General features: G+C 45.4%; 1 protein-coding gene, 4 long non-coding RNA genes and 1 pseudogene across 20 annotated transcripts; 4 read left to right on the top strand and 2 right to left on the bottom strand.

Annotated features, from left to right (window-relative positions):
• The first annotated feature begins 5,467 nt into the window (after positions 1-5,467).
• LOC102149252 (class I histocompatibility antigen, Gogo-OKO alpha chain-like) lies at positions 5,468-7,932 on the top strand (annotated as a pseudogene).
• A 6,893-nt stretch (positions 7,933-14,825) lies between these two features.
• On the bottom strand, positions 14,826-39,747 carry LOC111769197 (uncharacterized). Of its 4 annotated transcripts, none has more exons than XR_011429969.1 (4): positions 39,423-39,620; positions 17,082-17,261; positions 16,735-16,869; positions 14,826-15,261 (listed from the first exon to the last, which is right to left on the bottom strand). It is a non-coding gene; the product is annotated as an uncharacterized lncRNA (long non-coding RNA). The 4 variants fall into 4 exon arrangements; XR_011429968.1 differs by lacking the exon at positions 14,826-15,261 and adding an exon at positions 23,629-23,855 and having other exon boundaries at positions 15,838-16,869; positions 39,423-39,747; XR_011429967.1 differs by lacking the exon at positions 14,826-15,261 and having other exon boundaries at positions 15,838-16,869.
• LOC100049798 (class I histocompatibility antigen, Gogo-OKO alpha chain) lies at positions 17,800-49,860 on the top strand. 13 transcript variants are annotated; one of them, XM_070245229.1, is made up of 10 exons: positions 17,800-18,137; positions 18,238-18,381; positions 24,101-24,173; positions 26,083-26,184; positions 38,783-38,938; positions 39,202-39,471; positions 39,711-39,986; positions 40,606-40,881; positions 40,986-41,090; positions 48,687-49,860. In XM_070245229.1, exons 5-10 carry the CDS (start codon positions 38,791-38,793, stop codon positions 48,746-48,748), a joined length of 1,137 nt encoding a protein of 378 aa, XP_070101330.1. In that variant the 5' UTR covers positions 17,800-18,137; positions 18,238-18,381; positions 24,101-24,173; positions 26,083-26,184; positions 38,783-38,790; the 3' UTR covers positions 48,749-49,860. The 13 variants fall into 13 exon arrangements, with proteins under 13 accessions (XP_070101330.1, XP_070101333.1, XP_023479968.1 ...); XM_070245232.1 differs by lacking the exon at positions 48,687-49,860 and adding an exon at positions 41,883-42,305; XM_023624200.2 differs by lacking the exons at positions 17,800-18,137; positions 18,238-18,381; positions 24,101-24,173; positions 26,083-26,184; positions 48,687-49,860 and adding exons at positions 41,503-41,535; positions 41,677-41,714; positions 41,883-42,305 and having other exon boundaries at positions 37,303-38,938.
• On the bottom strand, positions 24,229-29,912 carry LOC138919631 (uncharacterized). The gene is made up of 2 exons (XR_011429973.1): positions 29,801-29,912; positions 24,229-25,180 (listed from the first exon to the last, which is right to left on the bottom strand). It is a non-coding gene; the product is annotated as an uncharacterized lncRNA (long non-coding RNA).
• Positions 49,861-49,984: 124 nt separating the features above from the next.
• On the top strand, positions 49,985-52,188 carry LOC138919627 (uncharacterized). Its single transcript, XR_011429966.1, has 3 exons — positions 49,985-50,147; positions 50,948-51,057; positions 52,059-52,188. It is a non-coding gene; the product is annotated as an uncharacterized lncRNA (long non-coding RNA).
• A 512-nt stretch (positions 52,189-52,700) lies between these two features.
• Positions 52,701-57,292, top strand: LOC138919626 (uncharacterized). Its single transcript, XR_011429965.1, has 2 exons — positions 52,701-53,199; positions 55,165-57,292. It is a non-coding gene; the product is annotated as an uncharacterized lncRNA (long non-coding RNA).
• The last annotated feature ends 13,395 nt before the right edge of the window (positions 57,293-70,687 follow it).

Below are 70,687 nucleotides of genomic sequence, written 5' to 3'. Positions count from 1 at the left end.
GGGCCACAGAAGACCCCGAATTGCTAAAGCAATCATGAGAAAAAAGAACAAAGCTGGAGGCATCACAATCCCTGACTTCAAAACATACTACAAAGCTACAGTAATCCAAACAGCATGGTACTGGTACAAAAACAGGTGCACAGATCAATGGAACAGAATTGAAAGCACACAAATAAAACCACACATCTATGCACAGCTAATCTTCGACAAAGGAGCTGAGGGCATACAATGGAGAAAAGAAAGTCTCTTCAACAAATGGTGCTGGGAAAACTGGAAAGCCACATGTAAAGGAATGAAAATTGACCATTCTTTTTCACCATTCACCAAAAAAACTCAAAATGCATCAAAGACCTAAAGCTGAGACCTGAAACCATAAGGCTTCTAGAAGAAAATGTAGGCAGTACACTCATTGACATCAGTATTAAAAGGATCTTTTCGGACACCGTGTCTTCTTAGACAAGGGAAACAGCAGAAAGAATAAACAAATGGGACTTCATCAGACTAAAGGGCTTCTTCAAGGCAAAGGAAAACAGGATTGAAACAAAAAAACCCCACGAACTGTCAACAATCTTCCTCTGTTTTGTATGTGAGCTGCCACCACAGCATGGTCACTGACAGACTGGTGGTGTAGGTCAATACCAGGAACCCAACCCAGGCTGCCGAAACAGAACACGCCAAACTCAGTCATCAGGCCGCTGGAGGCTGGCCCCACTTTCAACTTTGAGTTCCTCCCCTTCAGCTGAGCTTTGTATTTTCAGAACAATCATATTAGCAGCGTGAACTCTTACATTCCTGGTAAAAGTTAAATTGGCACAAGCACTTTGGAAATCAAATTAACATTATCTAGTGTGGTTAAAGTACACACCCCATATAATCCAGCAATTCTACTAGTCATCATACACTCTGGGGAATTGCTTGTCTATGTGCCCCAGGAGACACGTTCACTAATGTTTACAGCAAAAACTGGAATAACCCAATATGCATCAAAGGAAAATAATAAAATTGTGGTATAATCATAAAATGTAAAACTTCAGCAGTAAAAATAGATGAATGACAGCCTCACAAATGAGGGATAACTCTCCTACGTAAATCTGAGTCATGAAGAGTCTATGCAGTATGAGTTCACTATACAGGCAGTTCAAAACCAGGCAAAACTAATACTATTTGGTTTGGGGATATATACACTAATTGTAAAATCTTTAGAGAAACTCAAGGGAATAGTAAAGACGAGACTCAGGGTGGAGGTTACATCTGGAGGATGGAATTGGGGAGGTGGCCACAGTGCCTTCACAGGTTCTGTTTCTTACAGCACTGATGGTGCCAAGGTATTTGTCTGGTCATAACTCTGTAAACTGACATTTTTCAAACTGTAGGTGGTGAACCATTTCTGATTAATTTTTTTAAAATGAAAGAGAAAAGAAAATACCGAAATTCATTGAAAGGATCCTTAGCAATTACACCCACATTGGAAAAAAGCCACAGCCAATGTTATGAGTCATGTAGAGAGAGAGGGCCAGGATGCCATAAAAAATTAGCACTGGCTAGAAATAGGCCATTTGATCTTTTGCTCACTGGCATCTCTGTAGATTTTCTGGTCTACTATGTTCAATCTGACATCAATGTAATTCTATCTTGAGAAGGATTTGATGTGTTACTTACATTTAATCTCACATAGAACTAAATTACCTACTTTTACAGAAGTGGAAAAGCACATTGCTGATCAATATAAACTAAACTGGAAACCCTTGTAAAGGGATAACCAACCAGTGATAGAACAGAAAGTGTGAGTGGAAAACACATTGAGCTGCTTTTAAAAAACCTTAGAGGCACATATGAACGGTGGTTTCTAGAATCACATTGGTGTCCAAGTCACTCGTACCAAATCTCATTCCAAAACACAGGGAAAGACGTTAAATTTCTTATAGGATGCCAAGTGAACAGCCAGTGTTTAGAAAACCTTGTTCATAGATTGGAGTCAACCATTCCTGCCTACTGCATCCCACCAATACTGTCATCACGATGCTAAGCTAGGTGTACAGCCTGAGGTATGAGATTCACATTTTTCTAACTGAAAAGCAATTTCATTAGGCAACTATATTTGAATATCTTCTTGAGTAAGAAAATCGGTATTTTAACCAATATTTTTGACGTTAAACTAAATTTGAAACTTCTAAAGGAAAACAGAGTTATTATTTCAAAGGTATTACTATTACAGCACTCACTTCTTAGAAGTACGGTATTTGATCTACCTACTACATGTTCTCAACGTTGTTGCAGCTTATTGAAGGGAACACTATTATTAAAGGCATTAGCAAGAAAAACTTACAAATATTGTTGTATCTCCTTTCTCTCTGTCAAACTTTTAATCATTATTTTCCAAAAGAGAAATATAAAGCACTAAAAAAAAAAGCAGATAAAACAAGCATTGATTTACAAAATTCTGAAACAATATCTAATTTAAATTTTGGTGTTACCATGTATGTAAATTCTTTGATACTCCTCCTTTCTAGAGGTGGAGCTTAATTCCCTCCTTTTGAGTGTGGGCTGCACTTAATGACTCATTGCTAATTGATAGAATAAGGCTGATAGAATGAGGTGTGACTCTGGGTCTAGGACATAAAATACATGGTAGCTTCCATCTTGGTTGCTCTCTCTCTTGGATCACTTGCTTTGAGAGAAGCAAGCTACCTAGTCATTAGCCAGCTTGTGGAAAAGTCCACATGGCTAGGAATTGAGGCCTCCGGGAACCATCCAACAAGGAACTAAGGCCTCTTCCAACAGCCATATGAATGAGCCATGTTTCATGGGAATGTCCCAGCCCCAGTCAAGCCATCCTCTGATGCAGCCCTGGCTGACAACTGGACTGCAACCTTGAGACAGGCCCTGAGCCAGAAGCACCCAGGTAAACCTCTCCTGGATTGCTGACCCTGGGAAATTGTGGGAGATAATACCTGTTTGTTGTTTTGAGCTGCTAAATTTTGGGTAATTTCTTATCCTGCAGTACATAACTCATACTCAGTCCAAAGAGAGAGTGAATTATTGCACTTTAACTTTTGCTTGCTGTAAATTAATCACACTAGTTCCCCCTTATCTGCACTTTTGCTTTCCACGGTTTCAGTTACCTGCTGTCAACTGTGGTCTGACAATATTAAATGGAAAATTCCAGAAATAAACAGTTCATAAATTTTAAATTGCATGCCATTTTGAGTAGCTTGATGAAATCTTGCAGCATCCTGCTCGGTCCTGCCTGGGATGTGAATCATCCCTTTGTCCAGTGTATCCACAATGTGTATGCTATCCGCCCATTAGTCACTTAGTAGCCGTCTCAGTTATCAGATCAACTGTCCTGGTATCACAGTGCCTGTGTTCAAGTAAACCTTATTTTACTTCATAACGGGCCCAAAGTACAAAAGTATGCGTAGGAGAAAACACAGTATATAGGGTTTGATCCTATCCCCGGTTTCAGGCATCCACTGGGGGTCTTGGAAGGTATCCTTGTGGATAAGCGGGACGACTGTATTAAATATTAAACCCATCATTTGGTTTTAAGATTTAAGACAAATTTCTCTGGTTAATAAACAGGATGCATTTTATTACCATTCACAACAATCTATTTATTTGAACTTCATTTCCAACCATGACCCAATGAAACACAAAGGAATAACCAGGCTGTGCTCGGCTGATTCTATGATGGTCCACAACAACCTCCTTCTGGTTACTCTCCTTCCCCGCAGTTATTCAACCAAACACTAACATAGATGCTGCTGAGAAGGGATTTTGCACATGTAACTAAGATCTCAAATCAGTTGATGGTAAGACAAGGGGATTGTCCTGGGTGGGACTGTCCTCATCAGGTGAGCCCTTAAAACCACTGGGTTCTTCCTGAGCAAAGAGATTCAAAGGTGGGAAAGATTCAACGTGAGGGATTTTCTCCATTGTGGGCTTTGAAAATGGAGGCCACCTGGCAAAGAATGCTGGTGACCAGTAGGTGCTGGGAGCAGCCCTGCTCTGGCTCCTCGCTGACAGTTGTCAAGGAAAGAGGGTCCTCAGGCCTACAACTGGAAAAAAGTGAATTCCGCTAACAACCTCCATATAAGCTTAGAGGAAGATCCTGAGCTCAAGATGAGAACACAGCTTTGTGAAACCCTGAACAGAGAGCCCACATATACCACGAACGGATTTCTGACTAAGGAAATGTAAGCAAATAAGTGGGTGTTGTTTTGAACCACTGAGTCATCGTTTTGTTACACAGTAACAGAAACTAATAGGCAAGCTCAATGTGCAACAGATAAGCATATAGCATTTTTTCCAGTGGAATGAATTTATGAACTGATAAGCATGATAGTCACATAAAATAAAATCTTTCCAAATTTTTTTCCGTTTTTCATTTTATGATTTTCAATAACATAACTAAATTTTACTACAATCACATTTCATTCATTTATTCAACGACAGCTAATTTAATCCCTACTATGTACAAGCATGGCTTTATCTCCTGGCGATACAGCTTTGACCTAAACAGCCCAAAGCCCCTGTGCTCGTGTGTGTTACATTCTAGAGGCTTCCCAAGAGTGAGACGGAGCCAGTGGAGTGTTTTAGTGGAGAAATGACACATCCTGACTCACATTAGCAGGATCCCTGACCCCTGTGGGGAAGATAGTCCATGGGTGGCAGGTGAGTGGGTGGCACTCGAGTCCATTTCAGGGAGAGCGATTCCAGTAAGAGGAGGAAGAGGGCCTGAGCCCAGCCTGGGGGTCTCTCCCTGGTTTCCTCAGACAGCCCCCGGGCCAGGACTCAGGGAGACGGTGTGACAAAGAGCTCTCGGTGCAGGGGGAGAGGGGTCAGGGCAAGTGGTTCTCAGGGTCCCAGGCCCCGAGGGCAGAGTCTGGGGCGGTTTCTGCAGCTCAGTGTTGGGGAGTCCCCGTCTTCCTGAGACTCACTTGTCCCTCTCACAACCTTTGTCAGCTCCTCCTGCCTGAAGACTCATGACGGGGCCCCAGTTCTCACTCCCATTGAGTGTCCGGTTTCTAAGGAAGCCCATCAGCGTGTCTGCCGTTCCTGGTTATAAAGTCTCCACCACCCTCCGGGGCTCAAATTCTCCTCAGACCCTAAGAATAAGGGTCATGGCGCCTGGAATCTTCCTGCTGCTGCTCTCGGGGACCCTGACCCCGACAGAGACCTGGACTGGTGTGTGAGGGGTCGGGAGGAAACGGCCTCTGCGGGGGGCGGAGCAAGGCTACGGCGCGGGTGGGGGCGCAGGACCCCCGGGGAAGGCGCCTCTCCGAGGACCCAGCCCAGACACGCCCACCCCGCCCCTCCTCGGCCCCGCCGCGTCCTGACCCAGGTCCTTCCATCCCCAGTCTCCCGCCCTCTCCTCTTACCCACTGGGGTCTCCCACGCTTCTCTGGCCACCACCTCTATTCCGTCTCCCGAGCCCCTACCCTCGCCCCCTCCCGGCCCCATCACCCTGGGACCCGGGGACCCGCGCCTGGAGCAAGGTCGGGCGGGGTCTCAGCCCCTCCCCGCCCTCAGGCTCCCACTCCATGAGGTATTTCAGCACCGCCGTGTCCCGGCCCGGCCGCGGGGAGTCCTGGTACCTCGAAGTCGGCTACGTGGACGACACGCAGTTCCTGCGATTCGACAGCGACGCCGCGACTCCGAGGATGGAGCCGCGGGCGCCGTGGATGAAGCACGTGGGGCCGGAGTATTGGGAGCGGGAGACGCGGTGCGCCAAGGGCAACGCACAAACTTCTCCAGTGAACCTGAACACCCTGCGCGGCCGGTGAGCGACTCGGACCCAGGTCGCGAGCCCCCATCCCCACGGACGGGTCGGGGTCTCCCCGAGTCTCCGGGTCCGAGATTTACCCCGAGGCTGCGGGACCCACCCGGACCCCCGACCCGGGAAGAGCCGGCAGGGACTTTTCCGCGGTTTAATTTTCAGTTTAGGGTTAATCGCTGCAGGGGGGTGGGGCGGCAGCGAGGCCGAGTGGTCCGGGCTGACCTCGGGGCGGGGTCAGGGTCTCACACCTTCCAGCACCAGTATGGCTGCGACGTGGGGCCTGACGGGCGCCTCCTCCGCGGGTACAGACAGTTCGCTTACGATGGCGCCGATTACATCGCCCTGAACTAGGACCTGCGCTCCTGGACCACGGCGGCTCAGGTCACCCGGCGCAAGTGGGAGGCGGCCGGTGAGGTGGAGCGCTGGAGGAACTACCTGGAGGGCACCTGCATGCAGGGCTCCTCAGACACCTGGAGAACGGGAAGGAGACGCTGCAGCGCGCCGGTGCAAGGGGCTGCGGGGCCTCCTGATCTCCCCTTGGGCTGAGCCTGCCATCCGACAGAGAGAGGCGGGAAATGGGATCAACACCTGAATGTGCCCAGCCCATGGGTCAGGAGACTGACTCCACCAGGGTTTTCAGATCTAGTGCCAAAGAGTGACTCCCCAGAGGAGTCTTGCCTTTCTCTCTGGGACTTTAAGGGGTCCAGGCTGTCTGGGGATGGAGGAGGAAGCTATCTCTGAAATAACTGACAAGCGGTTCCCTTTGACTCTGGGAGCAGCTCTGGGACTTTCTCTCTCAGGCCTTGTTCTACGAGCCACAGCCTAACTGTGATTGAGGTCTGACCAGGTTTTCTGAGTCATTTTGCCTCCACCCAGCTCAGGACCAGAAATCCCTTTACTGCTCTTCAGAGACCTGCCTCCTACCCGGGGCTGACTCACTCTAACTCCAGAAATTTCCAAGGACTGGAGCTTATTTCAGGTTCCTGTGTCAAGGCTGGTGTCTGGGTTTTGTGCTCCCTTCCCTCACTCCAGCTGTCCTGTCCATTTTCAGGATGGTCATATGAGTGCTGCTTCAGTGCCCCAAACGGATGCAAAGTTCCTGAATTTTCTGATCCTTCCCTTCAGACCCCCCAAAGACACATGTGACCCACCACCCCATCTCTGACCATGAGGTCACCCTGAGGTGCTGGGCCCTGGGCTTCTACCCTGCGGAGATCACCCTGACCTGGCAGCGTGATGGGGAGGACCTGACCCAGGACACAGAGCTTGTGGAGACCAGGCCTGCAGGGGACGGGACCTTCCAGAAGTGGGCGGCTGTGGTGGTGCCTTCTGGAGAGGAGCAGAGATACACGTGCCATGTGCAGCACGAGGGGCTGCCTGAGCCCATCACCCTGAGATGGGGTAAGGAGGGAGCTGTGGGCTCAGAGCCTCTTCTCAGGGAAATCAGGAGCCCTTCTGGAGACCTTCAGGAGGGTCAGGGCCCTCACCTTCCCTTCCCTTCCCAGAGCCGCCTCCTGAGTCCACCATCCTCACTGTGGGCATCATTGTTGGCCTGCTTCTCCTTGGAGCTGTGGTGGCTGGTGTTGTGATGTGGAGGAAGAAGCACTCAGGTGGGGAAGGAGTATGGTCTGAGATATCTTGTCCCACTGGGGTGTTTCAAGCCCAGGTAGAAGTTTGTCCTGCCTGGTCAATGGGAAGTCCCATCCACAGGCACATGTGTTTTCCTAGTCTGGGACCCTGTTTGCTAACACTTACTCTTTAGTAAAGCACTTGTGAGAATGAAGGATAAATTTATCACCTTGATGAGTCTGGTGATAGGGACCTGATTCCCAACAGTCACAGGACAGAGGAGATGATGAGGGGAAGTCACAATTCAGAGGTCACGAGGGTGGTTGGTCCAGTCTCCACACATGTGCTGTCGTCATGTTTCCTGATCCTGCCCTGGGTCTGTAATCACAGTTCTGGAAACTTCTCTGGGCTCCAGGACTAGGGGCTTCCTTTAGGATCTCATGGCCCTCCATCCTCCCTGGTTTCTCACAGGATGTTTTCTTCCCTTAGGTGAGAAAGGAAGGAGCTATGCTCAGGCTGCAAGTAAGGATGGAGTGAGTGTGTTGCCTGAGACCCTTGTGATAGTATAGATGGGAGCCCATGGGGAGTGCACCCACCCCATAGTACCACATAGTTCCTCTATTAGTCTCAAATCCTGTGGGCTCTGACCACGTCCTGTTTTGGTCTACTCCAGGCAGTGACAGTGCCCAGGGCTCTGATGTGTCTCTCAAGGCAGGTGACACTCTGGAGGCCTGAAGTGGGGAGATGTTGGGGTGGAGGGGCCTGGACTAGGTTATGGATACTCTTTGATTGGGACATTCTGAGCATGTGGTGGGCTGTTCAGAATGTCACTAATTATAGCGAGTGCCTTAAATTATTCATAATTGTTTTCTGCTATAGCGTGAAACAGCTGTCTCATGGGGGACAGTGTCATGCAAGATTTGTTCCTGTCCCGCCCCCATTATGACTTCAGGAATCTCTGACTTCTCTTTCTGCAAAGGGCATCTGAGTGTGTCTGTGTTCCTCTTGGCATAATGTGAGGGGGTGGGGAGACTAGTCTCCCCCGTGATCCCCTCCCACACTGCCCTGTGTTCTGTCCCCTGATTGATTTTCCTGTTCCAGCAGAGGTGGGGCTGGTTCCATCCCTGTCTTAACTTCATGTTGCCCTGACTTGCAGCTTCTTCCTTCCTTATTGAGAATAAACATCTGCATATGAACTTGTTTTTTCAGATTCTTGCCTTGAGGGATTGATGGGTTAATTAAAGGAGAAGATTCCTAAAATTTGAGAGGGGAAATAAATGGAGGCTCTGAGAACCTTCCAGAATCTGCCTGTTCGCTGTGCTGAGTCTGTTGCAGGTGGGGACAGGAGAAGACTATGAGGAGCTGAGCGTAAGACTGAGGCCTGTGCCCAGTCGATGTTCAGTGCATTGAGGCCTTTGATGTGGTGACTCCTTGGTTGGGACATCTTCTCTGCTTCTTTGTCCTTGTCCTTTCAGGAGAACCTTGTCCCACCAGGACCTATGATCACAGGGATTTGGACATCACCTGGGCCTTGTGTCTCCAGGACGGCGTGCAGGGGGCGCTTCATGTAGCCGGGTCAGCCTGGGCTCAGGCCTGGGTCTGGCCCTCAGCCCCCATTTGGGTGTGTATTTGTTGTTCCTTTGTTTCTGTAGCGGATTGTGCCTGTTCTTGGTCTTCTGTATAAGTACCGGTCATTCTCCTCTGGGTGTCCCCCACCTCTGACAGTAGCAGGAGTCATTTGGTCTGTCACTGTTCCCACAAGGCCCGCCGGCCCTGCACACAGGCATCTGTGCTGTCCAGAGATGAATTTTCAAACTCGTCCAGCTCTGTCCTTCTTCTAGGGCTTGAGTGCCATTTCCACCTTCCCCAGCCTTCTCAAGGGAGCCAGATTCTGGAATTAGAGAGGCGCGACCCTGTCATTTCTCATCCTAGGCAAGTTCTTGTTGGAATTCTACTCTGCGGCCTGCTCTCCCTCCCCGCCCTTAGTGCTGGTTCCCCCAGTGCTGGCTCCAGTCTGAACTCATGATGTATAAAGCAGAGTCTAGGTTCATACTTGGTTGTAAAATAGGACTCAAGTGAAGGATCATTGTTTTCTGAAGAGAGAACTGTAATTGTGTGCTGGGGTGTGGAGGAGGGTTGTTATGAGATGGAGAGATGGAGGGAGGGGGAGGGGAGAGCAGCACTGGTGAGAAAAGTACAGGTGGCAGTGATGTCAGGATGAGTGGACATTTTGCTGTAGCTGCCACAAAACAACATTTGGCCTCAGGTTACATTGTTAAAGATGCTGTATCTAGAAAAGGGAGATGCTGTTTTCTGAACAGTCATTCAACTGATACTGGTTGTGTGCTGGTTGTGTAATATACTATTTTTGTATCTGGGTAACATCACTGAAGTAAAAACAGAAACGTTGCTGGCCTTGTGGAGCATATGTTGTAGTGGGAAGAGACATGCTATGTACTATGAGCATAGTGAATAAGGACAGTGTTTATGTTAGAAGGTGGTAAGTGCTACGGAAAAATGCGATGGGGAAGGCGATCCAGGGGGTGCAGTTGGGGCCAGGGAAGATGGCTGTTTTAATTTGGGTGGTCGATGGAGGCCTCCCTGGGAAGGTGCCTCTGAGGAAAGATGTGGAGGACATGAGGAATTATCCACGAGGATGTCTGGGGAAGTTCTTTGCAGGCAGAGGAACCTCCAGTGCAAATGAACTAGGGCAGGAGTGTGTCTCTTTTTTCTGGGAAGGGCAAGGTGACTGGTGTGGCTGGAGCAGAGAGTAATCAAGATGAGATAGAGGTGTGGCCAGACCAGGTAGGCCTGGAGGATGTTAGAAGGGTTTTGGCCTTTGCTCTGAGTGAGTTGGGGAGTTAGAAGACAGTTTAGAGCAGGAGAAGGACATGGTATGACTTCTCCTTTAAAGGATCACTGTGGCTGCTGTGCTGAGAGCAGAACTGGGAGGCAAAAGGTGGGCGAGGCCCTAGGGAAGCAGCAGGAAGCAGGACAGGGTTCCAGGCTGGAGGAGGCCACGGCTTCCACTGCTGTGAGTGGTGGAAATAGTGGGAAGAGATTGGAATTCTGGAGACATTCTGAAGATGGACTTTGCAGCATTTCCTAATGGATTAATCTGGGAATGAAAGACAAGAATCAAGGAGGACACCCCACATTTTGGACTGTGGGAATAGAAAGATGGAGTTGCTGTGAGCCAAGATGGGGAAGATTATGGATGGAGCATATTTACAGGCATTGACTTTAAGAAATGTTGGAGCTGAAGTGTCTATTAGAAATGCAAGTGAGATAGCAGATTGGCAGTTGGACAGATAAGTCTGGAGATTAGGAGAAATGTCTGGCTGGAGAACTAGATGTGGGAGGTGATATCATATAAATGACATTTAAAGCCTTGAAAGAGATGAGATCACCAAGGGAGTGATGACTACTGAAGAGAAAGGAACAAGGACTGAATCCTGGACACCCCAGTGCTGAAGGATCTGATCAGACTACATACCCAGGGCAGACACACTTCTGGTTCCATGTCTAGAAGGCATGGAGACTAGAGAGTCCCAGACTTCCTATGCACAGGAATCCCCTGGACATCTCATTAAGATTCAGAAAATCTTGAAGAGAGCATGAAAGTCTGTTTTTATAACAAGTTTGGTACTGATGCGGTCTTCAGATCACTCATTTAGTAGCAAGAATGTGGACCAGAGGGGCTGGCCCAGTGTCATAGTGGTTAAGTTTGCATGGTCTGCTTCAGTAGCCCAGCATTCGTGGCTTTGGATCCTGGACCTGGACATACATAGCACTCATCAACCCATGCTGTGGTAGTTTCCCACATGTAAAATAGAGGAAGATTGGCAGATTGGCAGAGACATTAGCTCAGGGACACTCTTCCTCACCGGAAGAAAGGAATGTAGATCAGGATTCCCTCATAGCTGGGCATCAGCCTCACCCGTAGGTCTTGTTAATTAAGCGATTCCTTGGTCTTGTGCCTAATATTCTGAGATGGTGGGTCTGGGGAGAGGCCTGAGTATTTTGTAAGAAGCCCCACAGCACTGCTGGTGCTCAGCCCTCATCACTGGGGTCTTTCTAGTGACCAGCCCCCATCCTGAAGCTATCTGGGACTCCTCAGACATCTCATTAGCATATGAAAATCACTCATCACTCAGGAGATTCCAAGGGTTTTAAGAGCTCTATGCCAGGAACCAGGGACAAACACTAAATATTTTTTGATTATACTACAGGCTACTCTCTGGTCTTTGACCACAGATCCCTTATAGCAAAAGGAGCATAACAGTTAGAAGGTGCTGGCAAATCACTGGTTCCCATTCAGTCATGAACAATTAGTCCAGTCCGTCATCCTCTTGTGTGAGAATGTCTCCCAGGGTGAGGTCACTCAGGTTTGCAGGCTTCCATTTGATCTTGCCAGGTTCCAGAAGCAGAAATAGTCTCAGCAATATATGGCTATACCTTTTCAGACATCTGGATAATTGAGCTAAGAGACATTATCATCTGTTGCTCACGCCTCTTTTAGGTGTTAATGTAATATTGTGTTTCTCTCATTACAGACCCCCTTTATTCATTGCTTTACCTTCAGCTGCTATTTTTCCTTCTCTCCATTTATACCTAACTTTTCCACCTTTGGAAGGGACATTAGGTTTGGCTGCGGTGCTGGTCTAGACGCAGGCAGCGATATTAGTGTAGCAGTCCCTCCTCAGTGCGCTCCCATTCATAGAGGAGAGGGTCACATGGGTACAGAGCTAGTGGGCTAACTGACCACTAGGCAATATAGCTGCATTCACTGTCAGCCCCGATTTTGCCAGATGGAGTGAAGGCACCCTCTGCCCCTTCGGGTCCTTAGGAATTCTGACATAGGGGTTAAAAATACAGTTACAGTTTCTTGCTTAGGAATCATTCCTGTTTCTGTTCCTGTTCCTGTTTCTTGTGGGCATCCCTGACCTGAGACCACTGCATCAGGCAGGAAGAAAGAGAGTTGAGGTGGATATAGTCATACCAACTTCCTCCCCATTTCGGAAGAATTGTACAGTCATGCCAGCATTCTCCTCCAACCCTCCTCCCCAGATCTTCCAGGAAAAAGAGAGGAAACTTTCTAGTAGGGACATTCGTTTAGCCCCACTCATGTTGAGTGTGAGCACACACTTGTGAAGATGTGTAAGCCAGCCTTTTGTGCCTCTTTATCCCCCACCACCCCATTTTAGACAACCAATGTCCCAATTGTGCGTTCAAATTCTCTATCACACTATTCCTCTGAGGAGGATGTCTCTCTGCCCATTTTTGGACTTTATGGGCTGTAAAGTTTTTCTTTGGCCTGAAGAAATGTGACTCAGCAGTGCAAATTGGTGCACTGTCTTCTGTTCTGCTTCTTTTATAGCACTCTGAGCATTCGTATCTACCACTGGGTAAGCAAAGCCCATTCAGAGTCAACATCTATTCCTGCCGAGACCCATTTGTAGCCCCCGTGGGCCACCAGCATCAGTCTGATTTGCCAGCTACGTTCAAGGCATTCCCACCAGGCAATCTGCCACATAGCCCTCCTTAGTCTCTGGTTGGCAGACAGAACAGTTCTTTTTGGTATTTTTCTTCAGAGGATGCAAGTGGAATATGTCTAGACTCAGCCCGTCTCTGCGTTGCTGCAGCCCCTCAATGTCCACTTATGTCATGGATCCAGGTAGCCACATCAAGGGGAATAACAGGTTATCCGCTCATTGATTCCAGTCTCTTCCCAGCCCAGAAGGGGGTCTTGTGATGGGCATCAAGATGTCCTACTTTGCACACCCCTCAAATTCCCATAGTGATTTCCGTAGGACTGTGCTCCATATGGGCATTCCTTTAATAGACCAGGTTTCCCTTGCCCGTTGCCTAACCATATGGCCTGGCTGTTGCCTACTGTCTATGAGTTTGTAAAAATCAAACTATAAGGGCTTTATCATTGTTCAATTCTCCCATCACTGCTAGGAAGCCTGCCTGCAATTCAGCTCATTCAGCTGATCTGTTTTTGCTTTTCTTGATCAGAGAGGTGATGTTCCAAACAGGATGTTGTCCACTCACCTTGGAACTGGCATCCATAAACCAAGAAGCTCTTCGTAGGTCAGCTGAGAATTGTTTATAGGATATTGTCCAAGTGACGAAAAAATCCAGCCACTCCTCATGCAGTTCCAAAGTTAGTCTGAGGGGAAGAGTCAATGCCCAGTGGACTTTGGAAACTTTGAGATTCTCCTTCATGAAGAACAAAAGGGAAATACTGAATATTCATAAATATGATGATGATGATGATGATGCTGTGTGTTTATTTTCTTAGTTGGCAAAAGGAACTCAGGTGGCTTATATTATAATGCATATTTAAGTGGGGCATTTAAAAATAAATACAATGTGTCAACATATTATAGCAAAAATCTAGATACCCTATTTATGTGGGATATAGTCAAGCCTTATGTCCAGTAGTGATTGGGTCCTCAGCTTTCAGCACCTCAGGCCATATGAGAAACAAGTGGGGAATGTGCTAAACCACCTGGAGAGAAAAACAAATTCTTATGATGTATTTAAGGAAGAACTTATCACGTAGAATTGTGTATAAATGTCCTTGCTTACAAAAATGAAAATTATTGATAGCTGTAATCTTGAAAAAATACAAAATTGGCTTTTAAATGTCTACTTGAAATACCTCCTAGAGGAAGATTGAGATCAAATGATGAACAATTTAAAGAAACCCTTTTCATGCCGATCTAAGTAAATGTGGCCTAGGAAAATCCCTTTCCAATAGTCTAAACAAATACCCAGGAAAGGGAGTGTCCAGAGGGGAGAGAGCCTGGAGGAATGGACAGTTTCACTTAGAGCATCTCTCCCACTGACCAGGAATCCTAACCAAGAAAACTGCGGAGCTGCCAATCACTTGTGAAAACCCTATATGTTCATCTATATTCTTACTCTGAATAAATTCACTATATCTGGGGGAAGAGAGCAAAACAAGGGAGCCTGAATGTAGGGCTGAGTTTTCATCAAATATCCTTGACTGGGTTAAGGCTCAACCACAGATTTAGAGCCCAGACTCCAAGTGTCAGAGGCGCATGGCCCTGTACAGTATATTTCCCAATTAATTGCTTTACCTGGAAATTAATCTGAGCACCCCCACCTCAGGACCTTTGCACTTGCGACTCCTCTTACCTGGGATGCTTCTCCCTCACTTCTTGCATGGCTTTGTCCTCAGTGATGCCTGCTCTGTTTAGACTTCCAACCCCCAGCACCTACTACCCTCCACACACGTTCCCTACCTCTAGTTTCTCCATAGCACAAATCATAACCTGACGTACCACATAATTTATTTATTTAACTTAGTATCAGTCTCCTAAAAGTATAATGAAAATTTCACGACAGCATGCATTTTTGTCATTTCTTGTTTTTCACTGCTTCTACTCAGCACTCTCACTATTTCTTGGCAAATTGTAGTTTTAATAAATATATGTTGAATGGATGAATCTGAATATATTTTTATTTTTATTAAAGTCACATTCTACAGGGTCATCAAGACAAATAGCTGTGGAGTATATCTTCAAATTTCCTAAACTAGTTAGTCTCTTTCCGTGTAAGAGATCTCTTTGGTTTGTTTTTTGTTGAGTTCACTTATTGGTCATTGTTGCTGTTGATGATGCTGCTACAAAACTGTTGACTGACTCCCTTGAACCTGCTTCAGTTCATCCTTCATTAGACTTAGACACACTCCTGAGAGTCCTCTGTGTCTATGGTCTCCCAATACCATCCATTTTCTATGTCTTCGCCCCTCAGAGTTCAGACTTGATCTTCATGGTTAAGGCCAGAGACACTGAAGTGCTGAGCTCTTGTGTGATGGTGCATGGCTGCCCTCGGTGTCTCCTTATTCCCATCCTCTGTGGGAGGGCAGAGTGGAGCACCTGGAACACAGAGAGGTCCTCTCTCTTGCTAATATTGATCATCTCACAGCAGAAACTGCCTGCACTCCACAATGGGGGTGGGGCATAACGGATGTGGTAAGAGGCTGACAAGGTGCTTGTCATCATTTGGGAGCTAACTCAGCCCTGCCTTGTCAGAGGGCATTTGGATTGGAGCAAGATGTGCACAGAGCTATTGAATCACCTTAGAATGAAAAAGTCTAAATGGGAGCAAGAGGGAGAAACTCCATGTAGAACCAATCAGTAGTCAATACTGAGAAGAGGGCGAATAATAGCTCTAGAAAATATCTTTCAAGTTGTTGATAAGTGGATTCTTGATTGGGGAAGTAGAATAATGTAATTCTATTCATTTAAAGATTGGGAATTAGAATGCAAATCAGTTTCCCCACAGGTGATGTGTGGACAGGCCCCAAGTGCCATCTGCAGCCCAGGGCAGAGCAGCAATTGTCACAGGAGAGTAAGTAGCAACCCCGACATGCTTCCGTTGAAGATTGTTATGCCAGAGCTGGGCAGTCTTGTCTTACAGTGTAGTTTTCCTCTGTTGTTTTTATATTGCTGTTTTATTTCATTTTTATTAGATAATAGTTTCAAATTTTCAGAAGTTTAAAACTACCTAAAGCATACTGTGAAAATATTTTCAAAATGGTCTCCCCTTCTCACAGTTCCTACTGCTCTCCCCTTAGAGAACTCTTATCACTAGGTCCTTGGATGTCTTTCCAGGCACATAGGTGCATAGGTGTGTGTACACCTATGGTGTGTGTACATAAATTCTTGTTCCCCTTTTAAAGAAAATATAGCATAGTATACACAGTTCTGCAACTTGATTATTTTTTGTTAATAATTGAATTTGGCGATCTTATTTGTCAACACTTGAAGAATTTCCCCTTTTACTTTTTTTATAGCTTTATGGTATTCTACTATGTGGATGGATTTAACTGGTCCCCTATTTATTGACACTTGAGTAATTTCACCTTTTTCTATTAAAATAGTGCTGCAATGCATAATATTCTTCTCTATGATTTCTAGGCATGATGATGTATCTGTAGGCTAAATAATCAGAAGTAGGATTGTAACATGGATAGATATTTTACCTCCACGGGAGTTATAGGGAAGTGTGGTTGATCTTCATTATACATTTGGGCAAATTTGGAGAAGTGTCGGTTCCACATCACTGAGAATCAGACTTCTCAGTTCCCCACCTCAAACCTAGAGAAACCAGTCTCTCCTAGTTCACAGTCAGGGAGGGCAGGTGGAGACTTGAGATGAGCAGAACTACTGTATCACTAAAGGAATAATAGGCTCGGCTCAGGTTTTGAGCAAAAGACAGCCCAGCTGTACTTCCCTCTCCAGAAATTGATGAGGCAGCCTATAGACTGAAGGAGAGACGGTGGAGGACTGTGGAAATGGGAGGATAAAGGATATATGAGGGAAGGGGTGTGTTGTCCTTATTCACACCTGTAGCAGCAGAGCCTGATGCACTGAGAGATTCAGACATATCTGTTACATCTTGCCATTGGGTGGTTTCACTGCTCCTCTTCTTCCCTGCAAAGTTCCCTTCCCATGACAGTTTTCAGCTGGGCTATCTTAAAACTGAAATGATAGGAAGGAAATTAGGTCTAATGTGGAAGAAACCACATAAAAATGTAGGTATTTTTGGGGGTGGGGAGTGGTGTTCAATGTCTTCTCTTCTCCCCATCTCCTCCCATGGGGTGTATTGGAGATCAACTTCCTCCACCCCTTCAAGGTTTAACATTCCCACTCTGCCCTCCTCCTGTTCCCGACCCCCTTCCTCCCCCTCCTACCCCTGCCAATGGAGATCTTCGTGGATGATGAGACGAAGCTGAGGCTGCATGGGTTGCAGCAGTGCTACATGAAACTGAAGGATCAGGAGAAGAACCGGAAGCTCTTTGACCTTCTGGATGTCCTTGAGTTCCACCTGGTCAGTTGTTCAAGGCCCAGTAGGGGGATGAGCATATCTCCAACTGTAGGAGAAACCTGTATTAAGTACCCTTTTATTGAGAAAACCATGTATGTGATTTGAGAGAGAATGATGGAGAATTTCTCTTAAATGTAATTCTTTTAAATGAGAATATAAATGTCTTTTTGGAGGCTGAGCATGAACAAGGTGGAAACTGCTTTTCTGTTCCAAGACTGGCACCAACAGGTACTCAATAAATAAGAACCTCAATAAATAAACCTCAAAATATAAAAACCCTTGAGGGGCTTAAATAAGTTCGTAAAAGTCCCCAAATATCCTGGAGCTGTTAGGTCCTTCAGTTTGTTTGTTGTTCTTGTGTTACTGACTGAGGAAAAGCCTTCCGTCACTGTAAATGTTGTATGGTTTATCATCACTAAAAACGACTTTCTAGAATAGGGTAGGTTGCTTATGTTTGGTATTTTGATGAGCAGGTATGTTGGTCATGATCTTTCTAGACCTTAGCTCTAATTTTTTCCACTTCTTCAAGAGGTGTCCTCATCCTTGTCTCCTAACATATCTGGTAATTTCAGTTACTTTTCTCTGCATCTTCTCTGTAACATGTCTGCCCAGGAAAACTCAGAGCTGAGAGAGGGAAGCTAAGTTATATTTAGAGCAGAATAGGAACTATGTGAGGGAGACTAAGAGGCATTCCTTTAGAAGAGTGTAATCACTGAAAACTCTCTCGCGCATAATCTCTCTCATACACCCATGAACAATATCCCCCTTCTCAGTCACACCCACCCTCACAGACAAACACACACACAGAACCGAGTGGTGATCTGGTGAAGTCTGTGCAGCGTTGCATTGTCCTCACCCAGTGCCTGGTGGAGCAGAACTTCCCAGCCATTGCCATCCGCCGAGGGATGCCCCAGGAGGAGAGGTGAGTCGGAGATGGGGAAGATGTTTTGTGTCCTTGGGAGGAAAAGAGGCCCTGGAGAGAAGGGACTTCCATCATTTTTCTAATTTCCTTTCTCGTGAAGGCTTTCTCAGTATCACCAGTTTAAATATTTTCAACGACGAATTCTTGTGCCTACCAACCTATTCAGCCGAGGCAAGGACATGGAGCAGGTGAACATTGCCTTTAACTGTGACAGCCTGAGGATTCTGACACCCACCTGCATTGGGTAAGCCCCACACCAAGGAGAACACCCCATTGTCCTACCCCAACCCTCTATTTTCTGTATGTTTGCAATCTTCCATCTTCCTCCCTCCTTTTGGGTGTCTTCCAGTTCTATCCTCTGTGTCCTTCCAGGTGGCCAGAGCAGGCCAGTTTGGCTCCTAGGGCTTGGCCATCACATTTGTGTCACATGAGAATGATGCCAAGATCCTCAATGGTGTGCAGGATCGCTTTGAGGTCAATGTTAGTTAGTTGCCTGATGAGATAAACATCTCCTACAGAGACTATTAAACTGGCCTCCCCAACTCTTTAGATTCCGCTTGTTCTTTAGTGTGTTTGTTATATATCCTATTACGTAGCAAAGACTCCGCTGCATAGTGGACAGTTGACAAGTTTGTGGCCCTCTGGTCTTGATGCCCTGTTGGGATGTTAGTTGACCTCTAACTGGGGAAACTTTCTTTTCTTGACGCATTTTTTCCCCCATCTTCAAGTCTATCCTCTGAACCCACACACCACATGAACAACTACATGTTGAGTGTGTGTCTCTCTGCCACCCTCACTTTTTCTTTTCTGTGTCAGATCCTAACTGTGCCCTTTTATCTCTTAAGTTGGACGGACGCCGTAAAGGACTTACCCACCCATTCTGGAATGTGACAGCTGTCTCTCTTCAGGAGATGACACCGGGGTAGGAGCAAAGGAGACACTACTGCCACCTACCACTGACAACCCCCAACCCCCACCTCACGGCTTCCCTCTTTTGCGTCACCACCAGTCCTAAACCTCCATTTCCTGATTTGTCAGAACTTTTTTTCAACAAAACTAAAAAACACATGCACCTGTGATGTCTGTAAACGCTCCGTCTCTTTATTGGATTTGGGGTGAGGTTGTTTTAGGGTAAGATCCAGGGTATATTCCTGTAAGGACTGTGTGCCCTGCCTGCTGTGGTGCAGAGGTCAGTGGGCGGGGTCAAAGTGGGGGATGTGACTAAACAGATTGCAGAGACCATGGCTCCCCACTACCTTCCAAATTCTGGCCCTTCGTGGAGGTGTGTTCCGTTTTTCTTAGTGGCTGGAAGAGGCTGGGATGTTTCCGATTGAGGAGCTCATGGGGCTGGTGCGTAATATTTCCATCGTTGGAGGGTGAAGTGGGAACTGGTGGAAAGCTTAGGCGTCTCCTCTCAGGCTCTCTCTGTGTCTCCTCATCTGTTCCTTCAGCTTCTGGGTCTTGAGCACCAGGGCGTGGGCTTCCCAGGCCCCTTGTTGCCCTTCCAGTAGGGCCTGGGACAGCTCCAGCTGCTGCTCCAGCAACTCCTCAGCTTGGGCCAGCACAGCTGATGGCATGGGGCTGGGGATCCTGGATGAGGGGGAGCATTGGGGAGGGAGCCAGGGTAGGGGGCTGAGGCTCACTGGAAGTTGGGATTTATGCCTCTCCTATTGTTGGACCCTATTTACGGTCATCTGTACTGTGCAGCTAAGCTAGCTTCCTGTCTACGATAAAGGCCTCTGGGGGACAGAGATCTCTGACCCAGGGGCTATGACTGGCCATGTACAAGGATATAGGGTTATGGGAAAGAAAAGACTGGCTGTTCCCACCCCCTAAGAAACAGTGACCTCTTAGATGGGAACTCTTCATGGACTGTGCAGGGAGGGAAGCGTGTGGGAGAGGGAGCCCTGAGGCCTGGAGTGGGGTCGGGGTGGGGAGCTGAGAGTTGGAACTAGGCAACGAACTCCAGGAGTCAGGGGGCTGGTATCTGCAGGTCTGTGGTGCAGCATAAGTTTGAAGGAATCCCCTCACAGTACAAATACCCCCCACCTACCCCTCATGACCTCCACCCCCACCCTTGGGGCTGCTTACCTGGGGGCATGACTTCATCTTTCACTAATACCACACTGTGTTGGTTACTGTAGCTTTATAGTAAGTATTGAAGTCCGGCTGTGTGAGTCCTCTGACTCTGCTGCCTCATGGTGTGCTGGCTACTCTGGCTCTTTTGTCTCTCCAGATAAACGTTAGAGTGATTCATCAATATCCTTGCTGGAATATTGACAATATCAGCTGTCAATATCTAAAATAACTTGCTGGGATTTTAATTTGTATTCTGTTGAATCTAGAGATCAAGTTGGGAAGAACTGACATCTTTTCAAGATTGAATTTTCCTATCCATGAACGTGGAATATTTTTCCATTTATTTAGTTCGTTGATTTCTTTCATCAGAGTTTTGTAATTTTCCTCATATAGATCTTGTACATATTTTGATAGATTTATACTTAAGTATTTAATTTTTTGTGTGCTAATGTAAATAGTATTGTGTTTTTAGTTTCAGCTTCTAGTTGTTCTTTGCTGATCTATAGGAAAGTGATCGACTTTTGCATATTAACCTTGTGTCCTGCACTTTGCTGTAATTGCTTGTTAGTTGTTATTCCAGGAGTTAGTTGTTGTTGTTGTTGATTCTTTGGATTTTCTACACAGACAATCGTGTCGTCTGCCAACAAAGAAAGTTTTATTTCCTCCTTCCTCCTCTGTATACCTTTTATTTCCTTTTATCTTTTTGGTCTTGTATTAGCTAGGACTTCCAGTTTGATGTTGAAAAGGAGTGGTGAGAGGGGACATCCTTGGTTTGTTCCTGACCTTAGCAGGAAAGCTTCTAGTTTCTCACTATAAAGTATGATGTTAGCTGTGGGTTTTTTGTAGATTTTTTATCAGATCGAGAAAGTTCCCTCTCTGTTTCTAGTTTGCTACGAGTTTTTATCATGAATGAGTGTTTGATTTTGTCAAATGCTTTTTCGGCACCTGCTGATATGGTCCTGTGAATTTTCCTTTCGAGCTTGTTGATGTGATACATTACATTCATTGATTTTCTAATGTTGAACTAGCCTTGTATACTTGCGAGAAACCCCACTCGGTTATGGCATATAGTTGATTTCATTTATTGTCTGTCTGTCAGACTGTCAGCATCAGGAGAGGAGGTGTTTTGTCTGTTCTGATTAAATGATCCCCAGGCCTGGAACAATGCCTGGTACAGAGGCGCTCATGGAATATTTGTGAGTGAATGAGTAAATGCTGGGACCACGTTCCTTAGAGCTGAGTCTGAGACTGAAAGGCAGAGTTTAGGGTGTTGGTTTGGAGGTTGTCTTCCTCTGCTCCGGCTGCTGTAACAAAATGCCACGGACTGGGGAGCTAAAACAGCCGAAGTTTATTTTCTCCAACTTCTGGAGGCTAGAAATCTGAGATCAAAGTGCCAGGAAATTTGGCTTCTGATGCGGGCTCTCCTCTTGGCTTGTGGATGGCTGTCTTCTTGCTGTGTCCTCACATGGCCTTTCCTCTGTGTGCAGAGAGAGATCCCTGGTGTCTTTTTCTCATAACCACCAGTCCTGTCAGGCAGGGCCCCACCCTTATGATCTCATTTAACCTTAATTCTCTCCCTAAAGGCTCTGTCTCTAAATACAATCACATTTGGGGTTAGGGCTTCAATGTAGAAATTTTGGGGCACACAGCTCAGTCCATAACAGGGGTCTCCTGTGATGTGTGTGTGTTTGGATCCTACCAATTGGTCTTGGTTTCTGGAACCCCTTCACAAGTACAGTGCTCAACACTGCCCCAAACTCATATCTCGCCACATAAGCACAGCAGATGGAAGGTGTCTGACCACCAACTGCTCCAGATGTCTCTTGGGCCAGGAGAGGGGTCTGCCTAGGTTTGGGGTCATGGGCAACTGCTGCCCGGATGGCAGTTGTGGCTTAGCTGCAGCATGTGGGGCTCTGGGACAACCCCCCTGGCTTGTGGACTCCATGTCTGTCAGGCTGCTATAACAGAATATCATAAATTGGGTAGCTTATAAACAACAGAAGATTATTTCTCACTGTTCTGGAGGCTGAGAAGACCAAGATCAAGGTGCTAGCAGCCTGGGTGTCTGGTGAGAACCCTCTTCTTGGTACATAGATGGCCGTCTTCTCACTGTGTCCTTGCATGGTGAAAGGGACTGTGGGTTCTCTTTTATAAGGGTGCTAATCCTACTCATGAGGGCTCCATTCATGACCTAATCACCTCCCAAAGGCCCCACCTCCAAACACCATGACATTAGGGATTAAGTTTCAACATGTAAATTTTTGAGGCAACACATTCAGTCTATAGCACCCCCAAATTCCTGGGTAAGTAGTCAGGGTAGAAATAAGATTTAGGGCTGGGGCTGCAGAGCTCCTAAGTTCAGGATTTGGGGCAGCAGAGAGCAGGGCCAGAGGAGTCCAGTCTGAGGATCCGGGTGCTTGTGTCACCAGAGAGGAAAGGGATGGGATCTTCAGAGTCCTTGGCCAGGGAGCTGCAGAAGGTGTAGGGACCACTACTGGAGATGGGTAGTTGGTTGCCTGGGTCCTTTTGTTGAGATTCTTGTAGCCCCACCACATGTTCATCAGCTGGTGCTCAGGGGCCCCTTGGCCTGGTTCTCAAAGAGGAGGAAGGGACCACTGAAGGCTGGAACCACTGGCTGCTCTGGGCTGGGTTCAGACATGGCTGTGATGTCCTAGCACAGGGAGTGAGAGCCTGGAAATTCTGGGAATTTGGGATCAGGGCTGGTCCCTAGAGGGGCAGCACAGGCACTTGTTCTTTGCTCTCTATGGTCCAGTACCCAGAAAACTCTCTCCAAACACAAGCCCACAGGTGTCCCCTAGGCCAATCCTTCCCACGCCCCTCCCGTCCCTGGCTCCTTCGTGTCTCCTCCTTGTAACCTCTACCACTCTGATGTCCTTATTTCTGCCCTGTCCTCACTTCCCCTGGAACATCCTCTCCTTCTTAGACCTAACGCCCTGGGGGCTTCTCTCCCCCACCCCCATCCCATATTGTGAGACTCACTGGATTGATCCAGCCCCAGAGGCAGCAGCAGGAACAAGTCATAAGGACTCAGGGGTCCTGGGTCCCATCCTGGGAGACTGAGGGCACCCAGTTTGTTTTGGGGGTCCATTCGGGACCTGGGGACCAGCTGTTATGGCCTGGAGACCTCCCTGTGCCCTGAGGCAGAGTCTACAGTGACTCAATGGGGAGGACCATCTATTTCAGTGTGGATTTTGGGAAACACTTCACACCCTGAACCTGACACTGGAAAGGGGAACCCCCTTGTGTGCAGAGCTCTGTCCTGCTCCTGGGGGCCCATGGAGACCCTGCAGAGGTCCTGGCTGAGCAGGAGAAAAGGCAGCTGGGTCTTCTGTCCTCAGCATTGTGGCCACACACGGGGACGCCACTGTTATGCTCTCAGATTGTGACTGACCTGCCTGGGAGGGTCTGGGCTTTAAGTTGGTCAGAAATGGATGACCGTGAGGCTGGGCTTCAATGGTGGGAAGAAGCTTCTGAGCATCCCTGGACTCCACAGGTGTCAGGGTCAGGGATGGACAGGGACTGATGGAGAAGAGAGCTCAGGAGCCTTGTGCACTCTCTCAGGTTTCCATCTCCTCCCTGGGACCCCTCTCCCAGCTCTTGACGACAACACCTGGGAAACTGAAAAGTGGAAACGTTTTCTTCCATTTTCTATTTCTTTTTAGTACTCTTCCTTAATGTAGCAACAATAACAATATTTGTATAAATTTTTCTCAGGAGGATACACGGGAAATTGGTAACATGCTCATCTCTGGCAGGGGACCTGTGGGGGGCCTAGGAAGGAAAATTTACCACCTTAAACCCTTTGGAATGTCTTGAGTGGTCTTTTCAAAATATGTTACACTAAGAATCTCTTTCATTTGCAGGACACTTTCCAGTTAATGCCCAGTTTACACAGATGCGGCCCTGTGATGGGCCTGTTACCACCTGCAAACACAGGTACTTTACACACTCCACAAACGGGGCCAAATAAAAAACTGAAACGCCAGGCTTTTGGCAAGGAAAGGGCTTTCATTTCAGGTGACATCAGCCGGGAGACGCGAGTGAGCCTTCAAATTTGTCTCGTTTTGTCTCATCTTCCCGAAAGAGGGGAGGTGAGGGGTCTTAAAGGTTGTGAGGAATGTGGCTGCTTGTAGAGAGGCAGGGGGATTCCGTGGCCTTGCTGGTGGGAGCTTTCCCACCAGCCTGCATTAGGCCTTGGGAGCTGCTTGCAGGGAGGAGGAGGAGATGATAAGGAATCCAGGGGGGTGATGGACCTTGGCTCTTTGTCTCCATGGCAGATAGTGGATTATGGAGCCAGGGAGCCAGGGAGTAAGCAGGGAAAGAGTGCTTAGGTTTTAATCCCATGTATGCTGGGTTTAACGTAGGGGAAATGATATCAGGGCCGGCACCAGTATTTCAAATACCAGCAGGGTCACCCATGGTATACAGGTTTCAGCAGAGCTTCCAGACTAAGACAGACTAAGAAGAAGGACATGGCCACTCACTTCTGAAAAGAATTGGCCATGAAAACCCTATGAATAGCAGTGTGAACATTGTGCACTACAGAGCCAGAAGGTGAGAGGATGGCTCAAAAAGACCAGGCAGGGTTCTGCTCTGCTGTACGCAGGGTTGCTAGGAGTCAGACCAACTTGATGGCACTAACAACAGCAAATTAAGTTTAAGGACTTTAAAATAGAGGGATTATCCTGGCAGGGAGATTATTGTGGATTATCTGGGTGGTCCCCAACAAATGACATGAATCCTTAAAAGAAGAGAATTTTCTCTGGCTGAAATCAGAGTGATGCTCTAGAGGAGACGTGGCAGAGGGGAAATCAGACAGGTCTCAAGTGGGAGAAAGACTGGTGTGCTGTAGGGGCCTATGTTGGAGGACTGAAGAGATCCTCTATGGGCTAGGGTGGCTCCAGCTGACAGCCAGCAAGGAAATGAAGACCTCAGCCTTACATCTGCAATGAAGTGAATTGAGAGAACAACGTAAACCAGCTTAGAAGTGGATTTTTCCTGAGTCCCCACTAAGGAACATTACCTGCCAACACCTTGATCTCAGCCCAGTGAGAACATGTTGGACTTGTAACCTACGTAACCATGAGATAATAAATGGGTGTTGTTTAAAGCCACTAGGTCTGTGGGAATCTTTATGGCAGTGATAGAAACCACATAGCAGAGAAGATGCTATCACTCCCTGGCCTCTCAGTTCCTTGAACTCCTCTCCTCCATGACCTTCTACTCTGCTCTCCCTGAGTCCCCCACTCCCTTGTACCCATAGACCTTGTCATTGCCAATAACCCAGCCCTTCCATGGTCTCCACTTCATGCTTCCCACTCTCTGACGTCCATTTCTCCTCCTCATCTTCTTGCAGGGTGGCCTAAGGTCTGGAAACACTGATACTATTATTTTATCATATATTTATCATATGTTGCCCAGAAATTGCATTGATACCCACAGCGTCAATCATGTCCCCCTATTACAGTGGGGCGTATAGAAGCCAGGTAATAAATGGACTCCTGGACAAAGTGTGGCTCAGAATGAGACCCCTGTGTCCACGGACCCACCCGGCAATCATCCCCCTTTCACGAGTGCATAATTGGCATTGATATGCTTGAAAGTTGGAGTAACCTCCACACTGGGTCCCTGGTCTGTGGAATAAGGTCTCTCTTTGTGCTGAAGACCAAGGAAACCTCTGAAATTGGCCCTATCTTGGTCAAATCAGGAATGATACTGTGTCCTAGTGCAGGTATTGTGGAGGTTTTGCAGGTATTGTAGGGGTTAGCACCACCATTAGAGACCTGATGGATGCAGGGGCCATGGTGGTATTATCTCCAGTTAATTCAGCAATCTGTCCCTGCAGGAGCCTGATGTGGTCTAAAGGATGCATGAGCTACTTCAGACTCAACCAAGTAGTGGTCCTGATGCAGCTGCTGTGCTGGATGTGATGTCACTGCTAGAGCAGGTTAGTAAGGCCTCAGGCACATGGTATGTGGCTGTAGATTTGGTGAGTGTGCTCTTTTTTATTCCTGCTGGAAATGTGGAGGTGGAATGATTAGCTTCGAAGGAACAACATTTATTTATGGTTTGCCTCAGGGCTCTTTTAACTCTGCATTCCTCTCAGATATTGTCTTAAGAGATCTGGACTCCTGGACATCACGTAGAATATCACGTTAGTTCATTTCTTTGACAACATCATGTTGATTGGGATGGATGAGCAATAAGTGGAAAGTATACTGGAGGCCTCGGTAAAGCATGTGCACTCCGGAGAGTGGAAGATAAACCTGACCGAGATTCAGGGAGTGGCCACCTCAGTTCGGTTCTAGAGGTCAGTGGTTAGGGGCATGCAGGTATGTCCCCTCCAGAGTAAAAGACAATTGGTGCATCTTGTATCCCTCACTGCAAAGAAGGAAGCACACTGCCTGGTAGGCCTATTTTGGGTTCTGACAACACATTCCACACCTGGGTATATTGTGTGGCCAAGTTTTGGGTGACATAGAAGGATGCCAGCTCTGAGTGGGGCTTGGACATGAAAGGACACTGCAGCAGTTCCAGGCTGTGGTGTAATCAGTCACCATCCATCAGACCTGATGGTGTTGGAGGTGTCAGTGGTGGAAAAGATGCCGTGTGGAGCTAAAGGCAAATACCAGTGCAAGAATCACATGCTGGCAGCTGGGATTCTGGAGTAAGGCCATGCTATCCACAGCACAGAAATGTTACCATCCATTCCTTGGTTTCTGGATCACTGAAGTGTTACAGGCGGTCGACAAGTGAGGAAGCCACAAGGGTAATTCCCCAGGTGGGAAGAAAAGGAAGAAATAGCCACCAGACATCCGCAGGCAAAAATCCATAAAACAATTCTGCCAAGTTGACTAACCACTGGCAGAGGCTAGGGTCCCTTCTGGGTCGCCAGAATTGATACAGAGTAATGGGCTCACTCTGCTCACCACAATCTAAGCCAGTTACTTACAATGAGTTAGGAATGGAGAAAGGAAGTTTAATTAGATTAGATTAGCCAGCAAAGCAGAAGATGATGACTAATGTCTCAAAAACCCAGCTTCAAAGATTACAGAATCTTCAGGCTGTTATACAGGGGAAATGGGCAGTAATGAAGGGGTTCCCTTCAGGCAGGACAGAGCAAAGTTTTAATTTATGAAGATATTGGGGAGATGCCTGAAAGGGTCTCTCACATAGAATTTTGAACGGAGTCAATGTAAGTCCACTTCGGGGAGCTGCTCTAACCTGTAGCAAGGCAAAGGGCAGAGCCTCATCCCAAGTTAGTTGTGTTTCCTGGCAGATTTTGGCAATGGTCTTCTTTAAGGAGTGATTTATTTTCTCCATCTTTCCAGTTGATTGAGGTCTCCAAGCTGAATGTAATATCCATTGGATGCCTAAGCTACTGGACACTTGTTGGGTTATTTGGGACACAAAAGCTGGTTATCACTCTGCAAGGTATCAGGCAGACCAAACCTAGGGATGATTTCTTTTAGCAACATGTGAGTGACTTCTGATCTTTTCTCAGTCTGAGTGGGAAAAGCTTCTACCCACCTGGTGAAGGTGTCCACGAACACTAATAAAAACCTAAAATTCCTAGCTGCCCGGGGCATCTAGATAATGTCTATTTGCCAGTCTCCAGTAGGCCAATTTCCTTTATGCTGGGTGCCCAGGTGTGGGGGACTGGAATTGGCCTTGGGGTTGTTCTTTGCACAGATTATGTAATTTTTAGTCACCTGTTATATAGTTCTTTGTAAGTGAGGCCCTGTGATGTATATTTGGACCAATTAGATTTTCCCTCTGGTGGCCAGGGCAACCTGAGCAGGCTCATTAATAGCACCAAGCAGTTTCAAGATTTCAGAGCCATGTCTGATTTCTTTTTTCCTGCTGTTGAGGCTCCTTTCTTTCCTTTCAGATTGCCCCAAGAGTATGACATTTTTGTCTCCTTGAGCTAGATGTAGAGCCCGCATGAGGGTGATTATTTTTACCTTTTGAGCTCATGTCCTTGTGAGTAGGGCCTTGCCTCTAAAAACTCTTGTAAAGTTATGACTGTGTGCCCCACACACCTCTCACCTTGATCCCTGAAGCTGCTGCCATCTGTGAAGAGTTCCACGTCAGGTTCCTCAGGCAGACAGTCCTACAAGTCAGCTCAGCTAGAATACCGTGTCTCCATAACTTGTAAGCAGTCATGTTCTGAGGCTTGTGATGTCTTATTAGGGAGCAAGGTGGCTGGGTTTAGGGAAGATGATACCTTTATCCATACATTTGGATTGTCCAAAAGGATGGCCTGGTATTTGCCCATCTATCCTGAAATGAGCCAGTATCCTCCTTTTGGTTCCCACAATGTGAGTACTTGATGTGGCACACATACCCTGGTGGGTTCGCCCAGGGTAAAATTTTCAGCTTTCTGTAAGATGTCACAGGTAGCAGTATTGCCCTTAGGTGGTGGTGCTGGTGGGGGCATCCCTTTACAGTCTGATCTAATTGCTTGGAAAAATAAGCCGTTGGCTGGCAGGGGTGTCATGCCCAGTATTTGAGTTAAAACCCCCAAGCTTGTTCCCTGCCTTCCATGTACTTACAGGCTGAAGGGCTTGTCCAAGTTAGGAAGCCCCAGGGTTGAGGGTGAAATTAACTTTGTGTTGATGGTATCAAAGGCCACCTGACACTCCTTTGTCCATTCTGGGGGCTTCTGGTCTAGCCCTTTTAGAAACTCATAGAGGGTTTTAGTATGAGACCATAGTCAGGAATCCAAATGCCACAGAAACCAGCCATGACCAAGAATCCTCGCAGCTGTTGCCAGTTAGTGGGAGGGCTCAGCATGCCATAGCCCTCTTTTCCGTCCGGCAGCAGTTCCCTCTGCCTTTTTGATAATGCAAACTGTAAATATGGAACTTTTTGTTTGCAGCTCTGTGCTTTAATTCGTGAGACCTTGTGCCCATATTCAGCCAAAGGATTTAAGGTCTTTATTGTGTTGGCCAGACACTGCTCGCAAATGGTGCACAGTATCAGCAATCATCCACGTACTATAAGACTAATCCTTCTTATAATTGTACGTGACTCAGGTCTTTAGCTGGGGCCTCCCCAAATAGTGTAGGGGAGGTTTCGAAGCCCTGGGGGAGCGCTGTCCAACAATATTGTTGAGTGGCCTGATTATCTGGGTCACATCACACAGAGGCAAAGAGTTGTTGTGATTCTTCCATGAGCGGTATATAGAAGAATGCATCTTTTAAATAAAAAACTGAAAACCAGCCAGATTCACCCAGCATGTTGGTTAGCAAGGTGTAAGGGCTGGGCACCACAGGGTGTAGGTCCTAAACCACCTCATTTGTGACACAAAGGTCCTGAACAAACCGATATTTCTCTGAATTGTTTTTGTTGTTGTTTTTTGTTTGTTTGATTGGGAGAACAGGAGTATTATGTGGAGACTGGCAAGGTCTGATTACTCCTGCCACCAGGACTTTCTGAAAAACTGGCTGAATGCTTTTCTGAGCCTCCAGTTTTTAGTAGATATTGTTTCGGGCTATATGAATCACTTGGACATGCCTTGTTTTCCCAGGCTTCCCCTCTGCCCACACGTCTGGTCTTACCTCCTTGAGAATCTCCAGTGGCAGTGGGTCAGGCAGTGTGTTTGAACATCTAGCAGGGCCATCTGGAACTGTAAAGATGATTGTTTTGGTGGTACTTGCACCTTTAGCTGGCCTGGAGCAAAAGTCACTTGAGCATTCAGTTTTCATAGAAGCTTTTGTCCCAGGAGAAGAACAGAGCATCCAGGCATATAAATGTTTTTTCAGTTAAAATGATCTGAGGTATAGAGAGGAGAGTGCATCCAAACAAAGCTAGCCAGTTGCCCTTGTCCCTTTAGGCCTATGGGGTATTGTCACAGTGGAAATTGCCCTGCTCCGGAAAGGGGCCCCCTGAGTGAATTGTGTCCCTTCCTGGGTTTGAGGACAGAGTCATTCTCTTAGACCTGGCAATCCTTCAGGCATTTTCCCTTGGACAAGCAGTGGGCCTGGGAAAAGAGGGAGGAGGAGCCCGGGGTCTCCTCGGTCCATTGTCTCTCCTTCCCTGATCTAGATATAACAGCATAAAGGCTTTAACATAGGAGACTTTATCTTCCTTTCCTTCCTTCTTGTAGAACAATTCTAGCTGCAAGATGGTATCCTGATTGAGCGATCCGTTTTGGGGCCACTTTTCTCCTGAGCCCAGTGTATACTTGGGCCAGGCCACGTTACAGTAAAAAATTCTTTTCTTTGTCATGGGCTCATAACTGAAGCCAGCCCCATTTGCCAGCATGCACCCTAACAGACATTTTTATGGGGTGATGGATGGAGTGGCGCCCGTGGAGAAGAACTGGCACACAGTCAAATCCCACTCCACCCAAAGGCACAGTTTTTGCACTAATGCAAAACAAGCCAAAGAGGCAAGAGGTAATGGTTTAAGGTGGGCTACAGATCTAATTTCCCAACTGGTTGTAGGGGGTCAGGTGCCTGGCAGAAAGTTTTTAAATCTTCTATTTTGCAAGAAGTCCAAGTCCGGTTTACTTTAAGCCCAAACCTAACTTACACACAATGACAGCCAAGAAGGTACTGGACAAGACAGAAAAGGGGGGGAAAGGATGGTCGGGTTGTGCGCTCACGACCTCCTCCCAAGGGTTAGCACACAAACAGCAGTGCCCACATTGAGGCGTATAATTCCGTGTTGACACTTGACAGTAAAGCTCGCAAACTTCACGTCCCCACAGATGACGTAACAAGCACTGGAAGGATGCTGTGGGATTCTGACCCAGGGAAGAACTGGCACACAGACTAGTGGAATGACACACACACTCAGGAGAACAGACCATAGAGGCGTGCACACCACAGAAAAACCAGAGACTAGTCTTCCAGATAACATGCTAGGCAGTCTGTACTTTCCTTTATTCCTAAACAATGGCACCTAACAGATGGATCTTGACCTGACCAAGGCCCCAAGACAAGGAAAAAGGCATACATAGTACCCAAGAGTGCACTTTGGATTACTCACCTAGCTGCAGACACAAGCTCGTCAGTTTACCATCCAGTCCTGGGTTTCTGGATCACTGAAGCGTTAGAGGTAGTCTGCAAGTGAGGAAGCCACAAGGGGAATTCCCCAGGTGGAAAAAAAGAGAAAGCAAAAGCCACCAGACAGCCACAGGGAAAAATACCAAAACCACCTCCTCCAAGTCGACTAGCCACAGGCAGAGGCTGGGGTCCCATCTACGTTGCCAGAACTGATACCTGAGCAACCGATTCACTTTGCTCATCACAATCTGAGCCAATTAATCACAATGAATTAGGGGTAGAGAAAAGAAGTTTAACTATTTTAGATTAGCCAGCAAATCTAATCACCGGCCACCAGCCAGAAGACAGGTGACTAATGTCTCAACACCCATCTTCAAAGATTATAGAATCTGGAGGCAGTTATATAGGGGAAATGGGCAGTAATGAAGGGTTTCCTTCAGGCATGACAGAAGAAAGTTTTAATTAATCAAGCTATTGGGGAGCACGTATGTAAGTGGAGGCCATGAATGAGCAGAGCCTGTGAATTTGTTTAGAGTACGTGCAGAGCAGCGAGTAGTCACACAGAGGATGGGCTGGGGCCATTTACCATAACAAGATGGCCTCACTTATGCTCACTTACAAGACCAGCAGGTGAGGAGAGCAGTCACATCTTCTGGAGGGAGAAGTAATGGACACTGATCCACAGGAGGGTGGGGCTGTGTCAAACACTGGGGCAGGAGGAATACCTGTGGAACCCGAGTGATAGACTTTGGCACCTCCTGGTTCTCCCTCTGCTGTAACTGGACTGAACACGGGCAGCACCCCAGCCTGAGAAGGATTTGAGTTCCGAGAGCCCAGATCCTCAGGTAGGAGGTTTTAGGGCACATCCCCCAGGAAAGCCACAAAGGCCCCCCTCCTGGGCTCTGAAATCCAAGGCAGCATTTGCACAGAGGCCCTGCTTCCCATGGGCTGTTTCCAGAATGACTAGTCACAGCAGGGACACTAAGGCAGGCTACTGCTTGGAGACATGGGGCTCCTCTGAGAGCTGAATGTGGCTGAGGAGCCCCTGCGGCCTTGCTCCATTCACTGAGATTGCCCAGTGGTCTAGGATAGTCCAACAAACCCTCTCTCCTTCTGACCATCACTTGGGATCACACTTGCATCTCGGTCTGCTGCCTCTCCCGGCATTTTCTGGCTCCTTCTCCATATTCTCTGCTGGGTGTTTCTTCTAATAAAATACTGCTGAGTTTAATCCCATCTTGGAGTCTGCTTCTTGGAGGGCTTGGACTAACAAAATCATTTTCATCTGTATAGCAACGACCTATTACTTATTCCATCTTGTAAAGTCCTCTCTTTATCCTCTCTTTATCTGCTCTCTTTTGCTTGTCTTTGTATTGTCTCTTTGAGGTAACAGATACTTATTGTTTTAAGTCACTAAATTCTGGAGTAGTTTGTAGCACAGCAATAGATAACTAATAACTCTCCCTTAATTTCTATTAGTCTAGATCCTTTGATTCCCTCGTAAATGTCCTCTCTCTTTGCTATGTCCAATTTCTCCCGTTCCCTCTTTTCTTTTGTCTTTTCTCCTTCTCTCTCTCCTTCCTCCTTTTCTCCTTTTTATTATGGAAGAATTCAAACATATAAAAAGCACCATGTGGTTATGCTGAAAGGAAGAATTATCTGGACCTATATGCTAAAAGTATAATGCCAACATACATGGAATAAAAGTAAATAAAGTTATTAAGAGAATCTGAAAAAATGCCTAGGTGATTCTGCAGCCAAAGCAGTTGCTTTCAACTTTTTAATGTTTTCATTGGGCCAGCCTTGGTGGCCGAGTGGCTGTGTTTGGTGCACTCTGCTTTGGTGGCCTGGGTTTGGTTCCTGGCACGGACCTACACCACTAGTCTGTCAGTGGCCATGCTGTGGTGGTGGCTCATGTACAAAATAGAGGAAGATAGGTGACAAATGTTATCTTCCTCAGCAAAAATAAAAAACAAAAACATTTTCTGTCAAGAATCTTCTTCTATTTCATATGTGACCATGCCACCACAGCATGGTCACTGACAGACTAGTGGTGTAGGTCCATACCAGGAACCCTACCCAGGCTGCCGAAGTAGAACATGCCAAACTCAGTCATCAGGCCACTGGAGGCGGGCCCCACTTTCAACTTCTAATTCCTCCTTTTCGGCTGAACTTTTTATTTTCAGAACAATCACATTGGCAGCGTGAAGTCTTACATTCCTGGTAAAAGTTAAATTGGCACAAGCACTTTGGAAATCAAATTAGCATTATCTCGTGTGGTTAAAGTACACACCCCATACAATCCAGCCATTCTACTCGTCATCATACACTCCGGGGAACTGCTTGTCTATGTGCCCCAGGAGACACGTTCACTAATGTTTACAGCAAGAACTGGAATAACACAATGTGCATCAAAGGAAAATAGCAAAATTGTGGTATAATCATAAAATGTAAAACTTCAGCAGTAAAAATAGATGAATGACAGCCTCACACACGAGGGATAACTCTCCTACATAAATCTGAGTCATGAAGAGTCTATGCAGTCCGAGTTCACTATACAGGCAGTTCAAAACCAGGCAAAACTAATACTATTTGGTTCAGGGATATATACACTTACTGTGAAATCTTTAGAGAAACTCATGGGAATAGTGAACACAAGGCTCAGGGTAGAGGTTCCATCTGGGGGATGGGATTGCGGAGGTGGCCACAGTGGCTTCACAAGTTCTTTTTCTCACAGCACTGATGGGCGCCAGGTATTTGTCTGGTCATAACTCTGTAAACTGGCATTTTTCAAATTGCAGCTGTGAACCATTTCTGATTAATTTTTTAAAAATGAAAGAGAAAAGAAAATACCAAAATTCATTGAAAGGATCGTTAGCAAGAACACCCACACTGGAACAAAGCCACAGCCAATATTATGAGCTGTGTAGAGAGAGAGGGCCAGGACGCCATAAAAAATTAGCACCGGCTAAAAATAGGCCATTTGATCTTCTGCTCACTGGCATCTCTGTAGATTTTCTGGTCTACTGTGTCCAATCTGATGTCAACGTAATTCTGTCTTGAGAAGGATTTGATGTGTTACATTTAACCCCACATAGAACCAAATTAACTACTTCTACAGAAGTGGAAAAGCACATTGTTGATCAATATGAAGGAAAATGGAAACCCTTATAAATGGATACCCAACCAGTGATAGAACAGAAAGCGTGAGTGGAAAACACAATGGAGCTACTTTGAAAACACTTTAGAGGCACATATTAATGGTGCTTTTTAGAATCACATTGGTGTCCGAGTCACTTGTACCAAATCTCATTCCAAAACACAGGGAATAATGTTAAATTTCTTATAGGATGCCAACTGAACAGCCAGTTTTTAGAAAACCTTGTTCCCAGATTGGGGTCAACCATTCCTGCCTACTGCATCCCACCAGTATTGTCATCATGATGCTAAGCTAGGTGTACAGACTGAGGTATGAGATTCACATTTTTCTAACTGAAAAGCAATTTCATTAGGCAACTATATTTGAATATCTTCTTGAGTAAGAAAATTGGGTTTTGAACCAATATTTTTGACATTAAACTAAATTTGAAACTTCTAAAGGAAAACAGAGTTATTATTTCAAAGGTATTATTATTATGGCACTCACTTCTTCAAAGTACAGCATTTGATCTACCTACTACATGTTCTCAACCTTCTTGCAATTTATTGAAGGGAACACTATTATTAAAGGCATTTGCAAGAAAAACTTACAAATATTGTTGTATCTCCTTTCTCTCTGTCAAACTTTTAATCATTATTTTCCAAAAGAGAAATATAAAGCACTAAAAAAAAAATCCGATAAAAGAAGCTTTGATTTACAAAATTCTGAAACAATATCTAATTTAAATTTTGGTATTAACATGTATGTAAATTCGTTGATACTCCTCCCTTCTAGAGGTGGAGCTTAATGCCCTCCTCTTGAGTGTGGGCTGCGCTTAATTACTCACTGCTAACTGACAGAATAAGGCTGAGGTAATGGTGTGTGACTATGAGTCTAGGACAGAAAACACATTGCAGCTTCCACCTTCTGAGCTCTCTCTCGGATCACTTGCTTTGGGAGATACCAGCTACCTAATCATTAACCACCTAATGGAATGACATAGGTAAGAAGTGAGGCCTCCTGGGACCATCCAGCAAGGAACTGAGGCCTCTTCCAACAGCCATATCAATGAGCCAAGTTTCATGGAAATGTCCCAGCCCCAGTCAAGCCATCAGCTGATGCAGCCCTAGGCGACAACTGGACTGCAACCTTGAGAGAGGCCCTGAGCCAGAAGTACTCAGGTAACCCTCTGCTGGATTGCTGACCCTGGGAAATTGTGGGAGATAATACCTGTTTGTTGTTTTGAGCTGCTAAGTTTTGGGTAATTTCTTATGCTGGGGTACATAACTAACACAGAGTCCAAAGAGAGAGTGAATTATTGCCCTTTAATTTTTTTTTTAAAGATATTATTTTTTTCCTTTTTCTCCCCAAAGCCCCCCAGTACATAGTTGTATATTCTTCATTGTGGGTCCTTCTAGTTGTGGCATGTGGGACGCTGCCTCAGCGTGGTTTGATGAGCAGTGCCATGTCCGCGCCCAGGATTCGAACCAACGAAACACTGGGCCGCCTGCAGCGGAGCGCGCGAACTTAACCACTCAGCCACGGGGCCAGCCCCTGCCCTTTAATTTTTGTGTGCTCTAAATTAATTACACTAGTTCCCTCTTATCTGCACTTTTGTTTTCTACAGTTCCAGTTACCTGCTGTGGTCTGAAAACATTAAATGGAAAATTGCAGAAATAAACAATTCATAAGTTTTAAATTGCATGCCATTTTGAGTAGCTTGATGAACTCTTGCAGCATCCTGCTCTGTCCTGCCTGGGATGTGAATCATTTCTTGGTCCAGTGTACAAGCCACGTATGATATCCGCCCATTAGTCACATAGCAGCTGTTTCAGTTATCAGATCAACTGTCCTGGTATCACAGTGCTTGTGTTCAAAGAACTCTTATTTTACTTGATAATGGCCCCAAAGTACAAAAGTATGCATAGGAAAAAACACAGTATATAGGGTTTGATCCTATCCCCGGTTTCAGGCATCCACTGGGGGTCTTGGAGGGTATCCTTGTGGATAAGTGGGACGACTGTATTAAATATTAATCACATCATTTGGTTTTAAGATTTAAGAAGAATTTCCATGGCTAATAAACAGGATGCATTTTATTACCATTCACAACAATCTGTTTATTTGAACTTAAATTTCTAACCATGACCCAATTAAACACAAAGGAAGAACCAGGCTGCGCTAGGCTGATTCCATGATGGTCCACAACAACTACCTTCTGGTTACTCTCTTTCCCCCCAGTTATTCAACCAAACACTAACATAGATGCTGCTGAGAAGGGATTTTGCCGATGTAACTAAGATCTCAAATCAGTTGATCTGAAGACAAGGGGATTGTCCTGGGTGGGAGTGTCCTAATCAGGTGAGCCCGTAAAAGCACTGGGTTCTTCCTGAGCAAACAGATTCAAAGGTGAGAGAGATTCAACGTGAGGGTTTTTCTCAATTGTGGGCTTTGAAAATGGAGGCCGCATGGCGAAGAATGCTGGTGACCAGTAGGTGTTGGGAGCAGTCCTGCTCTGGCTCCTCGCTGACAGTTGTCAAGGAAAGAGGGTCCTCAGGCCTACAGCTGGAAAAACGTGAATTCTGCTAACAAGCTCTGTATAAGCTTAGAGCAGGATCCTGAGCTCAAGATGAGAATGCAGCTTTGTGAAATCCTGAACAGAGAACCCACACACACCACGCACGGATTTCTGACTAAGGAACTGTAAGCAAATAAGTGGGCGTTGTTTTGAACCACTAAGTTGTGGTTTTGTTACGCAGTAACAGAAACTAATATGCAAGCTCACTGTGCAACAGATAAGCACATAGCATTTTTCCCAGTGGAATGAATTTATGAACTGATAAGCATGCTAGTCGCATAAAATAAAATCTTTCCTATTTTTTGTATTTTTCATTTTATGATTTTTCAATAACGTAATTAAATTTTAATGCAATCATATTTCCTTCATTTATTCAACAACTAATTTAATCCCTGCTATGTACAAGCATGGCTGTATATGCTGGGGATACAGCTTTGACCTGAACAGCCCAAAGCCCCTGTGCTCATGTGTCTTACATTCTAGAGGCTTCCCAAGAGTGAGACGGAACCAGTGGAGTGTTTTAGTGAAGAAATGACACCTCCTGACTCGCACTAGCAGGATCCCTGACCCCTGTGGGGAGGATAGTCCATGGGTGGCAGGTGAGGGGTGGCACTGGTGCCACAGTTCAGGCCTGAGAGGGTGGTGGAGACGAAGGGGAGAAGAAGGGTGAGAGGGACAGAGAGAAGGGCTGGAGAAACAGGCGTAGGAAAAGAAGCAGAGGGAAAGAGTTCTACAGCAGTGGAATCCTCAGATTTAAGCACATGTATTTTTTCATAGGTCTTTAGTAAATATATCTACAAGCCCAGCAGGGTAGGCTTTGCATTTGGTGTTTACTATATTCTGAGGGGCTGCCTAAGAACTAATGCCCCTTATGTTAATCAGTTTAAAAAATGTGTCCCAGTGAAATATTCACACTGCTCACATGTGAAGAACTCATAAAAAGAGGCAGTGCAGGGGCTCTGGCGAATGGCAGTCTGACTGCATGAGCACTTGCAACTTTGAGAAAATTAATCCACAACAACAAACTCTGCTTCCTTGTGCTTCGTTGTACTGAGGACATGTCAGGGACTCACAGGGACAAATGAGGGAATGAAGATCATTTTAAAATACAACAACCTGAAGTCACAGATATACTGACTGGAAAGTAACAGGAGCTTTGTGAGTCTGACTGCAGCCCTGTGCAGAGACATTTCTGTACGAAGGGGCCCAAATCACTGCTTTTACAGATGAGATTCCTGATGTTCAGGGTTTTCAAGATCGTGTTACCCACCGTGGGTAATAAACAAAGAGGAAGCTGGTCTCCATGAGAACCTCTATCTGGTGTATTCAGGCACAACTTCTCCAGGTTTAAAGAGAAGAGCCCTGTCCCTCCACCTCCATTCCCAGGGCAAGCTCACTCTCTGGCATCAAGTTCACTGGGGGTGAGTTTTCTTCTAGAAGAGTCCAGGGGAGAGGTCAGGGGTGGAATGTAAGGAATCCATTTCAGGGAGAGGGATTCCAGTAAGAGGAGGAAAAGGGGCTGAGCCCAGCCTGGGGGTCTCTCCCTGGTTTCCTCAGACAGCCCCTGGGCCAGGACTCAGGGAGACGGTGTGACAAAGAGCTCTCGGTGCAGGGGGAGAGGGGTCAGGGCAAGTGGTTCTCAGGGTTCCAGGCACCGAGGGCGGAGTCTGGGGCGGTTTCTGCAGCTCAGTGTTGGGGAGTCCCCGTCTCCCTGAGATTCACTGCTCCCTCTCACAACCTGTATCAGCTCCTCCTGCCTGGAGACTCATGACGGGGCCCCAGTTCTCACTCCCATTGAGTGTCCGGTTTCTAGGGAAGCCCATGAGCGTGTCTGCCGTTCCTGGTTATAAAGTCTCCACCACCGTCCAGGGCTCCGATTCTCCTCAGATCCTAAGAATAAGGGTCATGGCAACCGGAACCCTCCTCCTGCTGCTCTTGGGGACCCTGACCCTGACGGAGACCTGGTCTGGTGAGTTTGGGGTCGGGAGGAAATGGCCTCTGCGGGGGGCGGAGCTAGGACACCACGCGACTGGGTGTGCAGGACACCCAGGGAACCCGGGTCTCCGCGGACCCAGGTCCAGACCCGCAACCTGGGCCTCAGGTTTCCAGACCCCTCCCTTCTCTTGTCCCGCCCCAAGTCCCCGCACTTCTACGTCCGCCCCACCAACCTCTGACCCTGTGACCCTCGCCAGGAGGAGGGTCGGCCGGGTCTCAGCCCCTCCCCGCCCCCAGGCTCCCACTCCATGAGGTATTTCCACACCGCCGTGTCCCAGCCCGGCCGCGGGGAGCCCCGCTTCATCGCCGTCGGCTACGCGGACGACACGCAGTTCGTGCGGTTCGACAGCGACGCCGCGAGTCCGAGAGCGGAGCCGCGGGCGCCGTGGATGGAGCAGGAGGGGCCGGAGTATTGGGAGCGGGAGACGCGGATCTACAAGGAAGCCGCACAGACTTACCGAGTGAGACTGAACACCCTGCGCGGCTACTACAACCAGAGCGAGGCCGGTGAGCGCCGCGGGCCCGGGTCCAGGTCCCGACCCCCAATCCCCACGGACGGGCCGGGGTCTCCCCGAGTCTCCGGGTCCGAGATTCACCCCGAGGCTGCGGGACCCCCCGAACCCCGACCCGGGAAGAGTCGGCGGGGACTTTTCAGCGGTTCCCTTTTCAGTTTACGTTAAATCTCTGCGGGGGGGCGGGGCGGGGGCGGGGCCGGGTGTGCTGGGCTGACCTCGGGGCGGGGTCAGGGTCTCACACCTACCAGAGGATGCATGGCTGCGAAGTGGGGCCGGATGGGCGTCTCCTCCGCGGGTACACTCAGTTCGCCTATGACGGCGCCAATTACATCGCCCTGAACGAGGACCTGCGCTCCTGGACCGCGGTGGACGCGGCGGCTCAGATCACCCGGCGCCAGTGGGAGGCGGCCGGTGAGGCAGAGCGCTGGAGGAACTACCTGGAGGGCACGTGCGTGGAGTGTCTCCTCAGACACCTGGAGATCGGGAAGGAGACGCTGCAGCGCGCGGGTACGAGGGGCTGCGCGGCCTCCTGATCTCCCAGTGGGCCGAGCCTGCCGTCCCGCAGAGAGAGGAGGGAAACGGGATCAACACCTGAATGTGCCCAGCCCATGGGTCTGGAGACTGAGTCCACCAGGGTTTTCAGATCCAGTGCCAAAGAGTGACTCCCCAGAGGGCTAGCCTTTCTCTCAGGGACCTTAAGGGGTCCAGGCTGTCTGGGGATGGAGGGAGAAGCTATCTCTGAAATGACTGATGCGGTTCCCTCTGACTGTGGCAGAGGCTCTGGGACTTTCTCTCTCAGGCCTTGTTCTTCATACTCATACCCTAACCGTGTTTGAGGTGTGACCAGATTCTCTGAGTCATTCCGCCTCCACCCAGCTCAGGACCAGAAATCCCTTGACTCCTATTCAGAGACCTGCCTCCTACCCTTCGGCTCACTCACTCTGATTCCAGAAATTTCCAAGGACTGGAGCTTATTTCAGGTTCCTGTGTCCAGGCTGGTGTCTGGGTTTTGTTCTCCCTTCCCTCACTCCAGCTGTCCTGTCCATTCTCAGGATGGTCATATGAGTGCTGCTTCAGTGCCCCAAACAGATGCAAAGTTCCTGAATTTTCTGATCCTTCTCCTCAGATCCCCCAAAGACACATGTGACCCACCACCCCATCTCTGACCATGAGGTCACCCTGAGGTGCTGGGCCCTTGGCTTCTACCCTGCGGAGATCACCCTGACCTGGCAGCGTGACGGGCAGGACCTGACCCAGGACACAGAGCTTGTGGAGACCAGGCCTGCAGGGGACGGGAACTTCCAGAAGTGGGCGGCTGTGGTGGTGCCTTCTGGAGAGGAGCAGAGATACACATGCCGTGTGCAGCATGAGGGGCTGGCTGAGCCCCTCACCCTGAGATGGGGTAAGGAGGGAGCCGTGGGCTCAGAGTCTCTTCTCAGGGAAATCAGGAGCCCTTCTGGAGACCTTCAGGAGGGTCAGGGCCCTCACCTTACCTTCCCTTCCCAGAGCCGCCTCCTGAGTCCCCCATCCTCACTGTGGGCGTCATTGCTGGCCTGGTTCTCCTTGGAGCTGTGGTGGTTGGACTTGTGATCTGGAGGAAGAAGCACTCAGGTAGGGAAGGGGTGTGGTCTGAGATTTCTTGTCCCACTGGGGTGTTTCAAGCCCAGGTAGAAGTTTGTCCTGCCTGGTTAATGGAAAGTCCCATCCACAGGCACATGTGCTTTTCTAGTCTGGGACCCTGTTTGCTAACACTTCGTCTTTAGTAAAGCACGTGTGAGAATGAAGGACAAATTTATCACCTTGATGAATCTGGTGATGGGGACCTGATTCCCAACAGTCACAGGACAGACTAGATGGTGAGGGGAAGTCACCACACATGTGCTTCCCTCATGTTTCCTGATCCTGCCTTGGATCTGTAATGACAGTTCTGGAAGCTTCTCTGGGCTCTAGGACTAGGGGTTCCTTTAGGACCTCATGGCCCTCCATCCTCCCTGGTTTCTCACAGGATGTTTTATTCCCTTAGGTGAGAAAGGAAGGGGCTATGCTCAGGCTGCAAGTCAGGATGGAGTGAGTGTGTTGCCTGAGACCCTTGTGATAGTGCAGACGGGAGCCCATGGGGAGCTCACCCACCCCAGAGTTCCTCCTTTAGTCTCATCTCCTGTGGACTCTGACCATGTCCTGTTTTGTTCTAATCCAGGCAGTGACAGTGCCCAGGGCTCTGATGTGTCTCTCAAGGCAGGTGACACTCTGGAAGCCTGGAGTGGGGAGATGTTGGGGCAGAGGGGCCTGAACTAGGTTATGGATACTCTTTGATTGGGACATTCTGAGCATGTGGTGTGATATTCAGAATGTCACTAATTATAGTGAGTGACTTAAATTGTTCATAATTGTTTTCTTCTATAGCGTGAAACAGCTGCCTTGTAGGGGACAGAATGATGCAAGATTTGTTCCTGTCCCACCGCCATTGTGACTTCAGGAAACTCTTACTTCTCTTTCTGCAAAGGGCATCTGAGTGTGTCTGTGCTCCTCTTGGCATAATGTGAGGAGATGGGGAGACTAGTCCCCCCCGTGACTCCCTCCCAACTGCCCTGTGTTCTGTCCCCTGATTGACTTTCCTGTCCCAGGAGAGGCGGGGCTCATTCCATCCCTGTCTTAACTTTGTGTTGGGCTGAGCTGCAGCTTCTTCCTTCCTTATTGAAAATAAACATCTAGATATGAACTCATTTTTTAAGAATCTTGCCATCAGGGATTGATGGTTTAATTAAAGGAGAAGATTCCTAAAATTTGAGAGGGGAAATAAATTGAGGCTCTGAGAACCTTCCAGAATCTGCCTGTTCGCTGTGCTGAGTCTGTTGCAGGTGGGGACAGGAGAAGGCTATGAGGAGCTGAGTGTAAGCCTGAGGCCTGTGCCCAGTCGATGTTCAGTGCATTGTGGCCTTTGACGGGGGGACTCCTTGGTTGGGACATCTTCTCTGCTTCCTTGTCCTTGTCCTTTCAGGAGAACCTTGTCCCACCAGGATCTGTGATCACAGGGATTTGGACATCACCTGGGCCTTGTGTCTCCAGGACCGCGTGCAGGGTGGGCTTCGTGTGGACGGGTCAGCCTAGGCTCAGGGTTGAGTCCAGCCCTCAGACCCCTTTTGGGTGTTTGTTTTTCCTTTGTTTCTGTAGCAGATTGTGCCTTTTCTTGTTCTTCTGTATAAGTTCTGGTCATTCTCCTCTGGTGTCCCCCATCTCTGACAGCAGCAGGAGTCATTTGGTCTGTCATTGTCCCCACAAGGCTAGATGGCCCTGCACACGGGCGTCTGTGCTGTCCAGAGATGAATTTTCAAACTTGTCCAGTTCTGTTCTCCTTCTAGGGCTTGATTGTCATTTCCCTCTTTCCCCAACCTTCTCAAGGGAGCCAGATTCTGGAATTAGAGAGGAGGGACCCCGTAATTTCCCATCCTAGGCAAGTTCCTGTTGGAATTCTCCTCTGCGGCCTGCTCTCCCTCCCCGCCCTTAGCGCTGGTTCTCCCAGTGCTGGCTCCAATCTGAATTCACAATTTATAAAGCAGACCCTAGATTTATACTTGGTTGAAAAATCTGACTCACCTGTAGGGCTTGTTAATTAAGCGATTCCTTGGTCTTGTGCCTAATATTCTGAGATGGTGGGTCTGGGGAGAGCCCTGAGTATTTTTTAAGAAATCCCACAGGACTGCTAGTGCTTAGCCCTCATCACTGGGGTCTTTCTAGTGATCAGCCCCCATCCTGAAGCTATCTAGGACTCCACAGACATCTCATTAGCATATGAAAGTCACTCATGACTCAGGAGATTCCAAGGGTTATAGGAGATCTTTGCCAGGAACCGGGGACAAAGACTAAATATTTTTTTATTATACTGAGTCTGCTCTCTGGTCTTTGACCACAGATCCCTTATAGCAAAAGGAGCATAACAGTTTGAAGATGCTGGCAAATTACTGGTGCCCATTCAGTCATGAACAATTAGTCCAGTCCGTCATCCTCTTGTATGACAATGTCTCCCAGGGTGAGGTCACTCAGGTTTGCAGGCTTCCATTTGATCTTGTCAGGTTCCAGAAGCAGAAATAGTGTCAGCAATATATGTTTACACCTTTTCCGACATCTGGATAATTGAGTTAAGAGACAATATCATCTGTTGCTCACACTTCTTTTAGGTGTTAATGTAATATTGTGTTTCTCTCATTACGTAACCCATATATTCATTGCTTTACCTCAGCTGCTATTTTTCCTTCTCTCCGTTTATACCTAACCTTTCCACCTTTGGAAGGGACATTAGGTTTGGCTGCGGTGCTGGTCTAGACGCAGGCAGCGATACTAGTGTAGCAGCCCCTCCTCCTCAGCGCGCTCCCATTCATAGAGGAGTCACATAGGTACAGAGCTAGGGGGCTAACTGACCACCAGGCAATATAGCTGCATTCACTGTCAGCCCCGATTTTGCCAGATGGGGTGAAGGCACTCTCTGCCCCTTCAGGCCCTTAGGAATTCTGACACAGGGGTTTGAAAATATAGTTACAGTTTCTTGCTTAGGAATCATTCATGTTCTGGCACTTGTTGGCATCCCTGACCTGAGACCACTGCATCAGGCAGGAAGAAAGAGAGTCGAAATGGATATAGTCATACCATCTTCCTCCCCATTTCAGAAGAATTGTACAGTCATACCAGCATCCTCCTCCACCCCTCCTCTCCAGGTATTCCAGGAAAAAGAGAGGAAACTTTCTAGTAGGGACATTCCTTTAGCCCCACTCATGTTGACTGTGAGCACACACTTGTGAAGATGTGTAAGCCAGCCTTTTGTGCCTCTTTATCCCCCACCACCCCATTTTAGACAACCAGTGTCCCAATTGTGCATTCAAATTCTCTATCACACTATTCCTCTGAGGAGGATGTCTCTCTGCCCGTTGTTGGACTTTATGGGCTGTAAAGTTTGTTCTTTGGCCTGAAGAATTGTGACTCAGCAGTGCAAATTGGTGTACTATCTTCTGTTCTGGTTCTTTTATAGCACTCTGAGCATTCGTATCTACCACTGGGTAAGCAAAGCCCTCCAGAGTCAATATCTACTCCTGTCGAGACCCATTTGTAGCCCCCCTGGGCCACCAGCATCAGTCTGATTTGCCAGCTACGTTCAAGGCATTCCCACCAGGCAGTCTGCCACATAGCCTTCCTTAGTCTCTGGTTGGCAGACAGAACAGTTCTTTTTGGTATTTTTCTTCAGAGGATGCAAGTGGAATATGTCTAGACTCAGCCCGTCTCTGTGTTGCTGCAGCCCCTCAATGTCCACTTATGTCATGGATCCAGGTAGCCACATCAAGGGGAATAACAGGTTATCCGCTCATTGATTCCAGTCTCTTCCCAACCCAGAGGGGGTTCTTGTGATGGGCATCAAGATGTCCTACTTTGCACACCCCTCAAATTCCCATAGTGATTTCCGTAGGACTGTGCTCCATATGGGCGTTCCTTTAATAGACCAGGTTTCCCTTGCCCGTTGCCTAACCATATAGCCTGGCTGTTGCCTACTGTCTATGAGTTTGTAAAAATCAAAGTATAAGGGCTTTTGTCATTGTTCAATTCTTCCGTCACTGCTAGGAACCCTGCACACAGTTAGCTCATTGAGCTGATCTGCTTTTACTTTCCTTGATCAGAGAGGTGATGTTCCAAACAGGATGTTGCCCGCGCACCTTGGAACTGTCATCCATAAACCAAGCAGCTCTTCGTAGGTCAGTTGAGAACTGTTTATAGGATATTGTCCAAGTGACGAAACAATCCAGCAGCTCCTCATGCAGTTCCAAAGTTAACCTGAGGGGAAGACAGGCTCCCTGCTCATGCGTGCATTCTTCCATATACATATGTGAGGGTTTATTTTTGGGCTCTTGATTCTATTCCATTGGTCTATGTGTGTGTTTTTATGCCAGTCCTGTAGTGTTTTGGTTCCTATATCTTTGTAATGTAGTTTGAAATGAGGAAATGTGATGCCTCCAGCTTTATTCTTTTTTTTTCTCAGGATTGCTTTGGCTATTTGGGGTCTTTTGGGGTCCCATCCAATTTTAGGATTGTTTGTTCTATTTCTGTGAATAGAGGTTTTTAATTTTGATAGGGATTGCATTCCATCTGTAGATTGCTTTCGCTAGTATGGACATTTTAAGACTATTAATTCTTCCAACACAGGAACATGAGATATCTTTCCATTTATTTGTGTTGTCTTCAGTTTTTTTCATCAAAATCTTATAGTTTTAATGCATACAGCTTTCACTTCTTATTCTAAATTGTTTTCTTCATTTATTTTTCCTAGAAACTGTTGTTGATTCATAGAAATGCAACTGACTTCTGTAAAGAAAAGTCAATCGCCCTTCTATATAGTGGCCTGAACAAATGGAATTTGAAATTAACAATGCAACAGTATTTACATTAGCATCCTACCAAATGAAATACTTATGTATAAATCTAACAAAATATATATATGTATATGACCTATATGAGAAAAATTACAAAACTCTGATGAAAGAAATCAAGAACTAAATTCATTGAGAGGTATCCCATGTTTATGGATAGGAACATGTCAATATTCCCAGTCTGTCAAGGAATCACTACTTTCCAAATTGATCAACAGATTCAGTGAAATCCCAATCAAAATCCCAGCAAATTATTTTGTCTCAACAAAATGATTCTAAAGATTCTCTTGAGAGGCAAAATACCCTAGTAGCCAACGCAGTAGTAAATGAGAGGAACAAATTTGGAGGACTGACACTACTCAACTTCAAGACTTATTCTAAAGCTACAATAATCAAGACAGTGTGGTATTGGTGAAAGAATAGACAAATAGATCAATGGAACAGAATAGAGAGCCCAGCATAGACCTGCATAAATATAGTCTATTGATCTTTGACAGGTATCAAAAGCAATACAATGGAGCAAAGACAGTCTTTTCAATAAATTGTGCTGGAACAGCTGGACAACATACACACGGAAAAAAATGAATCTAGACACAGATCTTACACCCATCACAAAAATCAACTCTGAATCATAAACCTAAATGTAAAGTACAAAATTATAAAACTCCCAAAAGACAGGAGAAAAGCTAGAGGACTTTGGGTATGGTGATGGCTTATTAGACACAACCCCAAGGGCATGATCCATCAAAGAAGTAATTGATAAGCTGGATTTCACTAAAATTAAAAACTTCTGCTCTATGAAAGACAATGTCAAGAGATTGAGAAGAGAAGCCACAGAATGGGCAACAATATTTGCAAAAGATACTTCTGATGAAGATCTTTTACCCAAAATATAAAGAGAAGTCTCAAAACTCAACAGTAAGAACAGAAACAACCTGATTGAAAAGTGGGTCAATGATCTTAACATGATTCCTTATCAAGGGAGATTTGCAAATGGTAAATAGGCATATGAAAAGATTCTCCACATCGTATGTTATCAGGGAAATACATATTAAAACAACAATGAGGTACCGCTACACACCTGTTAGCATGGCCAAAATACAGAACACTGACCACACCAAGTGATGGGGATGATGTGGAGCAGCAGGAACCTTCATTCACTGCTGGTGGGAATGCACAATGGTGTAGCCACGTTGGAAGACAGTTGACGGTTTCTTACAAAACTGAACATACTCTTACCATACAGTCTAGTAGTCACACTCCTTAGAATCTACCCAAAGGAGAGGAAAATGTACGTCCGCGTAAAAACTTGCACGCAAATGTTTATAGCAGCTTAATTCCTAATTGCCCAAACTTGGAAGCATCCGTGATGTCTTTCAGTAGGTGAAAGGATAAATAAAGTGTGGCGCATCCAGACAATGGAATATTATTCAACACTGAAATAAATTAGCTATTAAGTCTTGAAATGACACGGAGGAGCCTTAAATGCATGTTAGTAAGTGAAAGAAGCCAATCTGAAAAGGCTACATACACGACTCCAACTATATGACATCTTACAAAAGGGAAAGCTGTGAAGACAGTAAAAAGATGAATGGTTGCCAAGGTTAAGCTAGGGTGTAAGGTTGAATAGGTGGGGATTTTTAGGGTAGTGAAAATACTCTGTATTATATCATAATGCTGGATACATGTCATATATTTATCCAAACCCATAGAATGTGCACCACCAAAGTAAACCGTATTGTAAACTATGGCCTTTGGGTGAATATGACATGTCAATGTTGGTTCATCAGTTGTAACACTTGTACCACTCTGGTGAGGGATGTTGATAGTAGAAGAGGCTGTGTGCATGCGGAGGCAGAGGGTATATGGGGAATCTCTGTACCGTGCTTTTAATTTTGCTGTGAACTTAAAACTGCTCTAAAAAACTTAAGTTTTAGTAAAACAAAAACAAAACAAAGCAAACAAACAGTTCATCTAGGTTGTTGCATGCATTGATAGTTCATTCTTTTTGATCACTGAATAGTATTCTAGTGTCTGTTGTACTGTGTTTGTTTATCTTTCCACTCTTGAAGGATATCTTGTTTACAGTTTTTGGTGATTATGAATAAAGCTGCTATACACATTGACCTGCAATTCTGTGGAAATAAGTTTTCCATTCACTTAGGTAAATATGTGGGAGTGGGCTTGCTGGGCTGCATGCTAAGTGTACATTTAAGTTTATAAGAAACTTGTTTGATGTCTCAACATTTGATTTCTCTTAGTGAATGCACCATAAGCACTTTAAAAATATTTGTATTCTGGGGGCCAGTTCAGTGGCATAGTGGTTAGGTTCACACACTGTTAGTGCTTTATTTCTTCTAATCTTGTTTCAAACAAACTGTAGTTTTATTTTTTCTGAAAATATCTTTTCTTTTTTTTCCCTGAAGAACACTTTAACTGATGTAGAGTTCTGAGTTAACAGGTTGTTTTCTTATGGTGCTTAAAAAATGTCATTTCATTGTCTTCTGAACTCCATTGTTTCTGATGGAAAATTAGAGACATATTCACTGGTCAGTCTGATAACTGTTCCCTTGTATGTAATGTGTAATTGTCCTCTGGTTGCTCTCAAGATTTTCTGTTCATCTTTGGTTTTGGTCAGTTTTACTAGGTGTGGTTTTATTTATATATATACTGCTTGGGGTTCAACAAGTTTATTGAATCTATAAATTCATGTCTTTTACCAAATTTTGGAAAGTTTTTGGCTGATCTCTTTATGTATTTTTTTCTATCCTCTTCCCTCTTTCCTCTCCTGGGATTCCAGTTACACATGTGCGTGATTGCTTGGAGACTGTCCACAAGTCTCTGAGAATCTGTCACAGGTGACCTTCAGAAGAACTCTGCAAAGTAGCTTTTCCCTTCTCTAAGGACACTAAGACACATCAAGGTTTGGTGACCTGTCCAGATTTACACAAGCAACTAAGTGACAGAATCAAGAATTAAAAACCAATCCTTCCATCATAACCCAATGATTTAAATTAGATTCCATTAATGCATCCTGATATCAAATGGACATGTAAATAAATATTCGGGGACAGGGAGAGTGGAAAAATCTACTCTTCACTGTGAAATGCTAATTAGTAAATATAAAAGAAGGAATGGAGTTTGAAAAATCATTGTTTTGCAACCATAGTAGTAATAATGGATACACACAGGAATCATCAAGGAAGGCTAAACGAGTGAGTGAATGTTTGTTGAAGAACAGGATAGTTACATATTTTCAAAGTATCTCCCCTCCAGTTCCTTCTCAATTATAATGGAAAACAGTAACCTTATCCTGGAAATACTTGGGAGGCACTGCCTTAACCCAGTGATCAAGTTGACATCACCCACAATGGGCTTCCTGATGTGATGCTCTGAGAAGGATGCAACATCCCTTCTGCAATATTCCTACCAGAAATGCATAACTTGAATCTAATCATGACGAGACATTGGATAAACGCAAGTTGAAGAATTTTCCATGATATAGGGCCTGTCCTCTACGAAAATACCAACATCATTAAAAAGAAATAAAATCTGAGGAACTGTTCCAGGTTAAAGGACACTAAAGATACGTGACAACTGAATGCAGTGCATGTTCCTGGATTAGATCCTGGACTGGAAAACAAGTGCTTATAAATATTACTATGACAATTTGGGACATCTGAAAAGGGACAATAGTATTGAGTCGATGTTAACTTTCCTGATTTTGATTATTGTGCTCTGAGTATGAAAGAAAATGTCCTTGTTCTTAGGAAACATACGCTAAAACCTTTGTGAGTAACAAGGCAGAGATAGCTACAATTTATTTTCATATCATTATATATGCAGCAAAAGTGGCAAAATGTTAGCAGTTGGTGAATCTGGAAAAAGGTATATAGGATCTTCTTGTGCTATACCTGCATGCTTTCTCTAAGTTTGAAATTATTTCAAAATAAAAATTAAAAGAGAACAAGTTATTCTGACTTCAACAATCAACATATCACACTTTATTTAGTATAGTCTTTACTAGTCTAACATGGATGGTTATTTCTCTATGCATATTTTGAACATTTCTTGAAATCACTTGTTTCAATGCCCCAGCATCAGGATATCCTTAATACTGTTCGCTCCTGTTTGAAGACTTCTGTTTGAAGATTTCCTAAATGACATCTTTGAAATACAGAAAACTCTCTAAATCTAGGGATTGTGGGATTTGGTCAAAAGTACCTCAGTTTAACTTCTACCACGAACTTTGGCCATCAAGGTAAGAGGAATGGGAGGGAGGGAGGAACGCCTTTATTTTCTTTCACTTGGAAGAGCTCCCCACTCTTGCTGTTCTTTGCATGTCCCTGGGCCTGGGGGAAGGATGGCTCCCACAGACTATGAGAGACAAATGATAATGTGGAAACATCTTCCTCCATCACCTCCTCAATCCTTCGGCTTTGGCTGTTGAGCACTGGAGTCTGAACAGGAACAGACACCTGTGATCTGCTCACACTGAGCCCTGTCTGGTGCCTGGTTGTAGGATGACCTTATCTCCCGGATGCTCTTCTTTTTGGTCCTTGGGAAAAGTCCCTGGCCAACTTCTCTATTGACACCTGGGAGACTCAGTCATCCGGGAATGATCACTATCTTTGAATCAAGCCCTGACTTTTCAGCGTTTAAACTATGTCAAAGACTTGCTAAATGCCCTCTCAGTTAGGACTTGTTTAAAAAGGGTGTGGTTATAACCCTAAGCACATTGATTTTGAGAACCCTAAAAAGAAGAACACCTCAGGGAAAGAGCCCTCTTTGATTTCTCCCAGAACACCTCATTTCATCTTCTCATCTATTCACTTGGTTGCAAGGTGGCTTCCCTTTTGCTTGACTTCATTGCAAGAAAGGGAAATACTTGCTCAGTAAATAAGTTCTTTGGAAAATCCAGGATCTCAAACACTGCTCTCCAGGAATCACACACATCAGAAAGACACTGGTCTCTACTTCTGCAGTCCTGGAGATTCTGTGTTTTGATTCCTGTGTGTGCATTACAAACACTAGAATACCTGACTTTTCATTCCCTTTCAGTATCGGAAAATGAGCTGAGTTTTCAGACTACTACCCTCCAGCGAGTCAATTTTAGAGACACTGTCCATATCCAGTGTCATCGTTTCCTGAGTCAATAAAGAAGCCAACACGTGAGTTCCTTCAAGAAAAATAAAGAGAATTTCCAGACTCCAAATTTCATGTGGCAGCTGTGAGTTGGGGCTGGTAGGATCTCTCCTCAGCTCTGGTCACACAGCAGAATATGCAACTTTGAGGTCCCTGTGGGAGGTAGTCAGCCACACTGTCTGGGGGACATCCAGGAAAATCCTCAGGGAGGTTTCTGTCTACTCAGCTGCCTCCTTCAGCAGCTCCCCCTGAAGAAACCCCGAAGTCTTAGGAATCAGTTGAGAACAAAGGTATTAATTGTCGCTGATAAAGTGAAAAACCAGCCATCTGCCACCCAGTAGGGAAGCCACTTAAGACAACTTTAGGACAGTTTCCCACTTCTACACTGGACATGTCTGCACATGCAGAAGCTGTAGCACTCGCCCCTGAAACGTTGTTCCAATTTGTGCTTCTACAAGTCTGGCCTGAGAGGGCCTGGCTCCCAAACTCTGCCAAAACTGGCTTTTCTTTTTTTCAGCCAATTTCGTAGAAGAAAAATAATGTCTTGTTTCACTTTTCAATCCTTTGTTGCTACCCAACCTGAACATTTTTCCACATGTACTGGCCATTTAGATCTCCCTTCCTGTCTATTGGGTTTCCATACCTTCAGTGCTACGTCTTAATTAAATCTAGGATGAAGAGGAAAGAATGGAGAAAATTAACAATTATTGAGTGTTGGTTACTTGCCAGTGTAGACTATTGAATTCCCAGGGACTCACTTATCCTTACAACAGGTCTGTTATTTCGCCATTTTATAGATGATGATGCTACAGCTTCTGCATGTGAAGAAAAGCCTAGTGTGGAAGTGGGAAATTGTCTTAAAAAGGGTTAGTGTAAAACAGACAGTATATGGTCATCAATGCCACAAGCCATGGCTTTCTGAGAGACGACTCCACTATTTGAAGTAATCCTCCTGTGAATAAAAACACTGTTTCTCTATGATAATAAGCCTATTATAGGAAATCATCTCCTATTGCTAATTTTTCAGTCAAGGTGGAATAATTGGGGTAATTGGTGCTGGTAGGCCACTCTGTAAGGAATTTCTCAGAAACCCTCATGAGATGTTCTCCAGGAGGCTGCACCAGAGGGAATGAGGCCTTGTATTTCTGCCATCCTGCTGTATCCACTGTGGTGGAGTTTAGTCCAGGTACGATGACAAACTGGAAATGTGGGAATGCAAGCGCAGGACCAAACCTCTCCCCTTGTCCTGATCCCATGCGCTTTTCTATTGCTCTTGCTCTGTCTGTGCTAGGGGACTTTTCCTGAAAGAAACGCAGCACAGGAAACACTGTCCTTGGCTCTGAATCTTTTGTCTGCAGTTCCTGTTATACACGGACATGTCCAGAAAATGGCTCACTAGCCATTCTGTTTTCTTGCCCTGCTCTTCCTCCATCCCACCCACTTGGAAGTCAGGTCTATGGAGAGGGGGCGCCCTCACAAGTACAAAGTAACCAAGGGGAGAATTTTATTTTCATCTGAGCTTGGGATTCCCTTTGCAAGGTTGGGAATAGAAATGTCCATTTATCATTCAGAAGTGAATAATGCTGCTCAGAAAAGAGACAAAAGAATTTAAATAGTGTTGTTTATCTTTGGTTTCTCAGCTCTGAGCTGCTGATTACTTTTGTTGGGTGCCTGAGAGATGCTGAGCATTCAGTACAAAGCAAGACAATTTAAGTTCTCAGAGAATCCTCTTTCTTAATTGTATTGGAAGATAGTTTGTCAGTTTCATCAGTCTCCTCCCTCTCTCTCATTTTTAAAGAAACTAATCACTGGTCTCTCCAAAAAAATTACCAAGAGATGAAAAAATATACAGTCTCGGGTTTACTTCAAAACAACACAGTGTGGGTGATGGTTGGGGTATGGATGAATCCTGATGGGGCGTGATTGATGCTGTGCTGAGTGAAGGTCAGGGTTTACTGCACATTCTCTCTACTTTTGTGTGTGTTGAAAATTTCCTCAGTACAGAGTTTAAAAAACAAGTATGAAGGTAACCCAGATCCGGTGGGGGCATCGCGGATTCTGAAGAATCAAGAGATCCTGGTTACAATTTCAAACCAAACCTCCAATGAAGATAGATATTTTGAAGTGAAAATGCTTCTAAACTCCTCCTCTTCCTCTTCTCAATCCAGGTGAGTCACTGTGTGCTTCCTCTCATCCATTGGTTCCACCTGGGCAAGGACTGGAGCTTACCCTCTGATAGGGCAGGGAGTGAGGATTTAAAAACTATATTATTATCGATGACGGGAAATAGGATTGTCATTGAGAGGGAGGGCCAGGTAGGAGACAGCTGGAGAGTTGCTGTCCCCAGAAATTCCTATTTCACTCTCTGAGAGAAAGTGTAGACAGAGACCAAAGACCCTTGGTCTCAGGGATCTCATAACCACCTGAAAATTGCATGAAAATTGTGTGGGAATGCAGGTGAGGGATTTTAGGTGGGGGCTGGTGTTGGGTAAGGCCATAGCTTTCCTGAGATTGTCAAAGTTGTCTTGATGCACCGAGGGGACAAGAGAGTCTGAATAGAGTCGGCCCATCCCACTGACTCTGAGGGAAACACTGGAGACACAGGTGTGTGTCGAAAGATTCTGAGACACCAGTGGGAGAGGCTCCCTTCAGCTGTCCTTGTCCCCTCAGCTGCTACTTCAGCTGGGGAAACTTCCTGAGGGCTTCCAGGTCATGTTTACAGCCTGAAGTGGGGTGACCCTGAGCTAATGAAGATGAAGCTGCAGTTCCCCTCACCTACACAGGCTCCTTCTTCATAATTACTCACTTTTGTGTCTAATTTTGTATTTATATTTTTGCATTCTTATTACTAAAGAACATCCCCTAGAAGTGTAAACTTTAGCCCCCATAAACCTTGCCTATTTCTACTGTACAGATGTTTCCCACATCTGTACATCTCAGAAGTGGGAGGTAAGTCACCCTTTTTCTGCTGCCGCTAGTCATTTGGTTACCACCCCTGAGGAACTCTTGTTACCAGTTGCTTGTGTGTCTTTCCAGAGATTGATTATGCATTTAAACTCTTACACTGTTCTTAACACAATAAAAAGATTTTTCCCATTTCCGTATCTAGTTGCATGATTTGCTGAGAAATTTCATGAAATGTCCAAGGGCACCATTTATTGTCCTTCCAAAAGAACAGTTGTTCAAGTGAGACTCAAGCCAAGGACTTGGTATGGCGGAGACACAGCCCACAGTCCTTCATGTTAACAATGGAGCTGTCCAAGACTTGTCATAATTCCTATAGGATACTTAAATAATTTCTACCCTGATGTTTTGTTTTGATCTTATATTTGCATTGGTTCTGAACAGACAGCCACTACCTGGGTCCAATTCTCTGCTCCACACCCCAATGCCAGTTAACTTTCTCCAACTGTCCCCTCCGTGTCTACTATAGACAGTAGAGAATTATTTCAAAAAGACAAGGTGCCTTGATTGAGTCAATGCCCAGTGGACTTTAGAAACTGTGAGATTCTCCTTCATGAAGGCCCAAATGGAAATACTGCATGTACGGAAATATGATGATGATAATGATGTCTGAGTGTTTATTTTCCTATGTGGCAAGGGAACTCAGGTGGCTTACATTCCAGTGCACAATTTAAGTGGGACAATTAAAAATAAACAATAAAAAATCAGCATCTTAAAGCAAAGATCCAGATATCCCATTTGTGAGGGATACAGTCAAGCATTATGTATGTTCAGTACTAGTTGTACCCTCAGCTTTTGGCACCTCAGGCAGTAAGGGAAACAAATGGAGAATGTACTAAACCACCTGGAGAGAAAAACAAATTTTTATGATGTATTTAGGAAAGAATTTAACATGTAGATTTGTGTGTAAATGTCATTGCTTACAAAAATGAGAATTATTTATAACTGTACTCTTGAAAAAATACAAAATTGGTTTTTAAATGACTACTTATTTTATTTTTCAACTTTTGTATGCTCTTAAGTTTGGAATGTGTTTCTTCACAAGATCAAACATATAATTGGATTTGATCTTATAGAGTCTGACAATTTTGTATTTTAATGAGAGTCTATAGGCAAAGGTATCAGACGAGGGTGCATTTTATTTCCCTAGCTGTTTAATCTGTACACAGAACACATCATGTGAAAAACTGGGCTGGACTCAGATGAAGGGGGAGTGAAAATTGGTGGGAGAAATATCAACAATCTCAGTTATGCAGATGACACCTTCGTACTGGAAGAAAGCAGCAATGACATGAAACGACTTTTGATGAAAGTGAAAAAAGAAAGTGCCAAAGCAGGACTGCATTTGAACATCAAGAAGACAAAAATCATGACTACAGAAGAACTACACAACTTTCATGTAGACAATGAAGACATTGAAATTATGAAATATTTTGTTTACCTTGGTGCAGTCACCAATTTAAGTGCAGACTGCAGCCAAGAAATCAAGAGAAGACTGAGACTTGGAAGGGCATCAACAAAAGAATTAGGAAAGATCAAGTGGAAGGAAGTGTCATTAGGGACCAAAGCCAAGATAGTCCACAGCCTTGTACTATGTACGGATGCTAAAGCTGGACAGTGAAGGAGGTTGACAGGAAAAGAATTGATTCTCTTGAAATGTAGTGTTGGAGAAGAGCTCCACGGAGGCCATGGACTGCCAGAAAGATGAGCAAATGGTTCCTAGAGCAAATTAAGCCTGAACTATCACTTGAGGCAAAAATGACCAAACTGAGGTTGTCCTACTTTGGAGACATCATGAAAAAGCAGAAATCTTTGGAGAACACAATAATGTTGAGAAAAGTAGAAGGTAGCAGGAAAAGAGGAAGATCAAATGTGAAATGGATTGACTCCATAAAGGATGGCATAGGCATGAGTCTAGAGAAGCTGAAAAGAGTTGTTGAGGACACGACATTGTGGACATCACACATTAATAGGGTCACCAGGAGTCAGAGCTGACTTGTTGAAACAAAACAACAAAATGAGAGTCTTTACTCCATATATATTTCCTAATGTAGTAAGAGTGAAGTCTACCATATTTCTATTTGTCTCGTCTCTTCTTTGTTCCTCGATTCTTATTTCTTACTTTCTTTGGGATTAATCAAGTATTTAAACTTTCAGAAAACTTAATCTCCTCTAATAGCTTGAAAGTTATACTTCTTATATCATTCTTCACCCATAGCCATCAAATACATTTTCTTTCCACCAAAATAAGCCAGATCCTGCTCTTGGTGCTTATAAATCAAATAACTCAACTTATTTATTCATTTGTACACAGTTATTCTGAGGGTTGTAAACTGAGGCTTAGAGAGAGGCCCTCTGACAATCTTGTCAAAAAAACTAAGAAACATAAGTGAGTACTGGAAAGATATGCTTGTTTAATTTAAAACGGGAACAGTTTTTAGGGAGTACAATGGGACTATTAGGAAGGCAAAGAAATGTTAAAATAAAAGATAATGTAAAAACATAAGTGTAACTACATGAAATGGAAGGTAAATAAACAAGGGAAACTTGAAATATGTAAAACAAAATGTGGAATAAGAAAAGCAGGTTAGCTCAGTGGCATGACTTTCTAGGAGAATTCAAGGGAATTCTCTTTGACTAATTTCCATAGGCAGTGAACTCTCTCCTGTGCTAGCAGGACTTAGTGAAATGTTCCTAATTATTACTATGATCCTCATCTCTAGCTATGCTTTGAAAAACATCGCAGTAAGTGAACTCTGAAAAGACTGTAAGGGCCATCCATTCCAAAGGTGAATCCCATTTATAATATCCTTTTTAAGTTTCTCCTTGTGCTTGAACATCCTGATTGATGGAGACCTCACCACCACCTAAAACTCTCATTCTGACTTTGGAGATTTTCCATAGGGCACTCTTTGTCATGCTGATCTATTTCCATTACCTTCCACCTAATTTTAACTCATGGGGGATAAAGAACAGATCTAATATCATCTTATCCATCTGTGCTCATACTAGAAAACTGACAGAATGCCTTCTCTTTCCCAAAATATGTCTTTATATTGTGGTTTTGAGTCCTTGTTAGCATCCTAATTGCTCTCATCTTACTATACTCCAGATTTTTAAATAGGTAAAACTAATCTATATTGCCTGACATCAGATAAGTGATTACCTGTGGGGAAAAGGAAGAGATCAATGACTGAGGGGGGTGTTCTCTGGTGCTGGTGATACTCTTTCTTGACCTGTGTGGCTGTACCAGGGATATGTTAATTTGGTGAAAATTCATTAAACTATTCATTGATGGTCTGTGTGTTTTATAGTTGAATTGGAAGAAAAAAACAACAACCCAAAACTCTGATTGGGGCCGGCCCCGTGGCATAGTGGCTAATTGTGTGGGAATGCAGGTGAGTGATTTTAGCTGAGGGCAGGTGTGGGGCAAGGCTGTAGCTTTCTTGAGATTGTCAAAGTTGTCTTGATCCACCGAGGGGATAAGAGAGTCTGAATAGAGTTGGCCCATCCCACTGACTCTGAGGGGAAACACTGGAGACACAGGTGTCAAAGGATTCTGAGACATCAGTAGGGGGATGTCCCTTCAGCTGTCCTTGTCCCCTCAGCTCCTGCTTCAGCTGGAGAAACTTCCTGAGGGCTTCCAGGTCATGTTTGCAGCCTGAGGTGGAGTGACCCTGAGCTAATGAAGATAAGTTCCAGTTCCCCTCACCTGCGCAAGACCCTTCTTTATAATTACTCACTTTTGTGTCTAATTTTGTATTTATACTTTGCATTCTGTTTACTAAAGGACACCTCCAAATGGTATAAACTTTAGCCCCCGTAAACTTTGCCTGTTTATACTGTAGAGATGTGTCCCACATCTGTAAATCTCGCAAGTGGAAGGTAAGTCACACTCTTTCCACTGCACCTAGCCATTCAGTTACCACCCCCGAGGAATTTTTGCTACCAGTTGCTTGTGTATCTTTCCAGAGATTGATTATGCATTTAAACTCTTACACTGTTCTTTACACAATAAAAGATTTTTCCCAGGCTAGCCTTGGTGAGGCCAAGTGGCTAAATTCACTGCACTCCACTTTGGTGGCCCGAGTTTTGTTCCTGGGTGCAGACCTACACCACTCATCTGTGAGTGGCCATGCTGTGGCAGGAGCTCACATACAAAAAGAGAAAGATTGGCAGTGGATGTTAGCTCAGGGTGAATCTTCCTCAGGAAAAAAAAAATTACTCATCTCCATATCTGGTTTCATGATTTGCTGAGGAATTTCATGAAGTGTCCCTGGTCACCACTTACTGTCCTTCGGAAGGAAGAGTTGTTCAAGTAACATTCAATCAAGGACTTAGTATGGTGAAGACACACCCCACAGTCCTTCAAGTTAAGAGTAGAGCTGTCCAGGACTTCATCGTAATTCCTATAGGATACTTAGATAAGTTCTGCCCTGATGTTTTGTTCTGATTTTATATTCACATTGATTTTGAACAGACAGGTACTCCCTGAGTCCCATGCCCTGCTCCCCACCCCAACTCTCCCCTCTAGGTCTACTACAGACAATAGAAAATTGGGTGGAAGTGAGACACGATGCCTCAATCCAGAGTCAATGCCCAGTGGACTTTGGAAACTTTGAGATTCTCCTTCATGAAGAACAAAAGGGAAATACTGAATATTCGTAAATATGATGATGTTGATGATGACGATGTGTGTTTATTTTCTTAGTTGGCAAAAGGAACTCAGGTGGCTTATATTATAATGCATAATTTAAGTGAGGCAGTTAAAAATAAACACAACAAAAGTCAACGTACTATAGCAGAGATCTAGATACCGTATTTATGTGGGATATAGTCAAGCCTTATGTCCAGTAGTGATTGGCTCCTCAGCTTTCAGCACCTCAGGCCATATGAGAAACAAGTGGGGAATGTGCTAAACCACCTGGAGAGAAAAACAAATTCTTATGATGTATTTAAGGAAGAACTTATCATGTAGAATTGTGTGTAAAAGTCCTTGCTTACAAAAATGAAAATTCTTGATAGCTGTAATCTTGAAAAAATACAAAATTGGCTTTTAAATGTCTACTTGAAATACCTCCTAGAGGAAGATTGAGATCAAATAATTAACAATTTAAAGAAGCCCTTTTCCTGCAGATCTAAGAAAATGTGGCCTAGGAAAATCCCTTTCCGATAGTCTAAACAAATACACAGGAAAGGGAGTGTCCAGAGGGGAGAGAGCCTGGAGGAATGGGCAGTTTCATGGAGAGCATCTCTCCCACTGACCAGGAATCCTAACCAAGAAAACTGCGGAGCTGCCAATCACTTGTGAAAACCCTATATGTTCATCTATATTCTTACTCAGAATAAATTTTCACTACATTTGGGGGGAAGAGAGCAAAATAAGGGAGCCTGAATGTAGGGCTGAGTTTTCATCAAATATCCTTGACTGGGTTAAGGTTCAAACACAGATTTAGAGCCCAGACTCCAAGTGTCAGAGGCACATGGCCCTGTACAGAATATTTCCCAATTAATTGCTTTACCTGGAAATTAATCTGAGCACCCCCACCTCAGGACCTTTGCACTTGCTACTCTTACCTGGGCTGCTTCCGCCTCACTTCTTGCATGGCTTTTTCCTCAGTGATGCCTGCTCTGTTTAGACTTCCAACCCCCAGCACCTACTACCCTCCACACACATTCCCTACCTCTACTTTCTCCATAGCACAAATCATAACCTGATGTACCACATAATTTATTTATTTAACTTAGTATCAGTCTCCTAAAAGTATAATGAAAATTTCACAACGCATGTATTTTTGTCATTTCTTGTTTGTCACTGCTTCTACTCAGCACTCACACTATTTCTTGGCAAATTGTAGTTTTAATAAACATATGTTGAATGAATGAATCTGAATACATTTTTATTTTCATTAAAGTCATTTTCTACAGGGCCCATCCAGATAAATAGCTATAGAGTGTATCTTCAAATTTGCTAAACAAGTTAGTCTCTTTCAGTGTAAGAGAGGTCTTTGGTTTGTTTTTGTTGAGTTCAATTATTGGTCATTGTTGCTGTTGATGATGCTGCTACAAAACTGTTTACAGACTCCCTTGAACCTGCTTCAGTTCGTACTTCATTAGCCCTAGACACACTCCTAAGAGTCCTTTGTATCTACCATCTCCCAATACCATCCATTTTCTGTGTCTTCGCCCCTCAGTGGTCAGACTTGATCTTCATGGTTAAGGTCAGAGACACTGAAGTGCTGAACTCCTGTGTGGTGGTGCATGGCTGCCCTCGGTGTCTCCTCATCCCCATGCTCTGTGGGAGGGGCAGAGTGGAGCACCTAGAACACAGAAAGGACCTCTCTCTTGCTAATATTGATCATCTCACAGCAGAAACTGCCTACACTCCACAAATGGGGGTGGGGCATAACAGATGTGGTAAGAGGGGGACAAGGTGCTTGTCATCGTTTGGGAGCTCATTCAGCCCTGCCTTGTCAGAGGACATTTGGACTGGAGGAAGGTGTGAACAGAGAGTTATTGAATCACCTTAGAAATGAAAAAATCTAAATGAGAGCAAGAGGGAGAAACTCCATGTAGAACCAATCAGTAGACAATATTGAGAAGAGGGCAAATAATAGCTCTAGAAAATATCCTTCAATTGTTGATAAGTGGATTCCTGACTGGGGAAGTAGAATAATGTAATTCTATTCATTTAAAGATTGGGAAGTGGAATGCAAATCAGTTTCCCCACAGGTGATGTGTGGACAGGCCCAAGTGCCATCTGCAGCCCAGGGCAGAGCAGCAATTGTCACAGGAGAGTGGGTAGCAGCCCTGACATGCTTGTGTTGAAGATTGTTATGCCAGAGCAGGGCAGTGTTGTCTTACAGTGTAGTTTTCTTCTGTTGTTGTTATATTGTTATTCTATTTCATTTTTATTAGACAATGGTTTCAAATTTTCAGAAGTTTAAAACTACCCAAATCATACTGTGAAAATATTTTCAAAACTGTCTCCCCTTCTCACAGTTCCTACTGCTCTCCCCTTAGAGACCATTATCACTAAGTCCTTGGTTGTCTTTCCAGGCATGAAGGTGCATAGGGGTGTGTACACACCTATGTACGTAAATTCTTGTTCCCCTTTTAAGGAAAATATAGCATAGTATACACAGTTCTGCAACTTGATTATTTTTGTTAATAATTTTGTTTGGAGATCTTGTCAACACGTGAAGAATTTCCCCTTTTCCTTTTTTTATAGCTTTATGGTGTTCTACTATGTGGATGGATTTAACTGATCCCCTATTTATTGACACGAGTAGTTTTATCTTTTGCTATTAGAATAGTGCTGCAATGCATAATCTTCTTCTATATGATTTCTAGGCATGATGATCTACCTGTAGGATAAATAATCAGAAGTGGGATTGTAACATGGATCAATATTTTACCTCCACGGGAGTTATAAGGAAGTGTGGTTGATCATTATACATTTGGGCAAATTTAGAGAAGTGTCGGTTCCACATCACTGAGAATCAGACTTCTCAGTTCCTCACCTGAAACCTAGACAGAGCAGCCACTCCTAATTCACAGTCAGGGAGGGCGGTTCCTAGTTGCAGGTGGAGACTTGAGATGAGCAGAACTACTGTATCGCTAAAGGAATAATAGGCTCGGCTCAGGTTTTGAGCAAAAGACAGCCCAGCTGTATTTCCCTCTCCAGGGAAACTAATGAGTCAGCCTAGAGACTGAAGGAGAGACAGTGGAGGACTCTGGCAATGGGAGGATAAGGTCCCTGATGGCAGGGGTGTGTTCACACCTGTAGCAGCAGAGCCTGATGCACTGAGAGATTCAGACATTTCTGTTACGTCTTGCCGTTGGGTGGTTTCACTGCTTCTTTTCCTCCCTGCAAAGTTCCCTTCCCATGACAGTTTTCAGCTGGGCAATCTTAAAATTCAACTGATAGGAAGGAAATTACGTCTAATGTGGAAGAGACCACATAAAAATGTAGGTACTTTGGGGAGGTGGGGAGTGGTGTTCAATCGTTTCTCTTCTCCCCGTCTCCCCCCATGGGGTGTATTAGAGATCAACTTCCTCCACCCCACCAAGGTTACACCCCCCCACTCAGCCCTCCTCCCGTTCCCCACCCTCTTCTTCCCCTACTTCCCCAGCCAATGGAGATCATGGATGATGAGACGAAGCTGAGGCTGCATGGGTTGCAGCAGTGCTACATGAAACTGAAGGACAATGAGAAGAACCGGAAGCTCTTTGACCTTCTGGATGTCCTTGAGTTCCACCCGGTTAGTTGTTCAAGGCCCAGTAGGAGCATGAACATATCTCCAACTGTAGGAGAAACCTGTATTAAGTACCCTTGTGTTGAGAAAACCATGTATGTGATTTGAGAGAGAATGGTGGAGAAATTCTCTTAAATGTAATTCTTTTAAATGACAATATAAAGGTCTTTTTCGGGGCTGAGCATGAACAAGGTGGAAACTACGTTTCTGTTCCACGGCTGGCACCAACAGGTACTCAGTAAATAAGAACCTCAATAAATAAACCTCAAAAAATGAAAACTCTTGAGGGGTTTAATAAGTTCGTAAAAGTCCCCAAATATCTTGGGGCTGTTAGGTCCTTAAATTTGTTTGTTTGCTTTTACTTGTGTTACTGACTGAGGAAAAGCCTTCCATCACTGTACCTGTTGTGTGGTTAATCATCACTAAAAACTACTTTCTGGAATAGGGTAGGTTGCTTATGTTTGGTATTTTGACGAGCAGGTATATTGGTCATGGTCTTTCTAGACTTTAGTTCTAATTTTCACCACTTCTTCAAGAGGTGTCCTCATCCTTGTCTCCTAACATATCTGGTAATTTTGGTTACTGTTCTCTACATCTTCTCTGTAACATGTCTGCTCAGGAAGACTCAGAGCCGAGAGAGAGAAGCTAAGTTATATTTAGAGCAGAAGAGGAAATATGTGATGGAGACTAAGGGGAATTCCTTTAGAAGAGTGTAATCACTGAAAACTCTCTCGCCCATCATTTCTCTCATACACCCATGAACATACATCCCCATTCTTACACACAGAAACACACAAACACACACACACACACACACACACATGCACACGTGGTGATCTTGTGAAGTCTGTGCAGCATTGCATTGCCCTGGCCCAGTGCCTGGTGGAGCAGAACTTCCCAGCCATTGCCATCCACCGAGGGATGCCCCACGAAGAGAGGTGAGTCGGAGATGGGGAAGATGTTTTGTGTCCTTGGGAGGAAAAGAGGCCCTGGAGAGAAGGGACTTTCAACATTTTTCTAATTTCCTTTCTCGTGAAGACTTTCTTGGTATCAGCAGTTTAAAGATTTTCAATGACGAATTCTTGTGGCTACCAACCTATTCAGCCGAGGCAAGGACATGGAGCAGGTGAACATTGCCTTTGACTGTGACAGCCTGAGGATTCTGACACCCACCTGCATCGGGTAAGCCTCACACCAAGAAGAACACCCCATTGTCCTCCCCCAACCATCTATTTTCTGCAACCTTGCAACCTTCCATCTTCATCCCTCCTTTTGGGTGTCTTCTCTTTTTGGGGGTCTTCCAGTTCTATCCTCTGTGTCCTTCCAGGTGGCCACAGCAGGCCAGTTTGGCCCCTAAGGCTTGGCCATCACATTTGTGTCAGATGAGAATGATGACAAGATCCTCAGTGATGTGTAGGATCGCTTTGATGTGTAGGATCGCTTTGAGGTCGATATTAGTGAGCTGCCTGATGAGATAAACATCTCCTACAGTGAGTATTGAAACTGGCCTCCCCAACTTTTTAGATTCCCCTTGTTCTTTTGTGTGTTTGTTATAAATCCTATTACTTAGCAAAGCCTCTCCTGCATATTGGACACTTGACAGGTTCATGGCCCCCTGGTCTTGATGCCCTGTTGGGATGTTAGTTGACCTCTATATTGGGTGTCTTTCTTTTCTTGTCACATTTCTTTTTCCCACCCTCAAGTCTATCCTCTGCACCCACACACCACATAAACAACTGCATGTATGGGTGCGTGTGTCTCTGCCAACATCACTTCTTCTTCTCTGTGGCTTATCCTAATCATGCCGTGTTTTCTCTTGAGTTGAACAGACATGGTAGAGGAGTTACCTACCCATTCTGGAATGTGACAGCTGTCCCTCTTCAAGAGATGACACCATGGGTAGGAGCAAAGGAGACACTAATGCCACCTACCCCTGACAATCACCAATCCCCACCTCATGACTTCCCTCTTTTGCATCACCACCACTCCTAAACCTCCATTTCCTGATTTGTCAGAACTTTTTTTCAACAAAACTAAAAAACACATGCGTCTGTGATGTCTGTAAATGCTCCATCTCTTTATTGGATTTGGGGTGAGGTTGTTTTAGGGCATGATCCAGGGTATATTCCTGTAAGGACTGTGTGCCCTGCTGTGGGGCAGAGGTCAGTGGGAGGGGTCAAAGTGGGGGATGTGACTAAAAAGACTGCAGAGACCATGGCTCCCTACTACTTTCCAATTTCTGGCCCTTTGTAGAGGTGTCTTCCATTTTTCTTAGTGGCCTGGGGGAGGCTGGGATGTTTCTGATTGAAGAGCTCAGAGGGCTGGTGTGTAATATTTCCATTGTTGGAGGGTGGAGTGGGAAGTGGTGGAAAGCTTAGGTGTCTCCTCTCAGGCTCTTTCTGTGTCTCCTCATCTGTTTCTTCAGCTTCTGGGTCTTGAGCACCAGGGCATGGGCTTCCCAGGCCCCTTGTTGCCATTCCAGTAGGGCCTGGGACAGTTACAGCTGCTGCTCCAGCAACTCCTCTGCTTGGGTCAGCTCAGCTGTGGGGTGGGGCTGGGGATCCTGTATGAGAGGGTCACTGGGGACGGAGACAGGGCAGGGGGCTGGGTTCGTTGGAAGTCAGGAATTATGCCTCTCCCATTTTTGGACCCTATTTAAGGTCATCTGTACTGTGTAGCCAAGCTAGCTTCCTGTCTTAGGTAAAGGCCTCTGGGGGACAGAGATCAGTGGCCCAGGGGCTATGACTGGCCTTGTACAAGGATATAGCATTATGAGAAAGAAAAGATTGGGTGTCCCCACGGCCTAACAAACAATGACCTCTTAGATGGGAACTCTTTATGGACTGTGCAGGGAGGGAAGCGTGTGGGAGAGAGACCCCTGAGGCCTGGAGTGGGGTCGGGGTGGGCAGCTGAGAGTTGGAACTAGGCAACAAATTCCAGGAGTGTAGACGGGTGGTATCTGCAGGCCTGTGGTGCAGGATAAGTTTGAAGGGATCCCCTCACAGTACAAATACCCTCCACATGCCCCTTGCAACCTCCACCCCCACCCTTGGGGCTGCTTACCTGGGGGCATGACTTCATCTTTCACCAATACCACACTGTGTTGATTACTGTAGCTTTATAGTAAGTCTTGAAGTCTGGCTGTGTGAGTCCTCTGACTCTGCTGTCTCATGGTGTGCTGGCTACTCTGGCTCTTTTGCCTCTCCAGATAAACTTTAGAATGAGTTCATCAATGTTCTTGCTGGGATATTGAGAATATCAGCGGTCAATATCTAAAATAACTTGCTGGGATTTTAATTTGGATTCTGTTGAATCTAGAGATCAGGTTAGGAAGAACTGACATCTTGACAAGATTGAATTTTCTTATCCATGAACGTGGAATATTTTTCCATTTATTTAGTTCGTCGATTTCTTTCATCAGAGTTTTGTAATTTTCCTCACATAGATCTTGTACATATTTTGATAGATTTATACCTAAGTATTTAATTTTTTGTGTGCTAATGTAAATAGTATTGTGTTTTTAGTTTCAGCTTCCAGTTGTTCATTGCTGATCTATAGGAAAGTGATCGACTTTTGCATATTAACCTTGTGTCCTGCATTTTGCTGTAATTGCTTGTTAGTTGTTATTCCAGGAGTTAGTTGTTGTTGTTGTTGATTCTTTGGATTTTCTACATAGACAATCATGTCGTCTGCCAACAGAGAATGTTTTATTTCTTCCTTCCCCCTCTGTATACCTTTTATTCCCTTTTTAAAAAAAATTTTGGTCCTGTATTAGCTAGGACTTCCAGTCTGATGTTGAAAAGGAGTGGTGAGAGGGGACATTCTTGCCTTGTTCCTGATCTTAGCAGGAAAGCCTCTCGCTCCCACTTCTCACTATCTAGTCTGATGTTAGCTGTGGGTTTTTGGTAGATTTTTTTTATCAGATTGAGAAAGTTCCCTCTCTATTCCGGGTTTGCTTAGAGGTTTTATCATGAATGAGTGTTTGATTTTGTCAGATGCTTTCTTGGCATCTATTGAGATGGTCCTGTGAATTTTCCTTTTTAGCTTGTTGATGTGATGGGTTACATTAATTGATTTTCTAATGTTGAACTAGCGTTGTATGCTTGGGAGAAACCCCTCTCGGTTATGGCATGTAGTTGTTTTTATACCTTGTGAGTTATATTTGCTAATATTTTGTTGAGGATTTTTGCGTCTATGTTCATGAGATATTGGTCCATAGTTTTCTTTTTTCGCAATGTCTTTGTCTGGGTTTGGTATTAGGGTAATATTGGCCTTTAGAATGAGTTAGGAAGTGTTCCTTCTGCATCTATCTTCTGGAAGAGATTGTCGAGAATTGTTATACTTTCTTCCCTAAATGTTTGGTAGAATTCACCAGTCAACCTATCTGGGCCTGGTGTTTTGGAATGTTATTAATTACTGATTCAATTTCCTATGTAGATCTAGATCTATTTGGATTGTCTATTTCATTTCAGTTTTTAAAATTATGTTTTGAATAGTATTAGTTTGCAGAAGAGTTGTAAAGCGAGAACACAGATTTCCCATATACCCTTCACCCAGCTTCCCTTCATGTTAATATCTTACAAAACCATGTCAAGACTAAGAAAGTAAGAAACTAACATCGGTGTAATACTACTAAGTAAACTATAGAATTTATTTGGATTTTACCAATTTGTCCACTATTGTCCTTTTTATTGTTTGTTCCGGGATCCAGTCCAGGATAGTTTAATACGCATGAAGTTATCATGTCTTGTTAGTCTCTTCTGATCTGTTGAGTTTCTCACTCTTTACCTGTTTTCATGACCTTGAAAGTTTTGAAGATTATTGGAGAGAGAATTTGTAGAATGCCACTCAGTTTGGGTTTATCTGATGTTTTCTCATGATTAGACTGGGGTTATGGGTTTGGGGGAAGAATGCCATAGAAGTGAAGTGCCCTTCTCATCACATCATGTCAGGGGGAGCATGATGTCAACATGACATTTATCTCTGTTTAAATTACGTCTTCCAAGTTTCTGTAACTTTTCCTTCTCCATATTCTATTCTTGAAAAGTGAGTCGCCATGTCCAGCCCACTTTCAAGGGGAGAGAAGGTAAGCTCCACCTCCTGGCAGGGGGATCCTCTTGCATCTATGTTCATGAGAGACATTACTTGGAATTCTTCTGTAAGAAAGATTTGTCCCTTCTCCCCCATTTAAAAATTTTCAATCACTTATCTATTTCAGTGTGAACTCAATATTTATTTAATATTTTTGGTTATAATCCAAGACTATTGTTATTTTACTGCCCAAATTTTTCCAGCTTTGTTCATAGGGAGCTCTTTCAGGTGATTTCACTTTCTAAAGAGGACACAGAGGTTCTAGAGCCGTCCAAGCTCACACAGGCAAACAGGTGCCTCTCACTTCAGCACCATGTTCAAGTTTGTTCAGTACAGCCTAAGGACCCAACACACTATGGCCAGTTCTCCATACATGCCTTTCTTTGTTAAAGCTGCTGTTTTTTCAGTCTCAAGTGCTGAGACATTAATAATTTAATTTCTTAATATTTGGAGACTTTCCTAAAACAAAAACTTTGGTCATAGAAAATTGAGTAGAATAGGCAAGAGAAATAAAAAAGCATATGGAGAAATGTCTTGTATTTTTCTTCCATGTGGAATATTTTCCTCTTCCTGCTGCTGTTTCCATGTCCCTGGGCCTGGGGGAAGGATGGCTGCCTTGGACCATGAGAGAAAAATGATGATGTGGAAACATCTTCCTTCATTGCCTCCCCCAGCTCTTCAGCTTCTCCTCTGGCTGTGCCCAACCTCCTCCCCCACCCCTGGCCCAGGAGCCCTTCCTGCCTTCAGCCTCACCTAGAGCCCAGCCTCTCCCCTAGAGCTGCCACTTAGTGAGAAGTGAGCCATTCCTACCACAGGAGGGCAGAGGAGGAGAGAGAGAGGTCAGAGCCTGGGAGTGCGGGAGAAGGAACAGCAGGAAAGAAGGAGGTTAGAGTAAGAAGGACTTCCTCATGACGGTGAGATGTGAGTGATCAGAGGGGAACTGAGGACATTGCTGGCATCTCCATTTAGGAGGGAAGCATTGGGTACAGGGGCACGGAGCATGGGCAGGACCTGGATGAGATTCACCCCCACCATCACCCCTGTCCTCTCAAACCCCAGGTCACACCAGGGGGCCCTTTAGGCCCAGGTCATCCATCAGACAGGTGTATCTCAGCTCCTCTCTGGGGAGGACCCCCACAGCTCCCCAGCTCTGGTGTGTCTTGTCCCCCCCGTGTCAGCTTCCCCTGGGTCCTGAGTCCACAGTCAGCTCCTTCCCTTCCTGCAGCCAGGTCAGCATGGTGTTGGCAGGGAAACAGTCAAGTGCTCAGCCTCTCACAGTGTGATGGTCCTCCTTGTCAGTCACCACGACCTTGGAGGACACTGGTGAGAGACAGTAGAGAGATGGAGTGAGGTTGGGCCCCACCTTCGCTTCCTCCCTCCTCTCCTAGTCTTCCTCCACAGCAGCGCCTCCTCCCTCCCCCAGCCCCAGGACTTCTGAAAGCCCAGGCAGGGAGGGGGGAAGCCCACTTCTGTGCCAGGAGTCTCTCCACAGTGTGCGCACTTCCACTCCCACTGCAGTGGTAGGGCCTGCTCCGTGCAGAGCCCCAGGTACTCGCAGAAGGCGATCCAGGAATGTTCTTCCTTCAAATGTCTGCGTGGCTCAGTTCCTCACCTGCTTCAAGTCTGCACAAGTGTCATCTCAGTGAGGCCCGTCCTGACCGCATCATTTAAAAGTGCCACCTCTCCCATCACCTTGCATTGACTGTCGACTTTTCATTGTTTTTTTTCTCCCTCTCTCTTTTATCACTGTCTAACACATGAAGAAGGTTTCTTTTTCCAAGGATGGCCTCAGCATTATCCCCCATCCCACATGCTCCTTTGCAATGTAACCTGGCCATCTCCTCTCTAGAGGTGGGGCCTAATTCCCTTCTCCTTGAATCAATGACCAGCTTTGACCACTAGAACATGGAATGGTGACATAGCTTGATTTCTAGGTTCTGATATAAGATGCTTTGTGGTTTCTGACTTGTCCACTTGATACACTCCCTCCTGGACCCCAGGTGCTGAGCTGGGAACAGCCAAGCCATGTGGAGAAGCGGGTGGAGGAGAACCTAGGTCCAGAAGAGCTGCCCGACTCAGCCCTGTCAACACACAGAATGAGAGAACAAGAAGGTGGTTGTGTATTTAGGATTGTTTGTTACCCAGCAAACAATGAGATAATGGGAACACATCCCATATAATGTGTTACTATTATGATGTTTTCATTTATTGTCTGTCCTGTCAGACTGTCAGCATCAGGAGAGCAGGTGTTTTGTCTGTTCTGATTAAATGATCCCCAGGCCTGGAACAGTGCCTGGTACAGAGGCTCTCATGGAATATTTGCGAGTGAATGAGGAAATGCTGTGACCACGTTCCTTAGAGCTGAGTCTGAGACTGAAAGGGAGAGTTTATGATGTTGGTGTGGAGGTTGTCTTCCTCTGCTCCGGCTGCCGGAACAAAATGCCACAGACTGGGGAGCTTAAACAACAGAAGTTATTTGGTTTCTGATCGGGTCTCCCTCCTGGCTTGTGGATGGCTGTCTTCTTGCTGTGTCCTCACATGGCCTTTCCTCTGTGTGCAGAGACAGAGATCTCTGGTGTCTCTTTCTCATAACCAGCAGTCCTGTCGGACAGGGCCCCACTCTTATGACCTCATTTAACCATAATTCTCTCCCTAAAGGCTGTATCTCTAAATACAATCACATTTGGGGTTAGGTCTTCCATGTAGAAATTTTGGGGGCCACAACTCAGCCCATAACAGGGGTTTCCTGTGATGTGTGTTTTTGGATCCTACCAATCAGTCTTGGTTTCTGGAACCCCTCGACGAGCACCATGCTCCGCATTGCCCCAAACTCATGTCTCGCCACACCAGCACAGCAGATGGAAGGTGTCTGACCACCAACTGCTCCAGATGTCTCTTGGGCCAGGAAAGGGGTCTGCCTAGGTTTGGGGTCATGGGTGACTGCTGCCCAGATGTGGCTGTGGCTTAGCTGGGGCATGTGGGGCTTTGGGACAGCCTCCCCTGGCTTGTGGACCCCATGTCTGTCAGCTGCTATAACAGAATGCCATAAATTGAGTAGCTTATAAACAACAGAAAATTATCTCTCACAGTTCTGGAGGCTGAGAAGACCAAGATCAAGGTGCTAGCAGCCTGCATGTCTGGTGAGAACCCTATTCCTGGTACATAGATGGCCGTCTTCTCACTGTGTCCTTGCATGGTGAAAGGGACTGTGGGGTCTCTTTTATAAGGATGGTAATCCTACTCCTGAGGGCTCCATTCATGACCTAATCACCTCCCCAAGGCCCCACCTCCAAAGACCATTACATTAGGAATTACGTTTCAATGTATAAATTTTGGGGGCAAC

Source organism: Equus caballus, chromosome 20 (genome assembly GCF_041296265.1).
Source record: "Equus caballus isolate H_3958 breed thoroughbred chromosome 20, TB-T2T, whole genome shotgun sequence".
Lineage (NCBI taxonomy): Eukaryota > Metazoa > Chordata > Mammalia > Perissodactyla > Equidae > Equus > Equus caballus.
The sequence above is the reverse complement of the archived record's forward strand: the minus strand, read 5'-3'. Positions and strand labels throughout refer to the sequence as shown.

Bases quoted from the DNA above. Each gene is read 5' to 3' on its own strand.
- LOC100049798 (XM_070245225.1), top strand. From the start codon at position 38,737: ATGACGGGGCCCCAGTTCTCACTCCCATTGAGTGTCCGGTTTCTAGGG. The intron at 40,882-40,985 runs GTAAGGAGGGAG...TTCCCTTCCCAG, and splicing joins GCCCCTCACCCTGAGATGGG to AGCCGCCTCCTGAGTCCCCC. The intron at 41,715-41,882 runs GCAGGTGACACT...TTTCTTCTATAG, and splicing joins GCTCTGATGTGTCTCTCAAG to CGTGAAACAGCTGCCTTGTA.